Genomic DNA, 71,570 nt, shown 5'->3' on the forward strand with positions numbered 1-71,570 from the left:
AGCAGCATTCACTACGATGAATATAAATTATTTTTGCTCAGAAAAAGTTTGCACATACACAAACACACAGAAAGCTGTCCAGAAAGCTTCCTGGGCTGGCGGCCACTGGGTGGCACCAACCTGGCCTCCTCTACCCCCCACCCCACTCCCTGAGGTGTGCAGAAAGCAAGGATCCGCCAGGTCCCCATCAGAATCACGTTCAGGTTGGAGACCCTCATCATGCAGCAGCTCCCTGGCCTGAGCTGGAAAATTCGGGGGCATACTGACAGCCTCACCTCACTCCTCAACAAAGCCTTCAGTATCCAAAGCTGGGGGAGGGCTCCAAGCCCGAGGGCGGACAGTGGCGGCAGCACACGGGTCAGGGTGCTGGAGCGGCAGGGTAATTGACACTTCACTTGTCAAAAAATCCGGTGCTATTTTTAAAATCATTCCACTGCATAGTTTCACAAAGGATTCCAGGAGTCCTGCTCAGTCCACCCAGTGCTTTAGGAAGGCAAATGAACCGATTAATGATTTAGTAGTAATCACCCAGAACTTCAGAGGAGATGTATCACCCCAGCCCCACCGCAGGGATTCGTTTGCTACTCTTCCTTCTGGAGATGGAGGGGAGTTGAGCCAACCAGAACTTTCTCACCTGCACTGTGTTTGCTTTCACCCTGGAAGACACCTGGAGCCATTCATTTACTAGGGCCTGGCTTCGGTGAACAGTTCAGCATAGAGGCTTCAGAGCCAGTCGGCCGGCCCTGCCACTCACCAGCATGTTACCTTGAGCGGGCTACTTAACCTCTCTGTACCTCAGGTTCTTTGTTTATAAAAATGAGGATATGACAGAGCACCAAGCGTCCAGGGCTGTTGTCTTTAGTCTAAAGCCAGCAAACTATGGCCCCCAGACTAAATACAGCCCACCTCCTGCTTCTTTAAATAAAGTTTTATTGGAACACAGCCAGGCACATTCATTCACAGAATGCCTATGGGTGTTGTCGAACTAGGATGGCAGAGGTGAGTGGCTATGACAGACGATAAGGCCCACAGAGTCTGAAATATGTATTAAATATTTATTATCTGGTCCTTTTATTGCCGACTCCAGCTTAGGTTAGAGTCTCCCAGAAGTGGAACAAGGATTTGGGGGCAGTGATTTATCAAGGAAATGATGCCAGGAGGAACCAGTAAGGGGGTGAAGGGAGCAGGATGGGGAAAGGGAGGTGGCCAAGCCAGGGCATGACGTCAGGTAAAGCCTCAGCCTGGGGACTTCCCTGGTGGTCCAGCGGTAAAGAATCTGCCTTCCAATGCAGGGGATGAAGGTTCGATCCCTGGTCAGGGAACTAAGATCCCACATGCCTCGGGGCAAATAAGCCCACGTGCCACAACTACTGAACTTGCGCACCTCAAGGAGAAAGCCCGCATGCCACAAACTACAGAGCTCACGCGTTCTGGAGCCCATGCCACAACTAGAGAGAGAAAACCCACATGCCACAACCAGAGAGAAGCCCGCACACTGCAACGAAAGACCCCGCGTGCCGCAAAGAAGATCCCGCGTGCCGCAACGAAGACCTGAAGCAGCCAAAATAAATAAATAAATAAATAAATATTTTTAAATAAATAAATAAAATTATTAAAGCCTCAGCCTGACTTGACCCCACACGAGCAGTTCCCTTGCAGGTGAAGTGGTTCAGGCGGTCCCTGAGGAAGAGAACAGGTGTGAGCTACTAGAAGCAAAGCCCACAGAAGCTATCCCAGGCACAGGGCACAGTGTCAAGCACTTTGGGTACATTATAACGTTGACTCCTCGCCGCAGTGATAGGAGGTGGGAAGTACGTGATGCCCACATCACAGCTGAGAGTTACAGGAGGTAATCCATGTGGGATGCTCAGCCCATCACCCACCACAGAGGAAGAGGTACTACTGTATCCTGGGTCTGGTCTTGTGCTGAATTCTGGGGCCGCAGAGACAAATAAAACAAGTCTAGGATCCACGTGACTGGTCATGGGGCATCTAGCACGTAACTTGCACCAGCGCCCTACTTAGTGCTCCTATCAGGGAGGTCGGAGGAGGTGATGCTGGGAAGGAGTCTCGAAGGAGACACAGCAGTTGCCAGGTGGGGGAATGAGCTTTCCAACACAGAATACAACAGATGCAAGGGCTTGGCCCCAGGGAACAACACACACTCTGGCAACTGCAAGGAGTTTGGTGGGGGTGGATGAAGGCCGCGTGGGGGGAGGTGGGAGATGAGACCGGGGGCATGGAGGCCACGCAGGAAGCAGATCTTGGATGATGGAGAGTCCATGCAGATTTCAAATGGGGAGTTCTGTGGTTCGGCTGGAGTGTTAGTTTTCTGGGGCTGCCATAACAAAACATCACAGACTGCATGGCTTACACAAGAGAAACTTATTTTCTCATAGTTCTGGAAGCCAGAAGTCCAAGATCCGGGTGTTGGCAGGGTTGGTTTCATTCTGACCTCTCTGTGGCTTGTAGGTGGCCGCCTTCTTGCTATGTCCGTGTGTGTGTGTGTGTGTGTGTGTGTGTGTGTGTGTGTCTCTTTCTGGTGTCTCTTCTTAGAAAGACACCAGTCAGATTGGATTAGAGCCCACCCTAAGGGCCTCATTTTAACTTAATTACCTCTTTAAAGGTCCTATCCCCAAATACAGTCACAGTCTGAGGTACTGAGGTTAGGACTTCAACATATGAATGGGGGACGGGGTGGGGATGGGGGAGACACAGTTCAGCCCATACCAGCAGGCATTTCAGAAAGCTCTCCCTGGTTCTGGTAGAGAGGGCAGCCTGGAGAAACCAGAGGCAGCAGGCTGGATGAAACCCATTGTAGCTCTCCAGCCACTTAGGGCCTGAAGTCAGGATGGCTGAGTCCGCAGTCTGGGGGATGGCTGAGCAGCGGTGGCCAAGCTGCACTCGTCCTGCCCTCCAGCTGCGACTGACCTTCAGTTCCAGGTAGCAGAGAGAAGAGGAGGACAAAGGTATGCTTCTGCATAAAGGCAAGCAGCTGGTACCCAGAGCACCAGAGCCCGCAGAGCAAGTGTCAAGGCCAACACAGGCACAAAGCCAGCTGTCACCTGTCCCCTGGCCACACCATGGGGGCTTGACCTCCTGGGCAGCACCTGGAGGGATGTGGTGCCCCCATTGTCCTGACTTGTTCACATACTCCATGTCCTCCCAGCACTATCTGGTCATCAAAGAAGCCTTGTACCATCCGGGTTGAGCGTTCACATCAGGAAGCATCACACGTTCTCTAACCCGCCCTCGGAAGTCCCGGGGGCCACTAAGGGGGACTCACACTGCTCATTCCCAGGTGAGTCCTTCCCAAGGGAGCTACTGATCTATTATATCCTTAGGGCCGGGGCTCTACAGCTTCCTTTGTGATTAAACATTTTTCTCTCTTTATGTCTCTCTCTCTCTCTCTCACTCTCTCTCTCTCTCTCTCACACACACACACACACACACACACACACACACACACATGATCCACAGTTCCTAAAATTCCACCACTCAAAGACTTATTCCTTCAGTTCAATCTCCTGGGAGAAGGAGGGCACAATACATTAAGTCACCAACACCTTAGGGTGAATTTATTAGTCAGATTCTTCCCTCTGCCTTAGTCAGGTGTTAAGAAAGTACCAAGCATTTGAAGGGGAGGGTTATTAAAAAGAGATGGAATTGTGGAGGAAAAGCAAATGTAAGCGGGGAGAAGCAACGTTCCTTCTACCCAGTCTTGGTCAGCCTGATGCTCTGGGTCAGAAGTCAGCCAACTTTTTCTGAAAAGGGTCAGACAGTAAACATTTTTGGCTTTTCTGGCTATAGAGTCTCTGTTGCAATCCCTGGACTCTGCCATCGTAGCATGAGGGCAGCCGTAGACACCAAGTAAATGAATAGGCGGGGCTGTGTCCCACTAAAACCTTACTTACGGACACTGAAATTTATCATTTTCATAAAATATTCTTCTTCTAATTTTTTCCCAACCACTTACAATGTAAAAACCATGCTTAGTTTGCAGGCTATGCAAACATAGGAGGTGGCTGGATTTTGCCTGAGAGCCGTTAGCTCGCAGCTCCCTGTCCTTCGTGAGACAGAATATGCACCTTTCCCATCTTGTCAAACCGTCCTCTCCTCAAGGACAAGCCCTTGGTCATTCTTTGCTGCTCGCCATCCTTACCTCCCCTCTCCAGCCGTCAAGAAAAAAAAGCGGCTCCTTGTTCTGTGTGCTCTGTCCATGATCCCTGGGGATCTGCTTTCAAATGTGGAGGAGAAGACAGGGTGACAAATGGGCTGGCATGCAGGCAAGCCACCAGCCGCAGGCTGCTGCAGAACAGTGGCTTCGGGTTCATGCCAGCTGACTGAGGGTGGGTTCCATCTGCCTACCCCTCCCCAGCCCACATGTGATGTATCAGGCCCCGAGGGTTCCATCTGTCACACTTCTGGGCCACTCTTTATAGGCACCTCTCCCAAATTACCAAAGGTATTTTTTATTATTATTATTATTATTATTATTATCATTATTATGACATCTGACTTTAGACGAACCATCCCCATTAATAAAACAACACTCACTTCGTACTGGGTACTCGGTCTGTGCAGGTGCCATATAAACCTTCTGTGGCTAATATTCCCTGAATGCACCAGGCTCTGTTGTAAGTGCTTTGCATGTACTTGGGGCTCTCAGGAACCCACGGCTTCAGTACCAGCGTTATTTTCATCTTATGGAGGAGAAAACTGAGCTGAGAGGGGTTAACAACACACCCAAGACACACAGCTGGTCGGATCTATCTGGCTCTAAAGCCAGGTTCTCTGTCACCGGCTCCCCCAGCCCTCTCTATCTCACAGCCACACTCCAATATGGTATCATGATCCCAATTCCTCAGATGTAGAAACAGAACCCCTGAGAAGTGAACGTCTTGGTCCAAGTTAACGTAGCTAATAACGTGCTAGAACCCTTTGTTAGAACCACTGACATGCTGGAAATATCCTGCCCTCTTGTGAAAACACAACATTTCTAGATAGTGTCAGAAACCAGAGTCCTAGACTGAGAGTGGGGCTTTCCAACAAGTGGTAAGAGAGGAACCTTAGCCTGAGAGCATGTCTTATGTCTGATCTAAAAGCAGAGCCCACGACAGGGATTCTGCGCAGGTGAGTTATTGAGGTGAGGGCACCCAGGAGGAACCCTGAGGAGCCAGGGGAGAAGGTACAGGTTCAGCTGAAGTCTGGCCTCAGCCTGATCTCTGGGGAGCTCTGGAGCATGAATGGGCCACAGAGCCCTCTCGCCCTGAGGCAAGGGGCCAGGCTGAGATATGCTGTATCCGTCAGTCATTGGCTATGGGTTGTCCCACGGTGGGGTAGGGGAGCATCTCTGGGCAAGGTGGCAATTCTCCAGAGAACGGTGCAGCTTTGAGCCCTAGCAGTCAACCCTCACAGCAGCCGGTGGGCACAGTACCATCGTTTGAAGGGTCCTCAGCAGGGCGCAATTGGCATCTACTATGGGCAAGTGATCCTGTAGGTGCAGACCTCACTATCTGTCTCTGTGACTCCTGGAAAACCACATTCCCTTCCCTCCCCTCCCCTTTCTCCCCCTGTTCCTCTCTTGCTTTTGGATCTCCTCCTTTGTCACCCTCCAGCACTGGCTGGGCTGGGCTTGGCCCGGGCTTCTGGCTCCTGTATCAGACCATCAGCAATCACAGCCAGAGCTGAAGGTTCCAGGAAGCGCCCCAGTGTGGCTCCTTCCGGCCTGGGCCTGCTCCTTGACCACCGCCCAGCCCCATCCTGTGTTCTGCCTGTGAGGGGATCCCCACTGACGTGATGGGGAAAGCAGGGCAGGGAAGCAGCTATGAGCCAAGCCTGGGAATTAATGAATGAGGGAAAGGACGAGAGCCAGACAGCTCCTCCTCGCCAGACGGTGCTTCAGCCGCCAGCAGGGCAAGCAGCTGCCCTCCTGCGGGGGACCCTCGGGGGCCCGTTGCCTGGCACTTGATTGCCAGGAGTTGAGCTGGCCAGGTCCATGCAAGGGCTCATTTCTAGAGCTTTCAGAGGGTCGTAATTCTCTAAGTAGAAATATCCTCTTCCTCTCTGCTGCCCTTCATTCATTCATTCATTCATTCACTTAGCAATTATTCATTGAGCACATATGGGCCACAAACTGTGCTGAGAGCCAGGAAAAAGTGATGAACAAAATAGACAAGGTCCCTACCTCCATTCTAGTGGGGGTGACAGAGAAGAACTGAGCATGGTGGGGTCACAAATCACTCAGATAGATGCACAAGGAAGATACAGTTTCTTGGTCCTGTCTTCCTCAAATGCCTCCACCCTGCCAGGCAGTAGGGGGGCCGGAATGGGGGAACACACTTTAAAATTGCCAATTTATGGGAATTCCCTGGCGGTCCAGTGGTTAGGACTTCGCTTTCCAATGCAGGGGGTGTGGGTTCGATACCTGCTCGGGGAGCTAAAATCCTACATGCTTCGCAGCCAAAAAACCAAAGCATAAAACAGAAGCAATATGGTACCAAATTCAATAAAGACTTAAAAAAAAAAAATTGCCTATTTATGGTACCACCATGCTGTTTTGCTCAGAAGGGCACTTTTGGAGAATCTGGTTTCCTTTGGAGAAATGTTCAGTCTTTTCCATCCTCTCCTCACCTCCTTCTCCAGGGTGGTGTCTGAGCGTGAGGGAGGGCAGTGATAACCGGATAACTAACGGTGGGGGGATGGAGGTCACTTGGAGGAACACTGGGTCCTCCCTGCTGGCCGCTGCTCCGGAGTGGCTGGCCTGGTCTCTCGCTGGCTGGACTGCTGCGATGCACCTGTCCTGTCTGGGGCATAGCAGCTGCTCCTGGGGTCCCACTCCATCCCCTTCCCTAACCAGGGCTCCCACATCACAGCTGCTGCAGGTGTTGGCTGCTACCTGTCACACCTGCACCCTTCTCCAGGGATTGCCCTTGACGGAAGGAAGGTGGCCACCTCCCCTGGAGACGGACCCTGGCCAACGCCTACCTCTCCGGGGTCACCATCCCACCACACACCCCACCCGCCCTATGCTCCAATCCCACTAGTCTTCTTACAGTTCCTCCACCACGGAGCATGGGGTTCAAATCCCAGGAATGCTCCCCTCCTCCCTTCTCCTGGTTAATTCCCTCTCAGAATGACCTCCCTTAAACACTAGATATTTACGGGACTCTTGTTAAAAACTGTTTTCCCTTCTATGTTCCATTATGTGGTTTGATCACTATCTGTCTCCCCCACTCGACTTTAAACTCCTGAAGGGAGGGACTATTTCTGTTTTTCTAACCAGTGACTCCCTAAGGCCTACTACAGTGCCTGGCACAAAGCCGATGGTTATTAAATATTTTTCTGAGGGCATGAATAATTCAGTTTTAAACAAGCTTATGAATGAATGGAATGCAACCCTGACCTCTGAGCACCTCACTCCAACATCCCTGCTACACCCTGGAAAATCCTGGAAGTGGGACACTGCTCCTCTAGGGACACTTTACCTATCCTTGGTGAAAGGATACAAATTCTCAGCCACCAGGAAGTCCCATTCTGGCAGGAAATGGAGCAGGTTTGTTTGCAAATCAAGCCCAGGGCTCCCGGCCAGGCCCCCACGCAGAGGCCAAGCCAGCCTCACACAGAGGCCCTGCAGGTTTGGATTCATTTGCAGTTATATTTCCCTCTGCCGGCCTTGCCTGAGCCTTATCTTACTCGATCTCCTTCACCCCGGTCCTTTAGTGATCCTCTCTAACCTTCTGGAGAGAGGAATTATCAGCTCCCAGCTCAGCTCAGAGAAGATGAAGAGACTCTTGTAGATTCATAAAGCAAATTGGTGGACATAGAATCCAGTTATTCTGAGATCCCACCCAGTGATAAAAAGAATAAAAGCAGCCAATATCTATCGACTCTGTGCCAGACACTATGCAGAGTCATTTACATGCATCATTTTACTGAATCATTACAGTTCTTCTGCGTAGGTTCCATTAGTAGTGTTCCTGTTTCATAGGAGAAGAAACTGAGGCTTTAAGAGGTTAGAGAGAGACTAAAATTCATTCTACTTGGCCAGGAATCAGCAAACTATGTCCCAGGCCAAATCTGGCCCAGTGCATGTTTTTGTAAATAAAGTTTTATTGAAACAGAGCCATGTTTGTTTACATATTGTCCTTGGCTGCTTTTGTGCTACAATGGCAGAGTTGAGTAGCTGAGACTGACACTCTGGCCTGAAAAGCTAAAAAAATTTACTATATGGTCCTTTACAAAAAAAAAGTTTGCCAACCCCTGTTCTAGATGACACCCCCTTCCCCAGCTCTTTTGCATTTGGACTCACTGGTCAGAGTGCTTTTTACCCAGGTTTACAGCAAACATGTCCCACTGCCTATTTGAGTTTTCCACGTTGAGCACCCAAGACTAAAGGTGTTCATTAATGCCACTGTGCCCACAACTCCCTCTAAGGGAAACAGCCACTTCTCTGCACTGCCCCCCGCTCCGCTCCCCTCACCCCCTTCTGACTGGATCCACAGCTGATGGGATCAAGGGGTGGGTGCCATCCACAGCTGGGTGGCAACTTATGATTTGAATGGCCTGACATAAAGAGATGAACTAGACCGATCAGATCCTTCTCTTGGGATTTGGGAAAGGGAAACAAACAGAGGGGAAACGGAAGCTGTGACTCTTGAGGACAAGTCAAGGCCAGGTGGCTATGATAGGCAAGGAAAGGCAAAGTCGTGAGGACAGGTGCTGTGGGAGAGAAGAAACTGGACAAACTGTGCAGATGGAGACAGAATCTGAGCAGGAGTGGCTTGCTGCCCTAAGAAAAAAGGAAAGAGAGGAGCCTTGGTCCCTGAAGGTTTCCCAAGTCCAGGTCTCATGAGAACAACTGTCCTCTTCTTGGATTATTAGTTAGGACTTTTTGGTTACAAATGAAAGAAAATCTAATATAAATGGGCTTAAACACCAATGGTTATATATCAACTCATATAACTGAAAAGTCCAAGGTACTTCAGGCTCAGCTTGATCCAGCAGCTCAAATGATGTTACATGTGACCCAATTTCTTGCAGTCTCTCTGTCTTGCCTTTTGTGATTGGACTGCATCCTCAGTCTCCACCCTGTGCCCTTCTCCATCTTGGGCCACTCTAGACTCTCACTCATGGTGTCAAGGTGGCTGCAGCAATTCCAGACCTCACAGCTGCATACCAGTCTGTTTGCCGTAGAGAGGGCATCCCTTCCAGCAGCTCCTTCCCACTCTGGGATGCGATCTCTTACTTCCTATCCTTGACTGCACTTTGGCCAGGGGGTGGGCTGCACTGACTCAATGAGACCCCTAGCATCTGCCTTCAGTTTCCTCACCTATAATAACAACATTTGAGTGCTTCATATGTTCCAGGCCCTACATCACTCTTTACATGCTTTCCAACTCTTAATGCTCATAAAGGTCATATGAGGAAGTTACTAGATCTTACCAACGAGGAAAGGAAAGCTCAGAGAGGTTGGAAGCTTTGCCAAGGGTCACACAGCCATCACATGGCAGGACTGCTGATTAGCAGCAAAACCAAGAGCTAAAAGGGGCCTGTGGGATCCTGAAGCCTGAGCTCTCAGCCTCTTCTGTGTCCCTACCCATTGGGGGAGGGTGTCACTCAACAGCCCCCAGTTACTGTCATTCCACCTCCTATTGCTATCCTGGTGACCCAAATCCTTTGCTCAGAGGGGAGTATTTTGTCCACAGATTCTCAGGCTTCAGACTGAGTTTATTCAGAAGTCCTGCTCCCACCTCTGGGTTCCTCTGGACTCTATTCTCCCTCCACCTGATTCGTTTCCATGGAAACTGCTGGGCTCCTGCATCCTTTTCATCCTTCTTTCTGGGAAGCAAGGCCAGCTCTCCGGCACCCCAGTAACCAGGCCTAACCATTTTAAAGACCAAAGAGGCAATATCTGGAAGAAATATTTCCAGGCAGAGGGAGGAACCAAGCAGGTTTTCTGATTTTTTCTTTGATGTTCTCCAAAATAACACCAGGTGCTCTGAGCAGCTCTGCCAATTACCTCAGCCCAGTGGATACCGGCTAGCAAGTTGTTTGTCATCTGTTCTCCTGCATCTCACCACCTCACAGTCAGCAGGCTTCCCTCCCTTCTTGGGGGAGCAAGTCTGGGGTCTGAGGCAAAGGGCAAGTCTTCTTGCCAATCCTTGGTACTGGATTGCAGCCCTCATGATGCAGCTGGTGGCGCGGGGGTGCAAAAGGAAGGATGGCACCCAGTCTGCCCCTTCTGGGGAAGGAGGAACCAGCCATCAGCTGAACTCCTAGGCATCTCAGAAACAGCAGACGTGGTGTCATCCCTTGCCACTAGGAGGCTCCCTGCAGTTCCAGTGGTCAGGACATGGGAAGAACTTTGTACATATTGTCCAGGGCCTTAGCACCTGGTCCACAAGGACTCCATAGACCAGAGGAGCCAAAATGATCCCTATCTCCCACCCCTGGTCTTGGGTGTTCATCTCTCTGAGCTTTGGTTTCCTTATCTTCAAAATAGGCCCAATTCTCGCACTGATAGGCTAGTTGTGAGGACCTAACCAAGCAAGACACAGTAAAAGCCCTCTTTTTAAAGTCAACTAAAGGTATCCTTGTGGTCGTCATCATTGTTGTCATCGTTATAAACATGTGGGGAGATCCTGGAGGAGTAGCAGAACCTCAGACATCCAAAAATAATTACAAAGGTCTCAATTCATTGACACATAAACATAAAAGAATTTTGTTTCTATAGTCACTGCTTTCAAATATGCTCACTGAAACTCTTTCCCATTCCTGAGCGATTTCTGGATCCATGTTTTTCTTCTCACATTCAGGTATTTAAACTTGGTCAGGTCCAGCTTAAAACTCCAGTTTTTTCTCCTATTCAAAGCTCTCCTCCTCCCCCCACTACAGACTAGTCTTGGCTTGGGGCTGAGCATGGAGAGGAGGGGTGGGCTGGCTCTGAGACATCTCCTCCCTCGGTGGGCAGGGGCCGGGGCAGGGAGGAGATCTTCTTACCTATCTGGTCACCTTGGGTTGTGGGAACTGCAGCTGGTCTCTGGGGAGTTCGAGGGCACCTTGCACGGTAGAATGAAGGCTTTCTTGGAGCCATTTTCAGGTCCACCCTGGCCTCCTTCAACACCAAGGATCAACCAGCAGTATCTAGCTTTTGCTCCTTCTTTCAACTCTGTGCACCTTCCCAGAAGCCACAGCAACCTCCAAGGAAGGGCTGCAGAGAACAGGAACGGGGTGCGATTGCCCCCACCTTCCTTCTAGGCCCAGGACAGGACAGCCTGGGCCTTCAGACAGCTCTAAGTCAGACACAAGGCCCAGTTCTGTCTTCACAAGGGGCCCAGACTCCAGAATTCTGCTCCGGGAGCAGGCGGGCCTGCCAGTGTCCCCTTACAGCAGGCACCCCCCATGACCTGGCGAGGTCTTCTGGAGTCTCCCCAGCAAAGTGTGGCTTCAGAGGGGCCACACACGCTGCACTCCCCAAAGACTAAGCTCCTCCCTCTCCCCCATGCAGCTTCTCCTTTCATAGCCCATGGCCTTGGTTGGAAGTAGAGGGCAGCCCAGCAGACAGGAGGTACCCGGCTCCTGGGGAGAAGTTTAACAAGTGGGATACTAAGCCCCTTTTGTGCTACTCTTTCAGAACAACAAGAAAATTCCTAACATTCTATATTAATAACAATATCCACCTTTTAACTAAACACTTACAGCTGCCAGGATTCTTGCTAACTAACTCGTTGACTACATTATTTTTGGTCCTTACACTGACTTTGTGCCACCAGTATTATTATTACCTGTATTTTTACTAAAGTTCAAAGAGGTTAAATAGCTTGGCCAAGGTCTCAAAGTAGGTTTTGTACCCGCATCTCTCCAACCGCAGAGCAATCCTAAACATGACTGCTAAATAATCCTAAACATGACTGCTTCTGCAGGACTCAGCTTGGGAACAAAGGGATCTGCTTGGGCTCTGCAGCCTTCCTTGGGCCTGTATCTGGGAGTCAGGGATGCGTCTCCCAGAAAGAGACTCCAAGCATGCATCTAAAATGAACGATGCAGGGCTATCCCGATGCAGGCTTTGGAGACCACTGTGGTCACCCTGCTGTCATACTCAGGACCTCTCCTAGTCAAGCCAACATCTTCCCCCATCTCAGCAGCTCGGGAAAGTAGGAAGCACGAGCTCCACTCTCTCTTCCTCACCAGGAAAACCAAAGCAGCAAGGGGGTTACTGGTTTGGGTCTTTAGAGAGCCAGAAATGAGATCCCTCACCCCAGATCTGGGCCAGGGGAGGGCGCAGGAAGTGAGCCAGAAGAGCCCAGATGACAGTGTCAGAGCTGGAAGGGGCTGAGCCTGACCCCCGAGGGGCTGGCAGCACACTGGTTAACAGCCTGTGTTTAGCCTTTCCCCTTGGCCTCACTCTGGGGTTAGCCCCTCTAGAAACTACTAGTTACCTCAGGGGAGGGATGCTGGCCAAGGAATTTCTTGCCACACCAACCACTGCTGCTCTTTCTCCACAAAGGGCAGCCGGAGCATGAGCTCATTTAATCCTCGGAACAATTCTAAGAGGCAAATACCCACATTCGCATTTTGTAGAAGAGAACAATTGAAGCACAGATAGGTTATGTAATTTGCCCAAGGTCACACAGCTTACTCTGGGATTCAAATCCAAGCAGCCTGATTCTAGAGTGCCTGCTCTTAACCACTGAACAATCCTGCCTCTCTAGACCCAGCGGTTTTGGTGAATTCCTCAGCCCTGGACCCTTCGCCAGCAGCATGGGGGAGGGGGATGCATACAGGCCTGGAAAGCTAGCTTCTTAATGACACCTCCTCTCTCCTAGTCTGTTCCTGCAAGGAACTCTAAACACTTTTGCTCTGGGCAGAAAAAAAACAAGTGGTTTTGGAACCTTCACTCTGTATTGCCTCTTTTGGCCTCACTATGGGCTCGTCCTTCCCCCTAAGGAACAACCTACCCCCTCTGTCTCCTCCTGGTTTTCCTCTCTCCCCTGGTGACCTCCTTTTCATTCTCACCTCCTTGCCTTTGCTCTCCTTTTGGAAGGCAGTTCAGCTAACATTCATTAGCACATGATAATGAGCATCAATTCATTTCTCAGTCACTCAGCAGGAGAGGGGAGAAAGTGGGGACAAAGCTGCCACTCTGGGGGTAACGGTCCACAAGGCCAGGACAGGCCCCCAGGCTCAGGCCCCCAGGGAGAATGGGGAGGGAGCCTAGCCCCCAGCTGGGGAGTCCTGTCTATATTCTCGGGCTGTACCCTCAGCAGCTGCTTCTGTCTTTTCTGAGACCAGCGCATAATATTCCTAGGTCAGCGTTGAGGGCTTCTCTGCCCACCAGCCTAAGCAAATTCCCACGACGTCCATGGGTGGGCGTGGCTAAGACCTGGTAGAGGAGGATATAGTTCTGCAGCTCTCCGAACGAGTGTCTCAAAGCCCCCAGAGCCTGACCAGGGTGCGGCAGGCACCAGAGGGTGGAGGGAGGTACCCAGACGAGGGCAATCAGTGGAAGCCCCTCCTCCACTCCCATCTGGATCCCTCCTGGGGGTCGCTGATTCCAGCCACCCCCAGTAAAGCCTAGAGAACCCTCGGCTTCTCCGCAAGTCTGGGCCCCATTAAGGAGCTATGAGAGCGAGGAAACAGAGCCGGGCTGGGCAAGTCATTTGGTCCTTTGAAGTCTCAAGTCCCCTCATCGGAAAAGTGGTCCCTGGTCTTCCTGCTGTGAAAGGGTCAGACGAGAGGAGGCATGAGAAAGTCCTAGAGAACTCCGAAGTCCCGGTGCTAAAGACTTGTCAAACTTTTATTATTATTACTACTGGTGGTGTTGCTGTTACTACTGTTAGTATTATTGCCGCTGCCAGTGATGATACGTGGTGGCTGCACTCCAGATGATCAGAGAGAGGGAGAAGGAAGGCAAGGGCAGCCACTCTCCCCTTTGCACCCGAAAGCCTCTGTTTCCCTGGCCAGGCGAGGAGTGGTCTCAGCACAGACGGGCGCCCCCACCCCGCGAACCCCTGCGGAGACCCGGGTCGGCCGCCGCCCCGCTGAGACCCAAGCCGATTCTCTGAGCGCGCGCGCCCCCTGCTGCCGGCGGGGCGCGGGCGCAGCCTCCGGATTGTATATAAAGGCAGCGTGGCGCGCGAGACCTGGCCGAGTGCGGGAGAGGAGCCGGCGCGCAGCGAGAGCGCAGTGCTGCCTGAGGTCTCCGAGCGGCTCGCCATGGCTGGGCCGCAGCAGCAGCAGCCCCCTTACCTGCACCTGGCCGAGCTTACGGCGTCCCAGTTCCTGGAGATCTGGAAGCACTTTGACGCAGACGGTCAGTAAAGCTCCCAACTTGTGTGCCCGCTCGCCCCCAGGGGACCTGCGGTGGAGGAAAGAGGGCAAGGAAGTTGCGGGCAGGGGTAAGATTGCCCCAGGGGGTGTTTTGGGTGCAGAGCCTGCTGAGGTCGGGGTCTCGAGTTTGGGAGACACCTGGTTGCCCTGGTGACAACCGCCCGCAAGTTTTCTTCCCTGACAGAGACAACAGAGCCCACCGGCTTTTGCAGCCTCATTCTGGGCAAGTTTGGGCTTTCCCAGAGGGGAGGCCTGGGCTGGCAAGGCTCCCCATGACTCCCCCTGCCGTCTTATCTTCCCCGCCTTTCTCTTCAAGGTAACATCCTGCCTTCAGCTGCGGCAGCCACAGGTCTCAGACGCCCACTCATTTCTTCCCTCAAGTTCCCCTTTTGTTGAATACCAGGTTAGCCCCGTGGGGTCCTGGGGCTGGGGCAAGCTGGGGGGTCCTGAAGGGACACTCTTGGCCTCCCCAGCCTGTTTGGTGGGAGCAGGAGTGGAGAGGGCATCCAGCAGTGAGCATCCCCTAGGCTTCTTCTGCCCACGTTCCATCCCTCACGGGCATTCAGGTCCCACTCACAGGGTGTGGTGGGAGGCAAGCTTGGGGTGCCAGCCTGACATGTTCCCTCATGGTGATAATCCTGGGTGCTTTGGGTGACTCCTTCCTTCTCTGGATCGGGGGAGGCACAATCTTAAATGCCTCAGTGACCCACCCTCTGCTCTGTGTGGTCTTGACATTTACTCACCCAAAAATCGAGGGCTGGACTGAACGACATTTGGAAGTTGGCTCTAAGGACTGGGATTCCAAGGGTCTATGATGGCCTGACTCAGGCATAAAGGGAGCCCCCCCCCCTTTTAGAGGCTTCTGATATCACTAGAGACTTTTTCTCCACCACTCCAAAAAATTAAGTGATCTGATTTCCTTCTCAGAGGTCCTGGCTGGGGTGGGCATCTGAAACATTCTGGCATCTCAGACCACTGGCAGGGTGGTGGCCCAGGGTGTATATCCTGGGATTGAGAGCGAGGGGCATGGGAACCAGAGGGAGGACCAGGTGGAGGCTCCCTCCATTCTTCTCCCTTCCCTTCCTCACCTCGGCAGGGCGGGCATAAAGGTGGCTAAACAGAGGCCCTCGGCCCAGAGTGCTGTGGAGAGGCAGGGGTTAATGGGTATGATAACCAATGAAGTTTTGTTCCCTTGGAGCAAACTGAGAATCTGGGGGTGCAGAGGACTGGCCATGTGACACCTGGATTAGGACGGTGATCTGCCTATGAATTACTAAAGGAGGTGGGTAGATTGTTAAATCTGTAAAATGGGGCTAAGGAGGGGCTGTATGTCCAATCCCTGGCTGGTACCATAAAACTCCCTTGGGGGAAAGGGCTATAAGAAGATTGCAGCCTCTCTGTATTCTAGGTGACACGCGCACTCCCTAAGGCTTCTCCTGCCAGTTTATCTGCACCAGAGACTTGCATGATTCAAGGAAAGTTACCAAGTGGCCAAGGTTATACCACAGGCCTCCTGCCAGATGAGTCAGCTATAAACAGAGGACTCCACAGTTCTATTCTCCCCCAGTTCTCACGGGGCCAACCAAGAGCGCTCTTGATAATCATGCAAATCCTCACATTTGTCTGAGACTTTGTACTTTTCAAAACACAATCGCACCTTGGGTCCTGCACAGTGAGGCTGTGGGCAGACCACGATTCTCCTTGTGCAGATGAGGGAACACACACAAAGTGTGACTTCTCTGAGGTCATGTAGCGAGGTGATGGCGGCACTGGTTCCTGGCCAGCGCTTAATTCCCCAACTCTGGTTTCTGGACACTTGCTTTCCCTCCTGATCCAGCCTCGGAGGTGATGGGCAGTCCCTTTAATACTAGAGAGGGGTCCTATGGCTGGAGCATAGCTAAGCTAGCATGAGGCCAAAGAGTCTTTAAAGACCCCCAAAACCATCGTACCTCTGGTTCAATGTGAAAGGGGAGCTAGATTGCTTCTTGGTTCCTTGTCCCCCTCGGCATCCCATTGCCCGCTCTGGTCACCACTTCAGGGAAGTCCCAAGGAGGGACCATGGACCTAACAGAGAAGGAAAGCAAAAAAGGATTAAAATACCAGAGATGGTGCAGAAGGCGATTTAGGAAAATGAGGCTATAGCCAAATTGAAATTCGACTAAAGGACCCAGAATTAAGCTGTGGGTCACCTTGCTCTGGACCTTCCCTACCTGTCCCCTCCTGAACTCCCATGGCTGCCAGGGAGCTTCTCCCTCACCCCTGAGGTCCTCCCTGCCCTGGCTGGGCCTCCTCTTGCTAACCCTGGCTTCTGTTTTTATCTTGGGGTTTTTTCCCGACTCTAAGAGTCCCCCTGCCGCTCACAGAGTTAAAGAGCTCCGGGAGGACTCTCCACAGCTCACCAGGTCCCTGGGGTGAGCCCTCTGGAGCCCAATTAGTCCCAGCCACCAAGGAGGGGGAGCACCGACCCACCCCACCCCTCCTGGACTCTAGTAAACAGAGACTAGGAGTCCGTAGAGAAGCTGGATTCCGAGGAGAGTGGAGATGAGGCAGGGAATCTGACCCTCCTAACTCAGCCCATTTCTAATGAGGAGGAAGAGCCGTCATCCTGGTGACTTTGCCCAAAGAATTAGATTATCTTCAAAATTATCATCAGCCTTGCAGTGGAGAAAGGAAGGAGCAGGTGTCTGAAGAGGGGGAAACTGGGACTCAAAGAGGCAACGTTCTTTTCACAAGATCACGCAGCAAAGTGAGAGGGTAGGGGGACCCAGGAATCCTCTCCTAGTCCCCCCCACTCCTCCTCAGTGGTCAGCCAAGGTAATGCACTTGGAAGGGTTCAGGTGTCATCTTTCAAAAGCAGAGGAAGGGAAGACGGCAGCCGAGTGCACCCTGTGAGCCAGGTTGGGGCTGGAGCTCTTCGACATAACATCCCCATGCTCTGAGTGACCCTTACATACCCTACATGACTGAGTCCACCATTCTGTTGTTTCCTGGTCACTTCTCGGTCAGAAACGTTCTCACTCTGCAAGATCCAGGCTTCAGAGGGATGCCCAGCTCAGAGCTCACACTGGCCTCTCTTTGTGGTTCTGACCACACGGCCACCAGCCTCCTATTCTGCTGACAATCAGTACAAGGTCCGTGAGGAGCCAAGTTTTGCCCTTGGCCTTTGCTACCCTTTGGAAGCAATTGCAAGTGTAGGGATATTTTCTCTCCCAGAGGCCAGCAGACATTCACAGGACAAGGACAACGCAGGCAATCCCACTCACTCCAAGAATCAACCTACGTGGATATGCTTGTACATATACATAAAGTTATATGAACAAGGGGGCCTAGTATCAAGTTCTTTGGGATACTGAAATTTTAAGACTGTGCTTCCCTAGGGAACAGAAAAATAAATCCTGCTCATCTCTACAGTGGAATATTATGCAACCAATGGGATTGAGATGGGGCTTTTGTACTGACATGGAAAAGTGTCCAAGATGTATTATGGAGATTTTTTTAAATTATGGCAGGACACTATTAATAGTATGAGCCCATTTTTACTATTAATGAAACAAGTATGCTGGAAAATATTTGAAAGACAATAATAATAGTGGTCCTCTCTACAGAGTAGATGATGTAAAATTAAAAGGTATTTTCTTTAACTTTACAAGTAAATTTCTGTAGTGTTTTACAAGAGCATGTGTTTCTTGTGTAATCAGCAAAACAATAAATATTCAGGAAGAAAATAATTTTATGGGCACACCCCCCCAAAAGAAATCCATATATATCTCCAGGTGTGGGAATCTGCCCAGAGTTTTCTAGGCCTTTGTCTGCCTCCAGATGGCCCTAGTGATGCAGGAGGTTCTCAAAGCCTTGCACAGGGACTGAGCCTTGTTCCATATGGGTGTGGCCCTGAGGACTTTGAAAATGAACGACAGGAAGGACCACCAAGAACTGAGGAAGGCCCTGTGCAGTCTCCCCTCCTCTCTCCTCCTACACCCAGTAGTAGTAACGGAAGCATCCTCCAAACCCATCCCCCATGGGGGACACTGGCCAGACAAGAGAGTGCTCAGGCAGGCTCTCAGTCACTGAGGAGCTTGTGTCCCTGGTAAGGGAAGCAGAAGAAAGCTGAACAACAGCGCCCCTCAGAGGTGGAGAGAGGCCCGGGCAGCTTGCACTGGAATTCTAAATGAAGAAGTCTTTTGGAATACTGAAAAGAAGACCTCTATGTATAAAATAGATAACTAATGAGAACCTACGGTAGAGCACAGGGAACTCTACGCAATGCTCTGTGGTGACCTAAATGGGAAGGAAATCTAAAAGAGAGGGGATATATGTATACATACAGCTGATTCACTTTGCTGCACAGCAGAAACTAACACAACAATAAAAATTAATAATAATAATAATAAAAGACCTGCCCCCAAAGGGTTACAGAATATCCAGTATATATTAAGCATTTACACAAATCCTACAGCTGTTACTATGCAATACAACTGTGCTGTTCATAAGATAATTACAGGATTTATAAAAATGATTGCTTCTTGGAGCATTAAAGGCAAAGGGGTCTGGTGCTGGGAGGGAGCCAAAGTTGTCTGAGGGCAGCTTTCTTTTAACCCTGTCGGCATTTCTCTGTGGGGTCCATGTGTCCTGTTTAGGCCTGATGTCAGGATTTGGGGTTCTTTGGGAGCAGCCTCCTGCCCCACCTGGGGTAAAGCCCTAGGAATAAGTCCCCCATCCCACCTCTGCTTTCACCCCCAAATTCCCCACTTGTTTTGCCAACAGTGCCCTTCGGTGTGGATGTCCGCGGCATGCCAGCCAGACGTCCTCTGTGAGGCCCTCATGCCCCATGGCCCAGCCAGCCGATGGGGGAGGCAGCTGTGTCTGAGAAGAGCTGGGGCTCCCCAGAGAGGCAGCTGCGGGGATGTTTTCACAAACAGGACACTTCAGCCTCGCCTCGCCTCGCATGGGCGGCCACCAGCAATCCCGCGTCCCTGCCCTACTCGCCTTGTTTATTCCCCTTTGACTTCAGTAGTTTCACTACCTGAGCCCCTGGGGGAGGTTTCCAGGGCTAAGGAGACCCCTCAGGGAAATCCCTCCCAATACCCAGGGAGCCAGAATTAATAGAGCAGGCGTGAGGCTCTTCAAGAACTGAGCCTCTCCAGCTCTGGACCTGGTGGCTGTCCTGGAGGATTGCATCAGATCCCGCCTTTGCCCCGCAGGTCCCAGCTGGGGCCTCTGGCTTTGGCCCTCTCCCCCTCCTCTCTGGCTCTCGGCTGCCTCCCCTCCTCTCTCGCCCAATCTGCCCCATCCTTCTGGCCTCCTCCACACAGGGAATTGGCCCAGCATTAGGCTGCCAGATGTCCACAGGTTCAGGGGACCCAGCCCAGTTCCAGAGCCTCTGTTCCAGAAGCAGCTCTGCCCAGAAACACAGATTTAAAGTCAAGCGTCTAAACATTCATCCAGTAGCTGTTTGCACTGGGTTTTTACCCCAAGGAGCCTCTGGGAGACATGTGTGTGTGGGGTGTGTGTGTGTGTGTGCGTGCGTGTGCGTGTGTGTGTGACTGACAAAGAGAGAAACCAAAACAAAATACAGATATGGACAGAGGTCGTCCCTGGGGTGAATAGAAGGAAAACAGGATGTTAGCTGTGGTTCAATTTCTTTCCTCTCAAACTCCTCTCTAACACGGGGTCGATAACACCCGTCTGCTTACCTGGCAGCGTCCTGAAGACCAGATGGGGCAGGGAGGGGAGAGCTCTTTGTAAATGGTGAGCACCACGCAAAGTAATATTTATATTGGAGCAGAGCCTGAGGAAGTCAATTTCTTGCCGCAAAGGGTGGCGTTTGTCCCAGAGGAACTCAGGCTGGAGGGTAGAGGGCTATTTGCCCTTCCATAAATTTGAACTCCGGACAGCCAGGAGGCCTGGCTTCATGAACGCTTTCTTGTGCAGGTAATGAGGAGTCTAAAACTGCATAACTCCCCTCCTTGATTTCCTTAAACTCCGCAACACAGAATAATACAGATTTGTGAGCACCACGCCCTAGGCCCGTGCTTCTCGAACTTAAGCGCACAGGAGACTGGTTCAAGCGCAGATTTCTCGGCCTCACTCCTAACAATTCTGATTCAGTTGGTCTGGGGTTGGTCTGAGAATTTGCATTTATAACAAGCTCCCAGGTGATACTGACACTGTCAGGCCGCAACCACTCTTTGAATAGTGCTGGTCTAGGCCCCTCTTGTCAAAAGAGGTGCCATCACTTGTCAGAATGAGACCCCAGTCTACCATCTCGGGCTTCACACCAGCCCCCCACCTCAACCTTGAATGTGAAGCCAAAGGCGCTGTCTCTCTAGGGAGAAGATGCTCACGTTCAAAAGCAGTGGTTCTGCTTTGAAATGTTCATGCTCCTATGTTGTTAAAATCCAGATTCTGGTCAGCAGGTCTGGGGTGGGGCCTGGGATTCTGCATTTCTAACAAGCTCCCAGGTAATTCCAATGTTCCCGTTCCACAGACCACACTTTGAATGACAAGCCCTCATACTTCAGACCCACCAAATTAAAATCTCCATTTTAATACGCTCCCCAGGTAATTCTTGCATACCTTAAAATTTGAGACAGGTCGCACTAAAGCAGTCCTTAATCCTGACTGCACATCAGAATCATCTGGCGAGCTTTGAAAATATGCCCAGGAGGCACCCTCACCCCATCAATTAAATCAGGAGCTCTGTGGGTAAGGCCCAGGCAGTGGTGCACTTTGAAAAGCTTCCCAGGTGATTCTAATACATAGCCTGGGCTGAGAATCAGGACTCTGAGGCTGCAGTCATGCTGGAACTCTTTGGGCTGAAGGGTTTACAGCCATGGATTGGTTCAGAAGACCTTAACAGCAGAGTATAAAAATGATGCTTTCCATTTATGTGAGATTTTACATTTTCCAGAATGCTTTCACAGCCTTATCTTGTATGGCTGTCACAATGGTTCTATAAAGTAAAAAAAAGCATAAATAGTTTTGAGCATAAATAGTTATACCCATTTTAGAGATCAAGAAACTGAGGTTCAGAGAGATTGACTTGCTCGACATCGCATGGACAGTCAGAGCTGGTGGTAGACTTACGACCCTTAATCGGGTTCCTCTTACCTGTTCAACTCTCAGAAAATCTGTACGCACAAATCTCAGTGAGAAACAAGCCCCTCTCCACTGTGAGGCAGGGCATTCTTTGGTCAAGGTTTTCCAAGTGTCTGTGGTCAGATTAATTGTAAAGAAGTGTTGTCTCACTTCAAAATTTGGGGAAACTGAGGCACCATGGTGGTGAAGAATGGTAGCAAGCCCAGAATAAGGAAGGATGCAGGGTCCCCGGCTCCTCCCATCCCCCTCCCTAATATTCACAGGTTGCGGTTTGATATGGGGAAGTTAGGAGTGATGGTTGCTATGGTAACCACATCCTTATCAATGCCCATCCACATGAGATTTGCACGGTGGCCAGTCACCCCACCCCCCTATAAGACGGTCATAGAAAAAGCAAACCACTTGCCCAGTGCTGAAGTCCTCCCTGGAAGGAGGTAGGCCAACCTGTCCTCTACTCCCACCTCGTATAATAGGTGCCTCCCGCGTGATGGTTAGGGAGTTGCTCTGAGGGAAGCCAAAGTAGCGAAGGCCTTTTCCCCCAGTGCTGGAGGATGCCCCGTCTGGGCCCTGCAGCCCCTGCCTGCCTATCTAATCTCTGCTCCTCACCCTCTCCCTTCAACTGGTAGATTCCTGCTATTCTTGTCTGGCTGCCTCACCCCCGTAGACCATTAAATGCTCTTGGGGAACAGGCCCATATCTAAACTTGGCTATAGTTCCCACAACGTTGAACTGTTGTCCAGTTCCAAAAAATAAAGGCTTGTGGAATTGAACAACATTTCTGTCCCTCTGCACAGAGCAAGATGGTACTGTAATTCTCAGCGTGGCAAGAGGGGTTTCTTTCCACAGGGGCACTGGCCCCCACTCCCTGCCTTTGCTAGTAGCTGGGGCTTCTCAGCGAGGCCTTCCCTGCCGACCGTGTGCAAGTAGCCCTCATAGATACTTCAGCCGCCTCCTAATACGCTCACAAAACAGACTCGTACTCACTGACTCAGGTGTCCACCCAGCCCTGGCCCGGGCCCAGCTCTGAGGCCTCTGGTACTTGGAACCCCAGCGCATGCTCACAATGTGAGCTCCACCCCTGCCCCCCGCCCCCGGCCCCTCAAACCCCAGCCCCTGCTCCTGGACCCAGGGCTGAGCTCAGCTTCCTGCCTGAGAAATGGAAGAATAGCCAGATCACGGCAGGGAGCGACCAGCGAGAGAAAGAGTACTCGTTCCTCCAACTCAGTGGCATTGTCAACTGGACCACTGCCCTTTTGTCTAGAAAGCCCTTCCTCCCTCCCTCCCTCCCTCCCTCCCCTCCTCAGTCCCCTGCTGCAGCTGTCCAGCTCTCCCAGGAAGCTTTCAGAACATCCTAGAAGAAAGATGACCACTCTAGCCTAGGGGAAAAAAGGGAACTCAAGTCTCATCTCTCCCCACCATGCCCCCCCGCCCTGCAATTACAATCATATCTTTTCCCTGCAGATAAAAATACTTAATTTATCTCACATGATTCCTCCATACACTATGTATTGTGGCATCTTCCCCACTAGAGAGCGCCACTAGGATTATTCATTCCAAATTTAAATCCTCAGGGGACACTAGTGGGGTAGGCTAGGAAGAACACACACCCCGACTCCCACATCGCCCTCCAGCCTCCCAAAGCCCCCACCAAGGCCAGGCTAAATACTTCTTTTTGATTCTCTTTGTTTAGTTTGTAACGCCATTTGCCCTGAAGCAAGCTACCATCTCCCTTTCCTGTGCAAGTTGAATATTCTCTATGGGAACCTTGCTCAACTGCTTTAGATCAGATTTGGAACTTGACTTGGTCACTGGTTTCCAAACCTTGCTATATATATGGAAATTACCTGGGAGCTTTTTTTAAAAATCACGATGCTTAGTTCATACCCCAAACCAATTACATCAGAATGTCTGGGGATGGGAGCCAGACGTCCATATTTTTTTTTAAGATTCTAGGAGATTCCCATTCACAGCAGTCTGGGGAGCACTGCCTTAGACCTGTCTGATTTCCCACCCACAAATGATTCCTCCCCATCACAGACAGACCAGGGAGCTTGGCCATGGACTCAGCTCGCCCTGGTCCCTGGTCTCTAGGTCTTTGGGGTTCAGTGGTGAAGAACCTAAAGGACTTCTTACTACGTACGTGATCTTGCAAGTCAGGCCTTGACCTTGGGACCCGGTCCTGATAACGGCACTTTTCACCCAAATTCATTCCCATTTTTTATACAAGTTCTGGTAATTGCACTCAAACAATAGTAACATTTACACTGCACCCATAACGGACTGAGTGACAGGCTTTACATACAAAAATCCCATTTAATTACCCATTTTACAGATGACATGGGTTAAATAACTTTCCCAAAGCCATACAGCTCGTAAGTACAGCAGAACCAGGATTTGAATCTACCTCCACAGACCTCAGAGCCCCCTCTCTTCATTACTGTGGAGTGGGTTGCCTCCCATATGCTTGATCCCTGTGACCACCTCTCAGGTGCCCCCATCCCTGCTTTTCTCTTGCCACTCTTCCCTTCTGCATTAGCTTCCTGGAGCTGCCGTGACAAAGTATGACAAACTGGGTGGCTTAAAACAACAGCAATCGATTCTCTCACAGTTCTGGAGGCTAGAGTCCAAAATCAAGGTGTTGGCAGGGCTGGTTCCAGGTTCTGAGGGGTAATGTGTTCCATGTCCCTCTCCTGGCCTCTGGTAGTTGCTAGCAATTCACAGTGCTCCTTAGCTTGGAGATGCATCACTCCAATCTCTGCCTCTGTCTTCATGTGCCCTTCTTCCCTGTGTATCTTTGTGTCTTCACTTGGCCTTCTTCTAAGGACACCAGTCATCGGATTTAGGGCCCACCCTAATCTAGTATGACCTCATCTTAACTAATTACATATGCAAAGACCCTATTTCCAAATAAGGTCACATCCTGAGTTCCAGGTGGACATGGATTCTGGGGGGACACTCTTTTTTTTTATTAGAAAGTCTACTTTATTATTATTATTTTTTTGGCTGCACCGAGCGGCTTGCGGAATCTTAGTTCCCCGACCAGGGATTGAACCCGTGCCCCCTGCAGTGGAAGTACGGAGTCTGAACCGCTGGACCACAAGGGAAGTCCCTGGGGGGACACTCTTCAACTCAGTACACACTCCTACCCCAAAGACCCAAGTTCTGCCTCTGACCTCATTCGCCCTAGTGACCAGGGCTTGCCACCTGCTGACAAATCTCGAGGCTGATGACCTGTTGTCCCCTGTCAGATCTCCAGCTCCTGCTGCTTGCCCAGCTGGCTATGGACAGACAGCTCCCAGGTCCTGCTCCCTCTGCCAGCATGGCCCACACGCTGGTCCCTCCCAGTCTCTGACTACTGAACGTATATCCCAAAGGCAACGCCGTTATTAATCTTGGGTCTCTATGGTTGCAAATGGCCAGAGGGCAGGACCCACATCCCTAACAGTCCAGGGCTGGCCCAGACACCTGCTTGACCAGTGAGGAGAACAAGTTCTCAGTGAAGCCCCCCACTTCCCCACCCCACCCATCCACCATAAGTTTTACTACTTAGCTCTGAGGTTCATTGCTTTTTTTCTTTGCTATCTTTGCAGGAAATGGGTATATTGAAGGTAAAGAGCTAGAAAACTTCTTCCAAGAACTGGAGAAGGCAAGAAAAGGCTCTGGCATGGTAAGCCCAGACCCCTCTCCCATTGTTTGGAATTTTCCGTCATCCTGACCATGGCTTTGAGGATTGTCTGTCCTAGGTCATACATTCCATCAGCAGCCTGACATCTCTGGTCTTGACCCTTAGAGTTTTTCTTTTATCTGGAAGGATTTTAAAAATTGAAATACTCCCTTAAAAGAGTACCTTACCTCACTATCTCTGGGTGTCTGGGATTGAGGGGTGTTCATGGGTACCGGGGCTTGATAAACTCCCCAAAACTGCAAAACTTTGTGTCTGCGTCTGTGTGTATAAAAAGTATTTTTTCCTAGGGAAGAGTCCATAGCCTACCTAATATGCTCAGAGGGGTCATGACTCAAGATTGGATGCCTAGAGGGTTTCAAGTGCCTTTATTCAAGACTGGAGTTTCTCAGCCTCGGCACTAATGACATTTGGGGTAGACAGCTCTTCGTCATGGGGGGCTGTCCATGGCACTGCAGGATGATTAGCAGCATCCCTGGCCTCTACCCATGAGATGCTAGTAGCACCCCTCCATGTTGTGACAATCAAAAATGTCTCTGGACATTACTAAATGTCCCCTGCAGGGGATGCAGAATCGTCCCCACTAGAGAACCACTGTTCTAGACCAACCAAGGTTGGAACCTCGGCAAGGACCTAGAGGAAAGTGGAGGATTGCTCCAAACCAGCATGTGAGCCAGATCGTACTGGCTCATGTGTGCAGGTGTCAGACTGCCCTTCATGGCCTGAAGTGACTGCAAATCATGTCCCAGGCCCTTAATGGCAGGCACATTGTTTCCCCACGTGCCAACCTGGCACGATTGACTTCACTAAAGCCTTTTGGGGGAACGTCTGAAATATTGAAGAGGTAAGGTGATTGGAGGTAGTCTGTTGTGATTCCCATGTCTGGTTCTCAAATATATGGAGTCAGACCAACTCCCTCCCCGCCAGCTCATGCGGGTCCTTTGGTCGCGGGGGTGGTCTCTCTACTCTCCCCTGCTGCGTGTCTGTTGGCCAATCCACTGCTTATTAGCGAGGCTTCATGGAGCGCTTTGGGAGATGAGTCACAAATCCACTGGTGAGCCCCCGGTTCAGAGCTCTCGTCAGCGCGCCCTGGTGAGGAAGATGTCCAAGCAACGGGCTTAAGTGATGGAGGTGATTCATGGGTTTGTTTATCAACAGTCCCCCGTCACCCCTCATTACTAGGATAATGAAGCCCGGATCACAGAAAACACAGGCTTCACAACTGGTTCTGGGATCGTGGGGTAGATGGAGGAATGTGTTTTTACAAAGTGCTTCAAATCTGAAATCCTTCTCTTAGTCATTCCCTTCCTCAGATGGCATCAGGGGTGATTTTCAAGTCTGTCAACAACATTCTCAACTAACATCACCCCGGACTGGATCTCAGAGCAGCTGTTCTGTGGTAGAAAAAATAGTGGCCTTGGAAACAAGAGTCATGAGTTCAAATTCTGGTGACCTCAGAAGTCACGTCATCTCAGCCGCCGTTTGTGTGTAAAATGGACAGGCTACTAACATCATGGGGACTGTTGTGGAAAGCAAATAGGATGGCCACATTTGTGATAAGGGCCTAGGCTCATTCCATGCACATTTGTAGATGTAACGCAATAAATATTGATAAACAAATACATATGGGCAAGTTGATACCAGTCCAAAAGGTAAAAAACAATAGAAGGGATTCAGAAAAGACTCTAAGAATTGGTAGAATTCTCCTTGGCCCAATCCTAGGAAACACACAACCCACCAGAAAGCCGTTAGATAAGCGAAGAGGCTTCAGATGCCAAGATGATTCATCACTGATTAGGGATAAGGAAGAGCTCACTAATGGAAATACTTAATAAGCAGCACCCCAAACGAAGAGAAGCTCTGAGAACTTCAAGAGAACCTTAGATTTAAGTTAGGCAATGAAGGCCCAATAGAACTTTTGAAGTTCTTTGCCTTTTTAGTAGTCACATTCATCTAGTGGACTATTTAAATGACCCCTCAACTATATAGACTTTCTCTTCACATTCTTCCTAGCCTAAAATCAGAGTGAAAAGCATTGCAGAATTTCCAGTTTGTCTTTAAAGAAGAAAATGAGCGATCGCCTTTGCTCTGGTGGAGTGTCTAGAACTTATTGGGGGCCCCTGCAATAGGTTGGGCTTATTAGAAGCTGCCTCAATGAAATGTTGGGGCCTGAGTTCTCACACCTGAGTGATGGAAATAAGTCCTCACCCTTCTGATAGACTTATGGTTTAATCCATCTCAAAGGCAGACGGGCATGTTTACCTATGTGGTACAGAGCACATCCATATGTTCTGTTTCCCTTTGAAAATTATGTGATTGAGCCTCAAAGAAGAGAACACTTAGGGCTTCCCTGGTGGCGCAGTGGTTAAGAGTCGCCTGCCAATGCAGGAGACACGGGTTTGAGCCCTGGTCCGGGAGGATCCCACGTGCTGTGGAGCAACTAAGCCCGTGCGCCACAGGTACTGAGCCTGCGCTCTAGAGCCCGCGAGCCATAACTACTGAGCCCACGTGCCACAACTACTGAAGCCCGTGCTCCTGGGGCCCGTGCTCCGCAGCAGGAGAGGCCACTGCAATGGGAGGCCCATGTACCGCGGCAAAGAGCGGCCCCCGCTCGCTGCAACTGGAGCGGGCTCGCGCGCAGCAACGAAGACCCAACGCAATCAAAAATAAATAAATTAATAAATAAATAATAAATTTTTAAAAAGAGAGCGAACACTTAGATTTGGAGGAACCCTAAAAAGGGAAAGGGTGCAGCCCTGATTACTCAGAGCATTGGTTCAACCTGGTGCCATGCCTGCATATTTGGGGTGCAGAATGATTCCCCACCGTCGCTGCACCGAGAGGGTGAGAGATCCACGGTTCGCAGGGGACCCAGCAGCAAAATCAGCGCCCTTTGTCTTTCTGCAGATGTCAAAGAGTGACAACTTTGGGGAGAAGATGAAGGAATTCATGCAGAAGTATGACAAGAACGCAGATGGGAAAATCGAGATGGCAGAGGTGAGTCCTAGTATCCTGCTAAGAGCTACACGGGAAGGGCCGTCGGTTGCCTGTGCCTCTCCCATGCACAAGAGTCATTCTAGGGATCCGAGTGAGGTGGTGGTCCTAAAGCCCCACCACCACCCCCAGCACTTAGGCTGATGAAAGAGAACAGATGGAGCTTTTCCTTTGACTCACAAGGAACGAGGAAGCAACAAACATTGGCCTAAGACAGGGATGAAGACTTTTAATGCTCTCAGGGTCCAACGGGTACTATAAACGTGTGATGAGCTCAGTTTAAGACAGAAGAGAGGGTGAAGTTTGCAGAACAGGAGAGTTCATGCCCCACCTAAAGGCATCCAAAGGTGTGTGTGTGTGTGTGTATATATATATATAATTTATATATGTAGCATGTATAATTTATATATATTAATATATACACACACATACATTCATATGTGTGTATTGATGTGCATAGATATATACATATTGTTAAAAGATAAACTGAGGCATATTAAAAATTTTAAGAGTTTATTGGAGCAAAAATCAATTCAAATGGGCCAGCACCGAACCTAAAATAGTTAGGAACACTCTACCAATGGGAGCTAAGGGAAAGACGTTTATATAGAAGAGACAGTTACAAAGCAAGGAAATTATTTGATTGGCTAGAGTGTGAGTGGCTGCATTAGTCAGGAAAGCCTAGTTGGCTGCTTTGGCTGTTTGTTTAGACTTTGGTTTGCTTATGTAGGCTACTAAGGCATTAAGGCTACCTCAGTCTAATGGCCTCCTTGTTTAACAATTTATATATACACACATACACTTATACAGACACATGTGCATGTGCACATACATGTGCATGTGTGTGCAGGCCTAACCAGACACCTCTGGAAATCAGTTTGCAACCCATGGTCAAGTGGTCCAGAATGATGACAGCGGCACACAAAGGAGGGCAGAACTCCTCCTGGGATGGACTGGTTGCCATGGTGCCTTAGGTCAGTGCCCTGGAAGGAGAGATCAGGACAGAGATTCGTGGGTAGGATTTCAAGAGAAGGCAGGAGAGAGCAACAGGAAAGGGCAGAGGAAGAAGCCAAGCAAGCGTGTGGTCTCAGCTGGAGCCTCTTCTTGGCCTGATCTCATGGGGGGCTCTGGAGTGTGGATTGCGCCACGGGGTTGGCCCCACCTTGAAGCAAGGGGTAGGATGGTCCTTTGTACCCCTATGTCAATCAGGCGTTGGATGCAAGCTGCCCCCTCCAGCATGGGGGTCAGAGGGAAGGATGGCTGGGGCAGTTTGGTGGAGGGCAGTTCTCCTGCAGGGGGCAGCTATGAGCCACTAGCGGTCATCCTTCACAGCAGCTGAGGGATGGGCTACCAGCCTAGTTAAAGGTGATCTGTGAAAAGCACCAAGACCATCCCCTATAGATGCCTAAACTGCAGGCCTCAGAACATCCTGACTCAAATGGGCTTAAACCAGGGGTTGGCAGGCTTTTTCTGTAAAGTTCCAGACTATGGTCAGTGTTTTAGGGTTTGCAAGCTGTAAACCCTGCCTTCTTCAACTCTGCCCTGTGGCACAGAACCACCACAAACAGTATGTAAATGAAAGGGCGCTGCCATGTTCCAATACAAGTTTATTTACAGAAACAGGTATTGAGCCAGATTTGGCTCATGGGCCATAATATATTGACTCTTAGCTTAAACTATGAGAGGCTCCTAATGAGAAAGGCCATGAGAAGGATTGGCTCCTGGTGAAGGAGACCAGGTCTCCAGCCCTGCTTCTCGGCAGTTCTCTTGGTTCTGTTCTCCATCCCAAAAACGGCTTCATCCTCAGGCTGGTAGCAAGCTGGCTAGAGCAGTTCCAGGCATCACATCCAGATGCAGAAGGAGCCCATCTCATTTGGTCCCTGATAAGAATAAGGAAACCTTTCCCAGGGGTACCCGCAGTAGAGCTCCCCTCACATTTCATTGGCCAGGAGTAGGTCACATGTCTAGCCATAAGCCAATCACTGGCAAGGGACATGGGATTATCACATCTAGCTGAGACTAACTAGGATTTGCCTGTGACTCAAGCATGCTGAGAGAAGAGGGGAAGGCCATTGCGGGGGGGGGGCAGCCAACAGTGTTTGCAGCACCTTAGAGTACTTGCAGTTTTTTAAAAATCGTATTTGTTGTGGTATAATGTACATATAATAAGCAGTATCGATTTGCAGTGTAAAATTCCATGAGTCTAGACAGTTGTATACAGCCATGTAATCACCACCACAATCAAAATACGGCATCTCCATCACCCCCAAAATGTTCCTCTGTCTGGTCAGGCCATCCTGCACTAGCAGCCACCAATCTCAGATTAATTTGCATTTTCTAGAATTATATGTATGGAATCAGCTATTAAGTATTCTTCTGAGTCTGGATACTTGCGTTTTAAAGTGGCACCACTTTCTGTCCCTCCAGCTGCTCATACCCAAAGGTTTGGGGGTGACCCAGAAGCGCTTCTCAGAACATCCTTCTTCCCCTTTGAAGGGCTGCCAGCCCCTGTTCTCAAGGAAGGAAGCAAAATGGAGCAAAATGTGACTCCCATGCTGCCTTGCCACTGGCTGTTTTCCATCCTTCCTGCAGGAAAGTCTGTTTGCTTCCTGGCAGGGCTCTCCGTAATGTTACTGTTGCTCTCTGATCCCCACAGCTGGCGCAGATCTTGCCGACCGAGGAGAACTTCCTTCTGTGCTTCAGGCAGCATGTGGGCTCCAGCACCGAGTTTATGGAGGTGAGACCAAGGCGCTGCCTTCTCTCTTGCACATCGGGGCCTGCCTTTCTCTCGTGTTCAGAGCCAGGCCCACCCAATGCCTGGGAATGGTCCCTGGAAGACACTAAACCCCTTTTGAGTAGCTCAGCTACTCAAAATGTGATCCATGGACCAGGAGCATCAATGTCACCACCACCTGGGTGCTTGTTAGAAATGCAGAGTCCCTGACCCACTGAATCAGAATCTACATTTTAGCAAGATCCCCAGGTGACGTGTGTGCACGTTAAAGTGTGGGGAATAAGGTGAGAGGTAAGCTTGCGTAAAGTACCTTTGGAAAATAATGTGTACACACCACTTCCCATTTGGGTATTTGCCATAGATATTTGCATATTACAAGCTCTGAGAAATCCTGCAGTAAAGAGACCTGTTTCACTTGGTTTCCCTCCAGAATCTTTCATATTTTCTTCTCACTCAATAGCATTAGTGTTCCTGGAATTCAGAGTTCCAAGGAGCATTCTTGAGAAGGAAGGATCTAGGTACCATTCTAAAACTGAAAAAGCCCAGTGAGAATTCCATTTTCCAGTATCTTTCAGGTTTGGTCTTTGACTGTGGTCCGGGCTTCACTGTCCATCTTTAAAATGGATGTTGCCATCTTTGCAGTAGCAATTCTTTGAGATCCTCATGGGAAATAGGACATCCAAACTCAAGTGTCTTTTGAGTAACATGCAATTGATAGATTGAACCATGTGAAATTGCTCATATTTAACCATTCTTTATTTACAAAAATTGGAAATTCCATATGGTTTAACCAAATATATTACTAATCCTGATGTCCAGCAAACTACCAGTTATTTTTTGCTATTTTTCTGGGGCTCTGCACCCTAGCCATTCAATGTATGTGTCCCTCAAGGTGAAATTCAACCCATACCACCCCCCCCCAACACACACACACACACTGCCTGCCGTGATAAATAATGACTAGCCTTCAACACAACTCCAGTCGCCATTTGTCATGTTAAGTCCATTTCTAGCCACCGGTAATCCCCTGTCCCTGATTCACTGCTTAAAAATGACTGGAGAGCTAGTCCAGAAACACACATGGCAGTGAGTTCCCCACACAGATAGAAAATCAGTTAGAAATAATGGATTCTTAGGGCAGAAGACTCATTTTTTTAAGTGGTAGCTTGCCTAAGCATCAGATATGGATTTAATTTTATTGTGCTTTAAAGGATTTTCTCCAGTTTTTTCACGATGGCAAAATTCCATAAGCTGGTCACTGACATGCTGGATTCTGTTCTTAGTCCCCCCTCTTGCCTGTCTAGGAGGAAAAGTCCGCATATACATACAACTTGTCAGGGTGCTGCTTTTGTGAGTGTCAGTTTTTCTGTCTGTAGAAAAGGGAGCGTTTATACTTGATTACTCCCTTCCTGATAGGGAGGCGCCAGAGATTGGCCTCCCTTCCACCTATGATCAGGAAAATGGGGATGACAGCTTGCAGGGGGCAAAGATGCTTAAAGAGGAGGGGAAGGAAACCCTCTCTCTCTAAATCATCAGTGGCTTCTCTCTGTGTAGTTGACATGGTTCCATATTTTACCTGCCTTTATCCTTTAAGCCCCAGAATAACTACTGAGCCTATACCACCCCCATCCCACAGGTTTCCTGGGACCCCATCATCCTACAGGACCATCCCCTCCTGGGGTTGTCCATTCGTTCCATCTTTATCAGCTGGAAACATGAAATGGCCCCTCTGTAGCCCTGAAAGGTTTGTGCTGTCAGATGCTTCCATCCCACTGCTCATCACAACATTTTAATTTCTAATGTTAGTGACACCTCAGGATTTCTTTGAGATTTCATAAAGCCCAGGTCTCTTGAACTCTTTTCCTTGAATGGGAAGAGAATAATGACCATACTTTGTGATGGCTGAGCACAAAGTATTGGATGGGAAGAGAAGTCCAGCGTGAGAGCGTGGAGCTGGGGGTGGATCCAGGTAGGGAGGGAGAGAGGGAGGGAGGGAGGTCAGACCTGCTAGGATGGTCTCACTCTGAAAGCAGCTGGCTGCTCTGCTTTCTGGGAGGACTGGGGTCCCTTCAGGTTATCCTCCCCTGAGGCAATTTAGGGGGTGTCTGCCTTTTTCTCCCAGTCAAGACTCAACCTAGATGAACTAAATTCCAATACACTAAAGGCATGCAGGTGGTTGGTGAAGTCATATTTGAAAATCTGCACATATTTCTTTGTGCTTACTCAAGGGCGGGCTTTCGGAGCATGGGAAGGAATAGTCTGATGGAGCTGGGCATTTTCTTTCCCCAAAGAAAGAACTCTCCCCTAATCAAAAATCATTTACCCAAGTTGTATGTGGAAAAAATCTACCTTTTTATTGGGACTTGCTCATGTCTCATAACTTTTTAAAAAATCAGGATCAAGTTTTTTGAGCCACTACTATACCATGAGAATTACACAGCCTAGTTTGCTGGTATGGAAGAAAGATCCTAAAATATCTATACATTCTCACACTCCTCGCAATAAAAGGGGGACATGCCATCAACAGACGAACGTGTGGTACATATATATAATGAAATATTACTCAGCCATAAAAGAGGAATGAAATAATGCCATTTGCAGCTACATGGATGGAGCTAATCATACTAAGAGAAGTAAGTCAGAAAGAGAAAGGCAAATACCATATGATATCACTGATATGTAGAATCTAAAATATGACACAAATGAACTTATCTATGAAACAGAAATGGATTCACAGACATAGAGAACAGACTTGTGGCTGCCAAGGGGGAGGGGGTTGGGGGAAGGATAGATTGGGAGTCTGGGACTAGCAGATGCAAACTATTATATATAGAATGGATAAACACCAAAGTCCTGCTGTATAGCACAGGGAACTATATTCAATAACCTGTGATAAACCATAACAGAAAAAAAATGTGTGTGTGTGTGTGTGTGTGTGTGTGTGTCTATATATATATATAATGTATATATCTGAATCGCTTTGCTGTACACCAGAAACTAACACAAACTTGTAAATCAACCACAATAAAATTTTTTTTTAAAGTGGGGGACATGATGTGGAGAAGTTGAGGAGACAGGAGATCAAATTTGGGAAAAGAATTAGTGCCTGCTGACTCTCAGAAAATCAAGCGTTGCTGGTGTCTCGCTGTGCTGTTTGGAGCTGAGGGAGAAGGGAATAAAAATCTAGGGAAGAAAACTTGGAAGAAAATCTAAGAACTGTGATCAGGCACCAAAATAGACCAAAGATTAGGAAACAGGGTTCTCTGGGCCTTTTGTCACAGATACACCCACTCCCACCCCCCACCATGGTATTCCCTCCTCCCCACAACATAGATTGGGTTAAACACTGGGGTTTCAGGACAGTTGCATTCAGGACCAGATTTTTGCAGGACCATTGTATTAGTTAACTATTGCTGTGTGTCAAATTACCCCCCAAAATTTACCAGCCTAAGGCAACATTTATTATCTCTCAGTTTCTGTGGTTGGAAATTTGGTAACAGCTCAGCCAAGTGGCTCTGGTTCAGAGTCAAGATGTCAGCTGGGCTGCAGTCATCTGAAGGCTTGACTGGAGCTGGAAGATGCACTTCCAAGATGGTGCTCTCACGTGGCTGTTGGCAAGGGGCCTCAGTTCCTCACTACATGAGCCTTTCTATAGGGCTGCTTGAGTGTCCTTACGACGTGGCATCTGGCTTCCTCCAGAGTGAGTGATCAAAGAGAGAGAACAAGAAGGAAGCCTCAATGTCTTTATGACCTAGGCTTGGAAGCCACACACTGCCATATCTGCCGTGTTCTATTCATTAGAAGTGAGTCACTAAGTTCAGTCCACATTCAAGGAGAGGGGAACTAGGGAGGTGAAGAATTGGTAGACATTTTAAAACCATTCCTACTGTTTTTCCTTGTTTCTCCTGTGTGATGTCTGCTCCTGCTCAGATGGCCAGAACAGAGAGGAAGGAGGTGGTCAGACCCATATCACCTGCTGAAGCTCTGCTTCTCTTTGATCCCCCAGATGCTGTGGTCAGCAGGCAGTTCTCTGGTCCCTCACAGGGACCCAATGCATGTACTGAATAACTGGGACTCAGATCAGAGCCCAGAACGAGTATGGAACAAGATCCAGTGATGGACTGATTGTCTAGGCCTAGATCACATGCCTACCTCTGGAGATGGGTCAGCCCCTCTTGAACCATGTGGACTGAGCATGAGAGAGGGGTGGTTTCCTAAAAAAAAAGGGGGTGATGCTTTTTATCAGAAAGATGGGGGAGTGGCCTTGGGACAGTCTAAACAAACTGATTACACTACCAATTCTGTTCCACCTTCAGACATGGCTGCCATATGCATCGTGGTGGAGGGGTAGAGGACACAGTACAATGAAGAGTAACCAAAGCCTGCTTCTGCCCCTTCCAGAGGGTTCTTACCCTTGCTCCCAACTCCCACGCAGAGAATGAGAAGCTTCCAGAACAGTAAAAGGACACCCAATATACCCACAGCAAAAATGGGATCCAACAGATCATAGTGCTAGTTCTGGTAAAAATCTGCCGGTTAACACCTTAGAAAACCATAACCCTGGTTACAAGATGATCCTGAAGCCAGTTATAGTAAGGAGACCTTGTCCCAGCAGGGTTTTTTTCTTCTCTATGTGACCTTGGCCAAGATACTTTCCCTTATTTCTTCATCTGCGACATGGAAGGGACCCGTCTAGACCATCTCCATGTCCCCATCTCACTGTAATATTCTTGAATATCAAGACCCAGCCTGGCCCATTAAAGGAAGATGGAGGGAAGCTTATAGGTGTGGATAAATCTTTGTGAATAGGTTGACATTCCCATTGCAGGCTTGGCGGAAGTATGACACAGACAGAAGCGGCTACATCGAAGCCAACGAGCTCAAGGTAAGATGAGCCTTGGAGAGGGCACGGAGGGTGCAGAGAATGGGCCTGAGACCAAAGTGGTGGTGGGTTTAAGGAACCTGGGGAGGGAGGAAAGGGTGGGTGAGGAATTTGGGTGTGGTCTGCTTAGGGATACTCAGGCCCGGCTCTGAATGGTTGGACATGTTCAGCCATGTGAAATCAGCAACACAGAGCTGTAGGAGTTCAACCAGTTCACATTCCTCTGCACGTCAGTGCCCAGGACAGGCATCCTCAAGGCATTCCAGCAGTTTGGCCTTCTGGCTTGCACGTCTACCCCTAAATTCCTCTGGACCCAAGGAGTCCCAGGCACTGCTTAGCATGTGTCCTGGGCTCTCTGAGGAGCCAGAGCCAGTTTCTACTGCCTGGACTATGGGGTGAGGTTGCATCCAGCCGCTCCCTCCCCCTTCAGGGTTACTCCACAAGCATTAAGGGGTGAGGGAATTGTGAGGGCTGCAAGCTATGCAAATGATGGGCCCCGGAAAACAGTGTTGAGTGACTGACTGTCTGAAGGAACAGGTAAGTGAGTCAGGGACAGACAGCCTGAACCGGGAGCTCTGAAGAGGACTTTGGTATTCCAGGGATTCCTGTCTGACCTGCTGAAGAAGGCGAACCGACCATATGATGAACCTAAGCTCCAAGAGTACACCCAAACCATAGTGAGTGGCTGAAAGTATCCCTCCTCCCCAGGGGTGCAGGACATGGGCCCCAAATCAGTGGGATTTGGGGTTTGTGGGGTCGTTAGTTGGCTGATTCTTCAGGCCCAGGAGAAGTCACTCCCAGTGGCAGCCAGCAAGAGGGATGCTAGTTCATGGGCCCTGCACCCTCTCTCTTGAGGTCCCCACTCAGCCAAATGCTCCTGGGCCAGTGTAAGACTGGAGCATCTGTTTCCATGACAGCCTCCACAGCTTCAGGAGAGGATAAACTTGGAGAGGGTGGGCCTTTGGTGCTGGTCTGCTGTCTTCTGCGGCCCTGTCCCTGAGAAAGGGGGAGGGGAGACATGAGCAAGTCCCTGCTGTCTCCCCAGTGACCGATTCAGCCCATGCTGGTCCCTGCCACCAGGTGACCTCAGAGGACGCATGAGCATACTCCCCCATCCTCCTTCCTCTCCAGTGCAGGGGATGGCAGGCCAAGGTCCCACATGAGAGAAGGTCAAAGCAAATAACCCAGGCACCACTTTCTGTCCCCAACAGCTACGGATGTTTGACTTGAACGGGGACGGCAAACTGGGCCTCTCGGAGATGTCCCGGTAAGTGCCTGCCCTCACTCACCCCAGCATCACTTTTCACAAGATCCCTGCAGATCATCCCTGTGCTACCGTCCCTATCACCAAGATCAATCAGTGGGGAAGGTGACAGGTCAGGTGTCCTGAAGCGCAAATCAAAGTCAGATCAAATCATGATCATCATCACCACAATGTTCCGTCTCCCTCTTTTTAGAACTTTCCACTGACACCTGATTATAAAGTGCTCAGAGATCGTTTCCCTAACTACAGATGCTCCTTCTGCATCCCCTCCCCCCAGGTCCGAGTTGTTCTTGCTTCTGCTCTGTCTCCTAATCGCTGCTCTAACATTCTCTTTCCAGACTCTTGCCTGTACAGGAAAACTTCCTGCTTAAATTTCAGGTAAAATAGCCTCTTTGCTTTTCTTCAGTTCCTCCCTTCCCCTCATCCCTCTGAGCTCACCCTTCCTCAACACACACACACACACACACACACACACACACACACACACACACACACACACACACACACACACACTCTGCAGGGCTTTGGCTTCTGTCTTTAATACCTTGGGCCTTCCAGGGCATGAAGCTGACCTCGGAGGAGTTCAACGCAATCTTCGCATTTTACGACAAGGTAAGACAGAGGACGGTGTGGATGGAAAAGCAGGAGGCCCATTCCAGCCCCCCACCTCCCCCCAACCCCGCCAGAATGGCTCGCCGTGGTCCTTAGGAGTAAACAAGCTGTCGGAGCAGCAATCTGAGCCAGGCAGTTTCTTCCTGTCCCTTTGGATTCCCTGCAGCATCTTCTGCTGTGTGAGAAGATAACTGTCCTTCACAGTGTGTGGCCTGTGGAGCCCAAGGTTTTGGTTCCTTAAAAGTACAGGAGAGAATAGCTCATGGAAGAGGGTTATGCCTGGAACTAGGGTGTGATTACGTTGTTGGTACCCAGAGAGAGGAGGTGCTCAGTACTGCTCCCCTGGTGCCAGGTCATAATCTTGTTGTCTTCCTAGGAAGTGGGGAGTGAGAGGCCCTCCGTACCAATGTCGCCCCTCCCTTAGCTGCCCCTGTGTGGGTGACTCCAATGGTCTTCCTTAGAACTATAGGCTTGGGGGTAAACTTTAAATAGCCCCGTGTTCATCCTGACATCTTACTGTGGGATTCGACACCCAGGGAGTTAGCGAAATGCTTCTTGAACCTCACTTACAATTTCAATGCAAATGAAAAACACCAGAAGGGAAGGTTACCAACAGTTGGCCCTGGACCCTCCCGTTCCTGCAGTGACTAGTAAAGTCAGAAGTGACACGTTATTTGGGCACCTCTTTTGCTCAGAGTAGAGACCATTAGCAAAGCTAGACTCTGGTCGGAGGTCGTGGGGCCTGAGTTCTGAGGCTCTGTGCTGACCCTCTGCTCCCCGCCAGGACGGAAGTGGCTACATTGATGAGAATGAGCTGGACGCCCTCCTGAAGGATTTGTATGAGAAAAACAAGAAGGTGAGTGGCTGAGCCCAGAGGTGGGGTGCTGTCCTGGAGGTGGGATGGGGGTGGGAAGGAAGGCCGAGGGGTGCATTTTGCTCCTCTCTGATCACCCCCTAACAAGGCAATGGCAGTTTTTTGGTTTGACTTTTTTCTGGTTGAATTGATTGATGTTTTGGGTTTTTTTTTAATACACATAAAGAAGTTTGCCATCTTCACCACTTTTAAGTACAGTTCAGTGGCATTAAGTACATTCACACTGTTGTGCAACCGTCACCACCATCCAGCACTCTTTTTCATCTTCCCAGAATGAAACTCCGTAGCCATTAAACAATAACTCCCCCTTGCTGCCTGCCCCCGGCCACTGGCACTCATCATTCTACTTTCTCTGTGAATCTCACTGCTCTAGATACTTCGTACAAGTGGGATCATACAGTATTTGTCTTTCTGTGTCTGGCTTATTTCACTCAGCGTAACGTCTTCAAGGTTCATCCGTGGTGTAGCACATGTCAGAAATTCCTTCCTTTTTAAGGGTCAGTAACATTCCATGGTGTGTCTATCCCACACTTTATCTGTCCATTCACAGGCAGACACTTGGGTTTCTTCTACCTGCTGCCTGATGTAAATAATGCAGCTGTAAGGCCACGGCAGTTTTGATGTGGCCCAGTTCTTGGAAGTGTCCGCTACATGGCCAACAAAAAAGACTTTTTTACAGGAACCGGGAGATGAGTCTTGGCAGCGTTTTCCTCTACCTCCTGCAAAATGTCTTTCTCTGAGAAAATGGTTTTGCTGCTTTCTTTAATTAGATGAGGAATGCTCTATAATTCCTTGTGTTGTCTAACTGCCTGGGCGGTCAGGCTAGAGCTAAATATAATGCTCAATTTCAGGGCAAAAAATTCATCACAGCCTCTGAGTCTATCTGTCTCCCTTTCCAACTGCCTTCCGACTTCTTTATCCTGAATATCATCCTTCATTTCTTTCACCCTAAATTTATTTTTTTTCTTTACACTACCTACAATTGCTTTTTGAAAGAGGCAGAAAACAAATTATAAGCAAGTACTTCCTAGGAAGACAGGAAGTACTCACCAAGTGTTTCAACTCGGCAAACTTTTTCCTGGCACCAAACTCTAGGAGAAAATTATTTGTGCATCCTTATGTGTCCAAGGAATGTTGCGCACCGTAATGGAAAATATCTTTAACTGTAATTGTATTAATGAGGCATGATTATTCTCCATATGACCCTGCTTTATGCCTGAGGCTGATGGGCCTTGAAGGCAGGCATTAAATCTTGGGAGAGACCCGAATCTCCTGGTCATCATCTAACTAGGCTCTTTCTTGATTACCACAAAAGACAACTCATATGGCTACAGAGATTGACTCGAGATGTGAAAACAAAAAAGAGTCAGGTGTTGGAGCTAGGAAACAACTCTGAAGGTTAGAGAACAAGGATATTAATAAAATTGTTTACCCAGGAGCCTTCCACCTGTACTAAGCTCCAGATTTAGCACATGGGGATTGAGTGAATGTATCAGTAGAGAGAGCTGCATGCTTGTAAATAACAGCCCCTGAGTTGGGAGGGGAATGGCCATTTTTAGGTGAGCCCACATGGCAGATGCATATGCTTTTTTTTTAATAAATTTATTATTTATTTATTTTTGGCTGTGTTGGGTCTTCGTTGCTGCGTGCAGGCTTCCTCTAGTTGCGGCGAGTTGGGGCTACTCTTCATTGCCGTGTGCAGGCTTCTCATTGCGATGGCTTCTCTTGTTGCAGAGCACAGGATCTAGGCGCACGGGCTTCAGCAGTTGTGGCACACGGGCTCAGTAGTTGTGGGTCGCAGGCTCTAGAACACAGGCTCCGTAGTTGTGGTGCACGGGCTTCGTTGCTCCGCAGCATGTGGGATCTTCTCGGACCAGGGCTCGAACCCGTGTCCCCTACCTTGGCAGGCAGATTCTTTACCACTGCGCCACCAGGGAAGTCCGCATATGCCATTTTGATGGTGCCTGCACGGACAGTGATTCGGTTTCTGAGCAGATTAATGTTTGAGGCTCCTGAAGGACAGGCTGATGGGCTCAAACTTCGACACTTCCTAGCACTCCTAAGACAGTTGCAACTTGCTAAAGCCATCCTCAGCTTCAAGCAATACTTCTAGACACAGAAAGTAAGCAGCCCCCTCTGTCCATTCTGCCAAAACTCTTGATGCCACACTGAACTGGAGGGTTTTGTCAAGCTCAGGCTTGATATATGGGGTCACTTCCTTAGCTCCTAATTGAGTGGTAGGTCGCTCAGGCACACCCCGGTGTTATGGACTAGGTGACGTTTTTTCCAGGAACTTCACAACTTTAGTGAAGATGCCCCTCAAAAAGCTAGAGATGCTTGCAAAGTGCCTTGGGGCTGGGTGGTGGCACAAACCCAGGAATCAGTAACGTGAGGGGATGTCACCAAAGGATGCAATAAAAGACTGACCTTGGAGCACTGAGGACACGTGAGCCAAGTAAAGAATTACTCAGGGGACTAAGACTCTATATGGCTGTAGAGTTGGTCCCATCCTTTAGCCAATACCTTAGTCTTTACACCTCAATTTTCTCATTAGCTGAATGGAGATAACGACCCATCAGCCTGGAAGGGGAACTATTTAAAAAAAAAAAAAAATCTGCCGATATGCTCAATACAAAAGGAGGAGGAGGAGGAAGAGGAAGGAGGGAGGGAAAGAAAAAGACAGTTGTTTAGTGATTTTCCAATGTTGATGATGACTTTGCTCTATTTCAGAACTTTTGGCTATTTCCACCCAAAGCAACACAAGGCATGTGGGTGTTGGTTTTCTGTAAATGTTGGCCTACATTTTATATGAGACTATGGGCATATGTTTGTGGGTCACCTGTCTTAGTGCCCCTCAAGGCCACAGGGAGCCAGTGAACAAGCAGTAGGCTGGTAGGCTTGCTGCTGGAGGAGAAAGGAGTTAGAATCCCTTGTTTCGCTGGGTGAGGCTTTTAGGGAAGCATGATCCAAGGGGCCTGAAGACAAGACCAGGGAGTTCCCCTGGCATTCTCCTCCTCACCTGCAGGGACCCAGCAGATTGAGTAAACGGAGGCTCACTGAGGGAGAGGAATTTAGAGAAGCTATGCATAGATAATGACTGTCATCAATAGCTACTGTTTGGAGTGATGCTGTGTGTCAGGTACTGTGCTAAGTATTGTTTACATTCATTTCCTCATCTAATCATCATAACACCTCAATGAGGCAGGCTCATTACTGTACCCATTTTACAGATGAGGCAGCTGAGACTCAGAAAAGGTTGAATACTTTCCCCAAAGCAATGCAGCCAGTAAGTGAAAGGAAGAGCGTTTTTCATCCAGGGCTTTCTGACTCCAAGGCCCATGCTTTGTGTGCCTCTAAGCTACTTGCGCTGAGATGGGATAAGGGAAAGGTTCTGGCTGAATGAACAGCTGGGCCGTGTAGGTGGGGCATCCTCTGAGCCTCTTACCCTCTCCCTCTCTGTCTCCTAGGAAATGAACATCCAACAGCTCACCAGCTACAGAAAGAGCGTCATGTCCTTGGCCGAGGCAGGGAAGCTCTACCGCAAGGACCTGGAGATTGTCCTCTGCAGTGAGCCCCCCATGTAAAAGGGGGGATGGGGGCTGCTTCTCCACTTCCCCCCAAACCTGCCCCTGCTGCCCTGCCACTTCCACCCAGACCCGGAGATCCTGAGCATCCCTCCCGCTGCCCCTGCCATCTGCACACACACCAGCCTGCAGAGCAGGAAAGAAGAGATGGAGAAGGGGCTGCTGACGGGCTCCCTGGAGCCCCCTCCAACCCAACCCTGGCTGACCAGTCACAGCGCTCTGCATGCAGAGGGGCACCAACCGCATAGAAGGTGGGCGGGGGCACAGGTGGGGAGTCCCTCGTTCTCTTCGCTGTGATGCATGAGCTCATTCGCTGTATGATTTAGGCTTCTATGTCCAACAGAGTGGACCCTCCCCTCTGCCTCTCCCCCATGCCACCAGCCATCCCGAACCCCCAGGTTCCATGCCCCGCCTCGCTAGTGGTGTAGCTGTCTTCTCAGAGCTCCTTGTTCGTGGCGGACACCGGCCCTGTCCTTCACTCAGTGTGCTCCCTTTCCCTTTGGGTTTCTTGTTTACCAAAGAAGAGTTTACAGACAATAAAAAGGAAATGTTCTCCTGTGGAAGCTCTCCCAGTTTTGGCTGAGTGGTCAACTTTCTCTCTGCTGCTAGTCCCTGACAAAGAGAGAGCCTGTTCTAGACTGAGTGGGGAGAGTGGGGGGACCACCCAACTGGGGCATAACCACTAGAAGCAAGGGTGTGGGACCCCAGGACGCTGTACTTTCCCTTGCCACTCAATGCCTTCTCTCCATCAGCCTGTCACTTCTCTACTCCACGTTTGTTTCCACATTTCTGAAATCATAACAGCAGTTATCAGTTCATTGAAAGTTTACTAAATGTCAGGTATTATGCAAAACAGTTTGCCTGCGGTATCTCTCTTAGTCCCTTGAGAGGGGTGCTGTGATTGTCTCCAGCGTACAGATGAGGAAACTCAAGATTAAAGAGGTCAAGTAACGAGCCCCATGTCTTAGGGCCAGTTGGTGGCGTAAAGCCAGGGTATGAATCCCGAGGATTGGATCCACATTTTTTTTTTTTAATTGGCCACACCGCACAGTTTGCAGGACCTTAGTTCCTTGACTGGGGATTGAACCCGAGCCCCCTGCAGTGGAAGCGCGGAGTTCTAACCACTGGACCGCCAGGGAATTCCCTGGATCCACATTCTTTACAGTAGGGCTACCAACGGCCTGTGGCAACAGTGGGACTAGGTGATCTCCACCCAGCAGGGGGAACCTCCACCCAGGAGTTCCAGGCACCACGAACTTAACTTCTCCCCCTCGAAATGCAATTTGCCCCACAGCAACATATCAGATGCCCCTTGGTATAGGGCCAGCATGGCCTTTGGATGCACAGAACTCTTTGGGATCCTAGAACAGAGAGATACCTGATTTTTTTTAATGCTATCAGATACTGACATTACCTCATTTAACGTCCCAACAATTAATGTTTTGACATTACCTCATTTAACGTCCCAACAATCCTTGCGATGGATACGATTTTCAGATGAAGAAACTAAAGCTCAAAGACGTTAAGTCACTTTGGAAGTGTCCATTCGATAACCAGGAACTCACCTGGAGCAATAGAGCCCCCTGGGTCGAATATACGCCTCCTTTCTTTCCCAGCCACGCCCCTTTCTGAGAGAACCTGTCCTGTTCACCCCCTGGATGATGCAGCCAGCGAGCCACCTGACCTCTGTCTGCCTGCCCACAGCTGACGGGGCCGAGAGTGGACATCTGGTCCAGGCGGGGCCCCTAAGAGTCTCCTGGAATCTGAGGTTGAGAGCCAGGGCTGCCAGGCAGAATGTGTGGCATTGAAGCTGGGTGGTGATACAGCTTTGGGGGCAAGAGGTGGCACGACGGCGATCCAAAACCAAGCCCGAAGTGATGCTGAGAAGAGTAGGAACCAAGAGCCTGGGAGAGTCAGAGAGTAGTGGAGAGAAGATGCAGAGAAAAACAGGGAGGAAGGACAGAGATTGAGAGAGAGAGAAAGAGACAGAAACAGTGAGGGGAAGGGGAACCATCCAACAGCTCCCATGAGGCCCTGTTGCACAGCCTAATACCGATTTCCCTGCCACCCCTATGTATCCTACCAGGGGATCTCCTGTCCACTAAGCGCAGCCCCCCACCCTATCATCCCTAGTTGTCCTCGGCCAGCATCCCCCAGGATGAGGCACTGTAGCCCAGTCTACAGCTTCACACCTGTCCTCCCGACACACACTGCTCTGCCTGGGCTTCCCCACAAAGCCCCCGAGACAAGATGGGGTGGAGCGGTTGCCACAGCCTGGGATCCATGCAGGGGCAGAGCTGGGTCCTTTCCTACCTGGTTGCAACTCCGGGACCCAGATTTGCTGGAAAGGGAAAGGGCCTAGGAGCCCTTTCTCCCAGGCACAATCTCTATTCAGCAGAAGGGGAAACTCATGCCGTCAGGGACACTTGGTCTTTCATAAGCCCGTTTAGTTCACTGTGAATGCAGGTATCTGTCTATTGAGACAAAGGGAGAGGGGAGAGTGATGCCAAGGCCATCACAGTGCTGTGCCGTCCTCAGGGCTGTGCTGACTCTCTCCTGGCGTGTTAGGAGCCCACGCCAGGGGAACAGGGGCGTGGGGTGGCATCTGGGATTCATTTCACCCTCTTCTTTCTCTCTTGGGGACACTAGACTTTGTTGCTGCCTGACTCACAGGTGCGTTAGGAGCTGCTGAGATCTAAACACAGCCCGTCAGCGGAAGATCCTAGCCCAGCTCCATGCCCTTGAGTGGAATTTCCCATTCCACATAGAGCCTTGGGACCTGAGACCGAAGTCGAGAATAGAGCAGTCCCATGCAGACACAGAGATTTCAACCTTAAAGGCAACTGTCTCCCGGGTACATTCTCCATTCACAAAATTCCCTTTGGAAAGATTACCGAAAGTCAGGCACAAACCCATCTAACTCTGTATTTTGGAGGGGGACACCTGCCTTCTACCCTAGCCTCCCAGGACCACCCCAGGAATGGCCCCACCCCTGTGAGGTCCAGCACCTTTCTCTTGTCTTGAGTTTCTCCAGGCAACTCTATCAACAGCCCCGCCTTCTAACACAAAGGTCAGCAGAAACAGGCTATGAAGAAAAAGGAAAATGCCCAGGAACACCAAGTCCAGTTAGTAAGTCCCGAGAAAGAGGGCTACTTACTAGCCACTTCCTGTGAGGAAGTGTCACACAGCTAACTCGATTAGCTGGAATTAGTTGCATCTCAAGGCCGAGAGAACAGGCTGGTCAAATCCACAAGGTGCCAGGTCACTGGGAAGAACCCGAAATGGTTTGGACCACTGCAGTTCTTTCCCCAAGCAAAGTGTCAATAATATAATTTTCCTGACAACTACTTTCTACCACGGGTTGCGTGGGGAGACGGCAGGAAGACAAAAGACACAGGGGATAGGCTCGGTGGCACTGAGAGGGCATGGCCCTGACCCTCGGGGAACACGTGATCCCACGAGGAGCCTCCCTTTGGTGTACTTGGTGCACCCTTGAACGTGTGGCCCACACGCCCCCTTTGGCAGCAGCAACAAAGGGACTGCCCCTTCCTCTGGGAATCCCTCCCTGGCTTCCCAATGTTTAGCTTGGGTGCCACTCCCATGGGCACCTTCGTTCAATAATAAGTATTTGTTGAGTACCTTCATGGAGCTTATACTCTAAGGTGAAAAAGACAATACATAGATTAAAATGTTCATAAAGTTGTGATACATGCTGTAAAGTTCAACAAGGGAAAGAGATAGGAAGAGGGGAGGGAGGCATTATTTTAGGTTCTCTGAACAGGTGAAATTCAAGAAGAGATGTGAATGAGGTGAGGAGGTGGACCTTGCTGCCATCTTGGGGAAGGGAGTCCAGATGGAGGAAACAGCCAGTGCAAAGGCCCTGAGGTGGGAGAGTTCCTGGCATGCTCAGAAATGTGGTCACTGGGGCCAGGCAGAATGAGGGAAGGGGGTGAACAGTTGATGGGGCTGGGGAAACAGGTGAGGCCAGGTGGAGGCCACAACAAAAAGGACTTCGGATCTTACGGTGTCAAAGGAAGCCACTGAGAGGGGAGAGCATCAGAGAAGTGACATGATTTATTTTCAAGGTCACTCTGGCTCCTGTGTCAACACTAAACTATAGGAGGCAAGGGAGAAAGCAGAGGCGCCAGTTAGAAGGCTGACGCACCAGGGCCACTGAGAAACGCTGATGACTTGGACCAAGGAAGTGGTGGGAGGTGACAGCAAATAGCAGATTCTGGACCTGTTTCTAAGATTGAATCAAAAGGGCTTGCTAAGGACTGGATACGTGACATGAGAGAAAAACAAGAGTCCAGAAATGACTCCGAGGCTGCTAGCTGGAGCAACTGGGTGCGTGGTGGGTGCCAGTAACCGAGACGGGAGAGGAGCAGATTTGGGGATGGGTGGTGGGGGGGTAACTGGGATTTGGGACATGCTGCCTGGCATTTGGTGTCTGTCAGGACACCAACGGAAAACAGACTGCACATTCACATTGTGGACCTTCAACAAACATCCATGAGACAGACAAATGCTAGGTGCTGGGGACACAGCAGTGAATAGGATATTCCCTGGTTGCCGAGAGCTTAAAGGCTCCTGGGCCTGAGAGATGAGGAAACTAGCAACTCCGCATGGTAAGTGGTAGGTCAGAAAAAAGCACAGGAAGAGGTCCCTAGATTGGGGGTGGGGGTGAATTCCTTGGTGAGAATGCCTGGCAGTTAAAACATTAGCGTCCACAGTGGCACCAGAGCCAGAGGAAGCCAGGCTCAACTGGGGGAACTGCAAGTCCCTTGAGAGCTGAAGCTCAGAGGGGAGAAGCTCAGAAGGTAAAGCTCAAGGACCAGACAGGACCAGCTTGTGCAGGGCTGGACACCACTCTCTTTTCCCAGGCTGCTTTGCAACTCCTTTCTTCTCCTTCTGGTCCTGGCTCAACCGTCACCTCCTCAGTGAGGCCCACCCTGATTAAACTGCAACCCACTCACCCCCACCCCATGCCCCATAACCCCTCCCCACCAGGAATATCTTTCCCCATAGCACATGACCACGTGCCCTGATGTGTGTTCAGGTGCTCCCCCAGCTAGAAGGTAAGTCCTCCAGGGCGGTGCTCACACTCTACTGTCCTGCCCACACCTGCTCAACCCACACACCTGGCGGCACCGTTCCTTCCAGCCTCCTCCTCACCTGGCACCCCTCAGCTCCCCAGAATAGTGGCCCCAAAGATGTCTGAGCCCTAAATCCTCGGATGTAGCGAATACGTTATTTTACGTGGCAAAGGGGAATTGGGACTGTAGAAGGAATTAAGGTTGCTAATCAGCTGACTTTAAGATTATCTCGGATTATCCAGGTGGGCCCAAAGTAATCACAAAGGTCCTTGGATGTGAAAGAGGCAGGCAGAACCCAGAGTCAGAATGATGCAGTAAGCGGGAAGCATTTAGAAACTAGGAAAGGCGGGAAAACATTCTCCCTTAGAGCCTGCAGAAGCCCCGCAGGCCTGCCGACACCTCAGTTTTAACCCATTTTGGACTTCTGACCTCCAGAACTGTAAGGTAATAAATTTGTATTGTTCTAAGCCACCAAGTTTGTGGTAAGTGGCTACAGCAGCCAACAGGAAGTGAATACAAAACATAAAACATAGGTCCACCTACTCGATATTTGTGTTCCTGTCACATGATGAAATATGGGTAAGAATGTATCTTCCTGCGAGTGTTTCTGTGAGGATCCAGAGGATGCCAGTCGCACACACGCTTCGCATGGTGCCTGGCACAGAGTCTCACTAACTGGCAGCCGTGGGATGATGTTTGCTGTGGCCGTAGCACAGGAGGCTTCCTCTGCTTTCTGCTCTGTGTTCTGTGGCTGCCCCAGGACTCACGGGGACCCAGCTGGTTCCAAATTTGGGAAGTCTCACCTTTTAGAGAAGGCGCCCACCTGGTGTACCGCATCCTCCTTCGGGGATGGGAGTCCTCCAAACCTGGCGGACACCCCAAGGGACAGTTCTGTCTGCCATGGCCCAGGAGCTGACCTCACACACCAGGCCCATGAGGGGGGTCCTGGAAACCACCCAGATGCCTGGCTCAGGGTGCTCGGTCCTCCTTACGCCTGTCATTTGTTTCCACTCAGGGATCATAGTCAACCGGGAGAACTTGGCCAGACCGCCCCTTTGTTGGTCTCAAGTTCCCCATCTGTAGAATGGGAAGCTTGGAGTGAACGGTGTGCAAGCCTCCTTCAAAATCTTACCCCCTGACAGCTCACTGAAGAGCGTTTATAAATGACAAACAAACACATCGAAGATGACTGACATCATCAGCCATTAGGGAAATGCCACTGTGAGATCCCACTGCACACCAGTGTAAACTGAGTATCATTTTTAAATGTCTTATCCCCGCTTACAAAAGCAGAATCTACTAAATTGTTGTGGATGACAGGGAGCTGAAGAAGAAAAAAGGCTTCCTCATAGAGCCAGTAAGTTGAGTGTTAAAACAACATTACCAACAGTTTAAAAAAATAACCATAATGAAATTCCCACATCCCTCCATGCAGTGCTCTGTAATTCATTCTTGTTCCACTGGATCTTGGATTAGCAGTCTGCTTTCATGAAGCCATCTGCTTCTGGACCAAAAAGAGTCCTGGAAATCCTGACTCGACCCACATTTATAGTCTGAGAGCTGCTTAACTGACATCAGCTCAGAAGCCTGCACCCAAGAGTCTATTCTTTATATAAAGTATGAACGGTTTGAAGCACCTGGTACAGTCTTTTATCACAAGGTTCTAAGACTGTCCTTTTTAATTGACGACACATGCTGCACCCTGCAGCTTAGAGCAGAGCCTTCAGGCAAACACCAGACGAAACGAAAACATCTCTAAGATGACACAGACTTCATGGCTGCGGTTAACTGATTACTCTAACCAATAAGATCAAAATGGAGGAGAGTAAACTTCTCTCTCAGGCTATAGTACAGAATGATTTCATGAGACTTTAGATGAGCCTTTGCCCTGAGGGTAAAAATATATGGGCAGTGAGGCACTGACAGATCACGAGGAGCTTCCATAAACCACACGATTTCTAAAATACTTACATTAACATTTCATCTATATAAGCATAACCTCAGGAAGGCCAAAAACGTTCTCTGATCTGACAAGTCTTCTTGTGCAAATCTTAGAAGAGTAACACATCAAACAAACCTAACTCTTTCTGGCACTCTCTTTTGATAAGATGCAAAAACAAATCTTTGTGATTTTCCAGGGCTCCTCTGAGAAATCTCAAAGAACATAGTAGGTGTAAAAGATATCTTGAAAATTTTCTCTTTTTTTCTATATTTATTAAATTATTTGAAAAGGGAGAATCTAAAGAGTTACCAGAAGGGATATAGACACTTGATTAATATATGATCATGGGTGCCTGAGGAACAATCCTTGGTTACCCACTTAATTAACAACATTTAAAAGTAAACAGGGCTTCCCTGGTGGCGCAGTGGTTGAGAATCTGCCTGCCAATGCAGGGGACACGGGTTCGAGCCCTGGTCTGGGAAGATCCCACATGCCGCGGAGCAACTAGGCCCGTGAGCCACAACTACTGAGCCTGCGCGTCTGGAGCTTGTGCTCCGCAACAAGAGAGGCCGCGACAGTGAGAGGCCTGCGCACCGCGATGAAGAGTGGCCCCCGCTTGCCGCAACTAGAGAAAGCCCTTGCACAGAAAGAAGACCCAACACAGCCATAAATAAATAAATAAATAAATAAATAAATATTAAAAAAAAAAAAAGTAAACAGACCCAAGAGTATTGAAGGCATATGTCCACATAAAAATTTGCACACAAATGTTCACAGCAGCATTATTCATAATAGCCAAGAAGTGGAAACAAACCAAATGCCCATCAACTGATGAATGGATAAATAAAATGTGGTGTATCCATACACTGGAATATTAATCACACATAAAACGGAATGAAGTACTGATACATGCTACAACATGGATGAACCTCAAAAACATTATACTAAGAAGTTTCACAAAAAAGGCCCCATATTGTATAATTCTATTCATATGCAATGTCCAGAACAGACAAATCCATTGAGACCAAGATCGCACATGCCTCGCGGCCAAAAAACCAAAACATAAAACAGGAGCAATATTGTAACAAATTCTATAAAGACTTTTTAAGAAATGGTCCACATCAAAAAAAATCTTTAAAAAAAAAAAAAAGAAAATGTTCTGGAATTAGGCAGAATTAGATAGTGGTGATAGTGGTGACGGTCACACAACCTAATAATATACTAAAAACCACCGACCTATACTCTCTACAAAGGTGAATAATATCTTAATTTTCTTTTAAAATGCCTATGCAGGCATTGATTGTGAAAAAATTAAGTAAAATAAACAGAATTATACACATAGCTTGTTCATAAGTGAGGAGTTTCTATTTTTTGTGTTGTAAAATGGTCTATTCAAGGACACAACAAATTCAACGTAAAGCACCAAAAAGTTTTCTGGTGGCATACAGAATCTCTGCTATCGAGAATAACCTTCTGTATTGTAGGCAATGGTATTAATCAGTAAAACCAAGGAGGCAAGCCCACCCAACCTGAGCAAACTTTGCTAAAATAAAATATATTTCACCGTTTCTTTTCAGACAAAGGTATTATAAAGTAATACAAATAAAATTCACTTTCACTTTCCAAACCTTGTCCTTCACGGCGCCCTTTCACTTTCTGGAACAGACTGATGCTTTACTGTAGGACAGAGAGTCTGCAGGGTCAAAACTATTTTCATAATAATGATAAAATGTTATTTATGTTAACATACAATGTGTTCATCATTGCTACTTTCAAATGACTCAATAAATAAGTAATTTTTTTAATGTCTCCATTTTGATTTCAAATGCGGTAAGTATCGATAGTTTTAACCCACATAAACAAAAGCTCTTTGGGTAATCTCAAATGAGTTTTAAGAATGTAGAGGAGAGGACTTCTCTGGTGGCACAGTGGTTAGGAGTCCGCCTGCCAGTGCAGGGGACACGGGTTCGGGCCCTGGTCCGGGGGGATCCCACATGTCGCGGAGTAGCTGGGCCCGTGCGCCACAACTACTAAGCCTGCACTCTAGAGCTCGCGAGCCACAACTACTGAAGCCCACGTGCTACAACTACTGAAGCCCACTAGCCTAGAGCCCGTGCTCTGCAACGGGAGAGGCCACCACAGTGAGAGGCCCGCACACCGTGGCGAGGAGCAGCCCCCGCTCACCGCAGCTAGAGAGGGCCTGCACGCAGCAACGAAGACCCAACTCAGCCAAAAATAAATAAATAAATAAACAAATAAATTTTTAAAAAAAAGAATGTAGAGGGGAAAACCACATCTTAAAACAGTGTTGAGTGCGAAAGGAAACAGATTAAGAAATGGCGTAACAATACCACCTATGTGAATTAAAAGTACTTACAAGACAGCAACGATGCTTTGTTAGAGCATTAAGACAACCAAAAGACATCCATCGAGTGTTCCAGAATGGTGGCCTACAGTGGGAGAGGGAGGCATGGGAGTGGGAAAGCTCATTCAGAGGGCCTGAAACAAGGCAGGGACCTTGCATAGACCATTGATAATAAACTGCCACAAACGGAGAAGGGTGCTGAAATTCACCCTAGGCTCCGGAGGTTCCCATGTCCCCTCCCACAGGAAGCTGCAGCTGCCCAGAACAGAGCTGACGCCACACAGAGACCCTGTCCTGGCTCCTAGCTTCATCATCTTCCCGGAGATGCCTCATCCTGGAGGATTTTCTCCAGCACATCCACACATGGTGAGGAGCAAGGGAGAGTTGGCCTTGGAGGGAGCAGCCCCGAGGAGAGGGAAGGCAGGTAGGCCTGGGTAGATACCAGAGAGGCAATGCAAGCATATTTATCATGTACAGACCACCTACATGGACCAAAGGGGTTGTTCAGTTGCAGGGATAAGGGTGGGAGTGCTGGCCGGGTGGGAAGCCTGTACCTAACATGGAAATAGGCAGAAAGTGACAAAAGTGGCTGGAGGGACCGACCACGCTGTCTGTCATCCTGTTAAGTGGACTGAAGTTTTTAAAAGGTGCATGAGTTAGAGCGCCACAGTGCCTGTGGTGAGGGGTGGCGGAGGAAAAAGGAACCCAGGAGAGACACACAGAATCCAGACTGGAGGGCCAGAAGCTGAGAGAAGAAAGTTCTTCAAAAGGTGCAGAACGGGGCTTCCCTGGTGGCGCAGTGGTTGAGAATCTGCCTGCCAATGCAGGGGACACGGGTTCGAGCCCTGGTCTGGGAAGATCCCACATGCCACGGAGCAACTGGGCCCGTGAGCCACAATTACTGAGCCTGCGCGTCTGGAGCCTGTGCTCCGCAACAAGAGAGGCCGCGATGGTGAGAGGCCCGCGCACCGCGATGAAGAGTGGTCCCCACTTGCCGCAACTAGAGAAAGCCCTCGCACAGAAACGAAGACTCAACACAGTCATAAATAAATAAATAAATAAATAAAAGAACGTGAATTTCTAAAAAAAAAAAAAAAAAGGTGCAGAGCGATCCCCGGGGTTAGCGCCACCAGCTCAAATCCCACGGATGTGTCCCAAAGGGCACATGCTCCATCACATCAAACCAACCATGGAAATATCAGTGATCAACGCCGAATGACCTGCTGGTTTCCGCTTAACCAGTGCCCTGACCGACGACGGGGACCTGGCTGCTTGTCAAAGAAATAGATTTCACTGTCATTCAGCTTGGTTATGAAGTTTGTCATTGTTAGACGACTATCATTTGGAGCATTAACCACAGGCTATGAGCTACACTCACACCGGGGTTTATATAATGAAGAACCACAACAGACCTGCCGGGATAAGGCTCCCAGTCGAGGAGACGGCAAATACTTCCAGCAGGCAAATAATCACAGGGGTGTTCTTGCCTTTTTGAGTCCCATACAAAATGCCTAATCTCTCATCCTATTCATCCCGTTGATTTTAAGGCGGCCCCTCTCCCTGTCCCTCTGTGCCCACCCTCCACTCTCTCTCCGCAACCCCAGGCCCTCTGCACAACTCTTTCTCCAGTGACCTGTCCCCTCTTCTTCCCTCACTGCCCTCAGTAATATTCCAGGGACACACTGCGGTCTGTAACTGCCCCTCTTCAGGACCAACCAGGTAAATGATCTGTAGGGCTCAGTGCTAAAAAGAAAATGCGGGGCCTCCTTCTTCAAAAAAGTATGAAGAATTTCAAGGCAAGGACAGCAGAGCATTACACCAAGCGTGGGGCCCTGTGTGGCCGCTCAGGTTGCACACTCCAAAAGCCAGCCCCGTGCCCCCAGGACGCGGAGACATAAACGAGCTCATCGACCACCAGCCTGGGGCAGAACAGGACAGATGCCCACCTGCGCAGCCCAGTCTGTGACCCATCAGCTTGCCATGAGCAGGGGATGGGCTCTCATCACTAACTGCCCCCAACAGGACCCAGAATCTCACCAACTCCCCGTAAAAGGGATCGCTAACACTTGTTAGAGCAGAAATTGCAAATGGAACTCAACGGTTAAAGAAAAGCAAGGATCCTGAATAGTAATTTAAAAAACCAAAGTGAAGCTGTGAAGAGTCCTCTGTGAGCACAAAACTATGCTCTGAATCACAAAAGCCTGCATAGCTGGCCCCGGCTTTGGGGCAGGTATGGACAGGGCAGCACATCCCCCAGGGACATGTCAGCAAACAGAGAGATGACACTGAAGGGGCTCCGGCTGTCCCCAGAGCCGCAGCCTAGAGGAGGATGCCTCATCTCACCCCAAAGGTGGCCTTTCTAAGTCCTGAAGGAAGAAGGCTGCTGCTCAGGACTCCCCTTTCTTGGCCTCCGGTTTCATGAAAGTCACTGAAGTCAGGAGGCACTCCTCTGAAGTAGGTTATTGCATCAAAGACTAAGCAGCTGAAACCACAGCCGGGTTAACTGGCAAGGAGCTGAAGAGCCCCAGGCAAAAGTATAAAGGGGAAAAGAAATGGACCCAAAAAGGCAGGGAGGCCACAAGATTCGGAGACTTACCACCTGCAGAGCATCCCTCAACTGAGAGACTGCAGTCGGTGGGTAAAAACCCCAACTTCCTGGTGCCATTTCCCGTGGCTCACACCCCACCCCCTGCCCTGTGCCCCCATCCCAGCATCCAATGCACCCCAAGTCAGAAAGTAGTTGAATCCCAGGATGAGAAAATCAGAAGTCTGGTGAGTCCCATCATGACAATACGATCCCAGGACAAAATACTGCCCACAATGGTTCGAAAGAGGCAGCCTCCTTCCCATCCAAATGGAGAGAGGAGGCATCACCATGCCACAGCAGAGAGACAAGGAAGGTGTGCAGCCCATGCTCTACCGAAAAAGCAAGAGGAGAGTCACATGGGTCTTCAGAAGGCCATCAGCAGCAAGTCATGGCTCTACAACACAAACAAATCGGGAAGAAAGGGAATGGTTTGAAAAAGATGCAGCCTTCCAATCCCAGATGAGATATGTGTCCAGCAGGCAAGTGTTGGAAGAGTAAGGGGAGCAGCGAAGGGGGCAAGTGTTCCCTGCATCTGGCCAATGCTCCCCTGGAAAATGAAGGCAAAACCACGCAGGCCTTAATGAAGGCCATCGGCCACGAGCCTGTGCTGGTGCACAGACAGCCGATCAGGAAGGAGAAAGAGCAGAAGCTGCTTGAGGAAGTGAAAATGAATAAGCAGAAAATCCAAGACCTGGAGAAAAAAAGTAGAAAAACAAGAAAGGTCCTCTAAAATGTACATTTGCATTCTTAAACAGGAAAGCCACAGACTCGTGTTCTGGGTACAGGATGTTAAAAGAGCTCTTGCCACAGAGAAGGTGGGAGTTGCCAACTTGAGACATGTTTTAGGACAAACACTCCAAGAAAGAGAGAGACTCTTCAACAAGCCCTGTCTCTCTGAACAGCTCCAAGAAGTAAGCAGTCCACCAGAAACTTCCTGGAAGATGCCCTCAATGACCAGAGAGTTCCTCTGGCCCAGCCACCAAAACAGGTGAAGTCTTGCTCCCAGGATCAATAATAGGCCAACCTGTGGGGCCTTCCTCTTCCTGTTGAAGGAGCCTGGCCTGGACTGGAAGCCCTGACGACCATTCCCAGGGGTCACCTGAGCCCTCCAGTGTGGTGCCTGCCTCCTGGCTGGTTCACCGGGGCCCCACCAACAGATGCAAGAAACCCCTCTCTTCTAGAGAGATGGATGTCACAGGCCACATGTCATTTCCACAATCTCCATGATCACACTGAGACAAAGATGCCCGCCCCACCGGGAAGACCTCCTGTGCCCCCTGCATCCTTCCACCTATGGTTCGCCTTAGACCTACTGAGAAAATACAAACTGTGCTCCCCTCCCCCGCCTGCCCAGTAAGAACTTCCTTTTGCCCAAGAGGGTATACGCAGACAACAATCTGAGGTCTGGGTTTTAAACAACCGTCTGACCACTGTAAAGGCCACTGGCTAAGCTGTCTCTTCCCACCACCAACAAGAAGTCAGCCTACAAGCCCCTCCTCGTCCCTCACTGGAGGAGCTCAGCCTGGACTTGGGTCCGGGCCTGCGGAGGAAGCCCCTACACCTTGTCCTGGGCTCCTCTGAGGTCTCTCCTGATCACATATCTGTGCTTTGCTGAAACCCTTCACTTCTGCAAATACGTGGAGAAGAGCCACTGTGTCACAGCATCAAAGGACAACCAACTTGATTCCCACAAACACAGCCAAGCCAGGGCCAACTCAATCATCATCTCCCTCAGCAATCCTCCCTGGCTCTTCCCAGTGAGAATTCGAAGACTGTGGCCCCACCTGTGGAGACTGGACATACTCCAGCATCGGCTCTGCTGTCTACATAGCAAACGAGAGGCTTCCACACTCTTATGACAATTCATACCACAATCCTTGGTGCAGTGTGACCAGCTTGAAGAGGTGCTATTTGCAATTAACTGCAAGCCTGAGAGCCCCAGCTCCATGGCTACCACACTTACATGGAAAACCAGAATCTCTGAACCCACACATCGACGATGACCTGCAACATCGACTTGGTCTATATCATGCAGCCCTCAACATCCTAGCGGCATCATTTAGAGACTCCCATGATAACGGCCACATTCGCTCTGCAGAGAACCACCACCATGCTTTAAAGCAGCCAGCAACGTTGCCAGGGTGCACACACCTTACCCAACTCCAGATGCCTCTGAGTACATTACATGTATCGTGGCACAGCCGTGGTGTCACAAGGCACTAGATGGAATCTTCATCACGGAGCTCACAGGGCCAGCTGGGCAGATGACTGTCCAGGTCCACAAAATGGGAAGGGGGACTCAAATGGCCACACTCAACACTACGGACACGCACCTCCCACAGCCCAACTTCACGCTGATGCTGATGCCTGGGGTCTTTGCCAAGATCCCCAAATCCCACAGAGCGCAGGGGCGACTCAAGGCAAAAACCAGCACTCGGTTCCCTCACCCAGAGGTGCTCCTTGTTGCACCCACAGCATTTCCAAAGCTTGCTTCCGCTGCCTGGTACCAGGTGTCACAGTCCCAACAACGAGGGAATCTCAGGCTGGTAGACCCACAACTGAAGGACTGCCCGAAGCAGGCCACGTGAGCATTCAGACAAAAAGCTTCCAAAGTCTGGAGGAACATTCCTCACTCCTGAGCAGCAACACATCCTGGAGTCGTCTGGAATTCCTGGGGAGCTGTCAGAGTAGGTATACCAGGAACTAAGCAAGAAAAGGAGAGGCGAGCCTGATTCGGCTATGGAGGATGAGTCATCATTAAAAAAAAAAAAAAAGACCCAAAACCCTCATTGCATCCAGGATGCCCTGGTCTGAGGGCACAGCAAGTGCAGTGCTTTTACACCACCTCCTAAATAGTGGGGACCTCAAATGCTTCCAATTCTTCTGCCACATCCGTTCGCTGCTGGGCCTTCTCCTTAAAACCCTTCTCTGGTCTCTCCCCTGAATGAGCAACTACCACTGCTGAAGTTTGTGATTTAAAAAAACAAAAATGTATTCACCACACAAGAAGACTACCTCAAGACCTTGTTTGCCACAGAATTGTTTAATTTTAATAGCAGCTCAGGTGTCAATTAACAGTAAAGGGCTGAGTGACTTAGAGCACTGCGTGTAATGCTCTAAAAATCTTTGGGTTTGAGTGAAAAGAAACATAATAAAAACCGAGTTCCAGCTGATCCAGCTGCCCAACCAGCTTTAGGAACCAGTAATTCATATCTGAAAGGGCTGGGGTTTGAAAAGTCTGTGTCCATCAACTTTGAAAAAACGTTTGCCATGGCTTCATGGGACCCTCCAGACGGTGCACAGAAGTAGGCAGAGACCACCGAGGTTCAGAAAAGTAATCTTGCTAAAATCAACACAGCATCTAAAAGCCTCTTTCTGAGGGCTCACCCCACAGGGACCGCCACAAAGCAGTAGTTCTCAACAAGAGACGGTTTTGTCCCCAACTTTCCTCCCCGAGGACATCTGGCAATGTCTGGAGACGTTTTTGATTGTCACAAATCGGAGGGGATGCTCCTGGCATCTCATGGGGAGGGCTGGGGACGCTGCTAATCATCCTCCGATGCACAGGACAGCACACACCCACCCCAACCATGACAAAGAACGATCCAGCCCCAGGTGTCAGTACTGCTGAGGCTGAGAAGCGCCCGTCCTAAAGTCACGCGAACCCCCCTAGGCATCCACTCTCTTGAGTCCCTCTGAGCATCTCAGTCAGTAGGCCCTGTCCCTGGGGGGGGTGGGGGGGGTGGTTTATACACAGACACAAAGCTTCGCAGCTTTGAAGGGGTGGTGGAGGGGCGCCAGCAATGCCTGATGCCCACTCATGAACACTCCCCCACACCCCGCCCCGCAATGCCAGGCACCCAGGGATGCTGACTTCAAGTACTCTTTTTAGAGAGTCTTCCAAATTTTTAAAAATCTTTCTAAGTAAAAGAAACCCTGCTCAAAAGAACCTTCAGCACTTATTACCTCATTTAAACTTCACAGCCATCCAGTCGGGTCGGGACTCAGGATCACCATGCGACAGAGGAGGAGACTGGGGTACACAACGAGGTTTAGGTAACTTTTCCAAGGTGACACAGCCCTTGAGTGGCAGAGCCGCAGGCCCGAGCCCTCCGGGTTCCGAGGCCACCGTGGAACTGCGCGGTGGGGTCCCAGCCGACGCGGGAGGGGGGCTTTCCTATCCCAGTCAGGCTCCCATCAGGCTCGCACCTCCCCCACAGCCGCCACCCTTCCACGGCGCCAGGCCGGCCCTCTAGCACCGCCCTCACGAGGGAGGGCGGCTCGGGGCCAGAGGCGGGGCTTGGGACGTGAGCGGACACGCTGCGTGGAGCAGAGGCAGCTCCTCCCACGGGCCGCTGCGGCTGCGCAGAGAGGACCCTGCCCCGCCTCTCCCGCGGCGCGGGTTCCCGTAGGTGCCGGTCTGGCGGGCCGCTCCTATTCCTCCGCAACCACGCTCACCTGCGAACATGGCCAGCGGCACCTGTAGGAGCTACTGGTTCATGGAGCAAGTCAGCTCCAAGGCCCATCACCTGGGCATTTAGGGTCCCCCAAACTTGCCCGTTCACAGCATCCGCCAGGAGCCTCTCTGTGGCCCTCGGAGGGCAGCAGCCAGCCAATACCTAGAAATCAATGAGTAATGGCGAGTCCCTGAGGTTTCCTTATTTTTTCCTCCATTAAGCTGCTCCTCGGTTCCCTCAGTCTGTCTCTGCTTTTGTTTCACAGCAAGAAGCTGCTTGTGGACGAGGCTGGCTAGCGGTCCTGCAGGGACCAACCTCACTCTCCTCCTCTGGCTGGGACTGATGCCGGACTTGGACATTCATGACCCAGGGCTCGTCCCGTGTCTTCATTTCCTGGTGGTCACACTTTAGTCTGATCCACAGGTTCCTGTTGAAAACCACCCAGCAGAGCACCTTTGCATCCAGAGACCTGTGACAATCAAGAGACAGCATTCAGGCAAACTATATTCCGAGGCACATTTTTTTCTTCTACTTTGCAAATACACATATTCAAATCTAAAATTTTTGTTTCAGAAAACAACAGCCAACCAGATTCAACAGATGTTACCCCTTTGCCGTATGAGCGCCAGACCAGTTTTTTAAATGAGTAAACATTACTCTAAAGCTAAGCTCCCCCACCGACCACTACCCTGCTGTTCCTTTCAGTCACCCACTCCCTCTCTGGGACAAGCACTATATAACCAGAGCATCCCTTCTCTGGATATTTCTTACTGGTATGGGACACTAGTGTAGCCAGAAATCAACATGTCATACCTGCCCGGGGGGTTCTGACAACTTACAGAAAAGGCAGCATACTGCCCATGTCTGGACCCTATTTAGGCTCATTCTAAAACAGTCCCAGCACCTTTTCTTGACTGGATGTCAGATCCCTGTAGCTGGGCAAGGGTGGCTTTTTCCATCCTAGGCTGGAAGGGATGAACCCCGCCATCTGATGGAGGAGAAACAGGCCCAGAGAGGGGAAGTGAATGTGTCAAGATCACAAAGTCAGTGGTGAGGTAGGGACTAGACCTGCGCTCTTGGCCTGGGCCAGGGTGCATTCATGAGCTGGTGACATCATCAGAACCTTCTTCCTCCTCATCCCACATAGAGCAGGCTGTGTGGATGGGGATCCTCCTTCCCCGCTGCACTCGGTCTGGAGGGGAGCCAGCCAGCTGCAGACAGCCATGCCGGGAGGCTCTGAGCTGCTGCAATTCCGCTTGTGGGCATCCTGCCACTGGGGTCAGCAATTCTGGTCAAGAGGAAGAGGCCTAGGGCACCAGAGCTAGGAATCTAGGTGAAGCCACAGCGCCCCCTGCGGCTAACTGCTAAGTAACCCAAACCTTAGGTCTACCTGTCAGATTTCTTGTGGTGCCCACCCAGGAAAGCTGAGGGCTGAGTTCAGAGCAAACACCTCCTGGGGAGATTTTCCTTTTGCTCTGCATCACCCCTGGGGGAACCCTCAGGATCCCAGTTGATAAGAAAATCATGTCCACCGTGTACAAGACCCTTTCTCTCTCTGACTGCTTCCCTGAATGTGTCCACCCAGCATCATCTATTGATGGCTTTATGCGGGCCAGCCACTGGGTCCAGTACTTTGGGGATGGAAATGACATGACACTGTTCCACCCACCATGGAATTTCTTGAGTGAGGCAGACAACCAAGGAAACATAGTGAGACAAAGATTTGATGGAGTGCAGTGGGCTGGGGGAGTAGAAAGGAGGATAAAGTACCATGGAAATGGATCGGAGGGGCTCTAATGGCAGACAAGGTGTTTGAGCTGAGCTTTGAGGCAACACAGGAAGACAGATATGGAGAGAGGGGAAGGCATTTGTGGGGGATGGAACATACACAGCCAATACCCCTCCTCACTTGTCCCTTGTCCCAGCTGCTTCCTCTTCCTCCCGCCCCTCCTAATTCACCATGGGTCACAGTGGCTGTCCAGCTAGAGAAGCCACCCGCCTCTCCTGGCTGCAGCTCCCCTCTCTGACAAGGTCCGTGTCTGATCCGATTCCTGTGACTCTCCCAGCCCTCACACCTTGACCCTGCCAAGGAGCACTTGGTTTCCTGAAACCTGCCCAAGCCTGTCCACAATCTGGACACTTGAGAATTCAATACGTGGGAAATACTTCTTATGCAGGGGATTCAGCAAAGTCGAAACCATCCTTTGTCTCTAAGAAAGAGAATACATCCCAGGAAAGGAGAAAAGGGGCAAAGGTGTCATGCCGAGAGAAGTCTCTCTGCACATTCTCTGCAGGCCATTATGGCTGTTATACACCCTCGCTCATGGCAGAGTGGGTCCTGAAGGTGCAGGGAAACCCATTCACCCTGGACAGCAGCATTATCCTGATATTCCTATCTCTTTTGGAAGAAATCATCTTGAGCTAGAAATCTGTGCTGCCACCAGGGGGCAGCAGAAGGCCAAAGCTTTACCTGAAAACAGCTAATTTGTTCAATTCTCTGCCCAGGAGGTAGAGCAGCCGTTCCTAACCTTGGCTGCAAATCAGATTCACCTGGGGAGATTTAAACAACACTGACGCCAGGTTCCCACCCCCAGAAATTCTGATTTAACTGGCCCAGGGTGCAAGCCAGCATCACACTTTTTGGTCTCCCCACAAGAACTTTAATTTTTTTTTTTAACAGGGAAAGAATAGACGAGGAGAAGCAGCAACCTCTCAGACCATTCTACATTTCAGCCAGGGTTGAGAACCACTGGGCTAGATAGACCATTGTAACTCAAAGCATGGTTCACAGACCACCAGCATCAACATCACCTGGGAGCTTGTTAGAAATGCAAACTCTCAGGACCCACCCGAAACCTATTGAATCAGAATCTGCATTTCAACCAGATCTCCAGGGGATTTGTTTGCATACTAAAATTTGAGGAATGCTGGTCTTAGTAACCAGAAGGGCCCTTGGGGAGATCCTAGTCCTACACCAAATCTGGTTTACAGACGTAGAGGTTGAAGCCAGACGGAAGAGCCCATCTGCTCAAAGTCACTGGCGATGCGTTGGGTGGGACGGCACAGACCTCAGAACCCTGACTCCCAGTCCAGTACTCTTTCTCCCACAGCACCCAGAGCTGGGCCTGGGCACCAAATGGCCACAAACAGTGGCGCGAGTTTGGTGGGGTTTTGGAACTTCCCCGTAGCTCTCAGCACGTGGACTGTGGGCATCCCAGAGATGGCTAAGTTACCATCTCGGCTCGAGGCGCTTCCATCCTCATATGTAACTCAAAACACACACACGATATCAGCCAAGCATAACCTCTCACCTTGAGTCACGCTGTGGGACCATCTCTAAATCTAGGAAGAAAGAGAAGGGAAAAAGATCAGTGTGGATGGATGTGTAGCCAGGGAAGGTTTCCTGCAGGCTGGGCTTGTGAGAGGGGGTGGGTGAGATTTCAGTGGCTGGTGGAGGGAGGGGCAGCCTTTCAGGCCAAAAGACCAAGATGAATGAAGGGTATTAATAAGGCAGGAAGGGGATCAGTGTGACCAGGGTCACCAGGTAAGGATTGGGCAGCAGTGAGAGATAAAGCTGGGTTGGGGGAGTGGCTCAGAACACAGACAAGGCCCTGAAAGCAGACAGAGGACTGCTGGGTAGAGCTGATTCAGTTCCTGGGCTGGAGGCCACAGTGAGCCATAGAAGGTACTGGAGCCAGGGTGGAGTCTGGTCCTTGGACAGGCCTTCTGGGGTGTACCGGACATGGTACAATGGAGGAAGGGGCTACAGGAACCCTCACCCTGGGAGCTCATTGAGGGTACGGCTAGAGGCTCGTTCATCTCAAGGTCACCAGCATTTGGTAGAGCCTTGGCCTTGGAAGGTCTCCTCCAGCTGACCATATTCATGGGAGGCCAGCCTTCAACCCAAGGGCCGTTTAAGACTCAAGGTCCAAATCAGAACAGGAAATTTAAGTCATGCTCTTGTGACCTTGGACTTGTTCCACCATAGAGTAAGGATGATAACAGAAACTCCCTCATAAGGTTAGTAAGAATTATCTGTGATAAGACACATGCCATACCTGGCGTCTACCTGGTGCTCCATATCCGATAACTCCCTTCTACTTCTTAACCCCTGCTCTTCCCAGGGCCTCAGAAAGTTAGCACCACCTTGGTATCCCTTTGAGTTGCTCCTTCAATCTCTTCTCCTTCCCTAATTAACGGTAGCATCTGTTGAGTACTGTACCCATATAAAAGCACAAGCCCATTACATCCTACAATAATGCTTTGAGATCGGTTCTATTCATTCCCTGATTTAAAGATGAGAAAACTCAAGGATAGAGTTTTACATGCACACGACAAGGGTTTGAATTGGGTTACCATATCAAGCACCCCTCTCCTAACCACGCTTTCATATGGCCTCCAAGTGAGATGGCCCAGGACTCTCCATGGCTCCTCCATGACCCTCAAGCTACACATTCTCCCTCCATAATTCCTCCTCTGACAGTTATAGGGACCAATTTCAACTTTTTGTTTTTGGCCTTGGTCTTCTCCTTTGATCAACAGACCCACATTTCCAAAGGCCAGTGGGATACAGATCCACATGGATGTCTGTCTTCCTCTGAAACCTAACCAACCCCAAGTTCCCAGACCCTCCCTCTAGCCTGAGCCTGGGTAGCTCACGCCTTGTACACCTCCTAAGTTCATTCTATCCAGAAGGGTGGCCATGCTGGTCTCCATCCCCAGTGTGGGGTCCTGGGGAGCAGGAATCTGTCCTCAGGTGCCTCTCACAGAGCCAAGCACAATCAATACAGGACTTACCTATCCCTCCAACCAGCGTCCCCTCCCAGCTCTCCTATTTCGGCTCACAGCACTGTATCCTTCATCTGGTCCTTTAAGATCTGAAACTTGCCCCTGGACCATCCCTCTCCAGCAGCCTCCTCATTCCCCCAGCGGTCCTCTCTGCTCAGAACCGCCTCCCAACTGCCTCTTAGGTTGTTCCCTTCCCCCACTTTCCAACAGACCAACTGCTCCCCGCCCTCCTGCAAGCTCAGGTCAAATCCAAGCCCCCTTGAGTCTTAACCACACCCTGGCCCCTATTAGAGTTAGTTCCCAGTGTGTATCTTAACGCAATGAACCATAAACTCCTTGGGGGCAGGAGCTGTGTCTTTTTATTTTTTGTCCCCATGACAACATTCATAAAAATTAGCACACAAAACCACTAATAAACATATTTTGAGTAAAAGAATTTGGGGATTTAGTTAAAGCAGAAAGTGTCTGATTCAGAGGGAGCATTTTTTTTTTTTTAATTAACAGCATGGAAGTTATATGTATTCCCAACACAGAAACTTATAAAACTGCCCACTCCCACAGCCCAGATCACTCTGCCCCTTGCCATGCACACCTGCCCTATTTTTATTGATTCATTCGTTTATTGTTTTCACCCACTGATGTGTGTTGACTATTCATTCAAATACTTCTTGAGCTAATGAATGAAGATGTTAATGGTCACCTGATCCGGGAGAATTTACACTTGAATACTGGAAATACCTAAGAAGTTTGTGAAAAGTACAATCCTCAAGACCATTTCTAAAATTTACTGAATCAGAATCTCTGAAGGAAAGCCTGAGGGCTTCCACTTTTATTTATTTGTTTTTAACTTTTAACTTTTCCTTTTAAAGTAATTTTCAGAATTATAAAACAGTTTGAAAATAACAAAGTTCCCATATACCCTTTACCCAGCTTCCCCAAACAGTAACACTTAGGTAACTGTCATGCAATGATCAAAACCAAGAAATTGGGCTTTCCTGGCGGTGCAGTGGTTAAGAACCCGCCTGCCAATGCAGGGGATATGTGTTCGATCCCTGGCCCAGGAAGATCCCACATGCCGCGGAGCAACTAAGCCCGTGAGCCACAACTACTGAACCTGCGTGCCACAACTACCGAAGCCCATGCGCCTAGAGCCCGTGCTCGGCAACACGAGAAGCCACCGCAATGAGAAGCCCACTTGCCGCAACTAGAGAAAGCCCGCGCACAGCAACAAAGACCCAAAGCAGCCAAAAATAAATAAATAAATACATTTAAAAAAAATAAAAACAGGAACGCTTTTTTCTTTCCACTAGTACTTCCATGGTTTCATTTTTTTACATTTAAATTCATGATCCATTTGAGTTTATTCTTCTATATGGTGTGAGCTGTGAATTCATTTTTATCTTTTTTGAAATGACTACTCAGTTGTCCCAGCACCATTTATTTAAAAGTCTATCATTGCCTCTGAGATTGGAGATCCCATCTTTGTCATATACTAAATTTCCATTTGTACTTAGGTCTATTTCTGCATGTTCTGTTCTATTCCATTGGTCTGTCTATTCATGTGCCAAGGCCACTCTGTCCGAATTACAGGTGCTTTTACAGTTTGTTTTAATGTCTGGTAGCTACCTACCACCTCCACCCTCTGCCATGCTCTTTTGTTTCAATGTTTCCCTGGATATTCTAGCAGGTTTATTTTCCATATGAACTTTAATATCAACAAACTGTGCCCCCCAAAACAGCTCCAAGAAGTAAGCAGTCCACCAGAAACTTCCTGGAAGACACTCTCAACTACCAGAGTTCCTCTGGCCCAGCCACCAAAAACAGGTGAAATCTTGCTCCCAGTATCAATAGTAAGCCAACCTGTGCGGCCTTAAGACTCTTCCTTTTCTGGGAGCCCGGCCCGGACTGGAAGCCCTGACGACCATTCCCAGGGGTCACCTGAGCCCTCCAGTGCGGTGCCTGCCTCCTGGCTGGTTCACCGGGGCCCCACCAACAGATGCAAGAAACCCCTCTCTTCTAGAGAGCTCGATGTCACAGGTCACCTGTCATTTCCATGATTTCCATGATCACACGGAGACGAAGATGCCCGCCCCACCGGGAAGACCCCTGTCTTATCTAGGAGGACCTTCTGCGCCACCCTTCCACCTATGGTTCCACTTAGACCTACTTAGAGAAAATACAATCTGTGCTCCCCCCAAGTACGAACTTCCTTTTGCCCAAGGAGGTATATGCAGACAATAATCTGAGGCTTGGAGTTTAAAAAAACTGTTTGACCATTATAATGACCACTGCCTAAACTGTTTCCACCTATAGAATCACCTACAGAATCACCTTCTTAGTTTAACTCCTACCACCTCTATAAGTATGAATGACTTAGAAATTTAATTTCTAAGTGTGATAAACTTCACACTATAAATAAATCCTTTTCTATGGATGATTAGCAAGAGTCTTTCAGTTATTCCAATGTGCAGCCAGGTTTGGGAACCGGGGGAATACAATAGAAAGGACTGGGATCTGGCAGCCCCAGGGGTGCTTCTACTCCCTAACGGGGTCCTTGCGAACAGCTGAACCCGCCACACCAGGCAGTGAATAGGGAAGGCTCAGCAAGACCGGGGGAGTCCTCCAGCTCAGAATGGTCAAACCATCAGTGATGAGTAACTGTCACCACAGCTGCCTTCCCAAGCTAGGTGTATTCTGCAAACTCTAGAATTATATCTCCCTTCAATCTTCCAGCAGCCCAGTGAGGTAAATTCAGGTATGATCACCATTTTATGGGAACAGAGAGGCTAAGACAACCAATCATGGCAGACCTGCGGTGAACAGAGGCATCTCACTCAGCGGCCATGCACATTTATTTCCAAGACCTTGGATTCTAAGGACATTATGAGAGGTAGAAAGCGCAGCACGAAGTCCCACTCTCTACGCTGCATGGCCATAGCCCAAGGTGAAGTTACGTGATGCTGGATCCTAGAATGGGCGGGAAGGGATTGACCCTGTCGTTCCATAAAGGAGAAACAAACCCAGAAAAGGAAGAGACTTTCTCAAGATCACACAGCCAGTCAGTGTCAAAGCTGAGAAGAGAGTCCAGGTCCGCTAAGCAGGAGTCTTTGCACCCACCTGCAAGGCATTCGGGAGTTTAGAGGCAAGGCAAGGCTGCCCCCTGGAGGAAAGACTGGAAAACTGCAGGCGTCCCTGTCCTGAGACCCTGGGCAGCTTCACTCTGCATGATGGATTTCCTGACCCTGTACCTCCCTGAGGGTTTCTCCTTCTTTACTAGTGCCCCTCTGCAGAACCCCCCAGGACTCTGTTGATGAAGTCATATCAGGGGCCTAGCATACACAAAGCAGTTTTTCCTCTCACTGCATCCTTGAAATCACTGGCTCAAGAAACACCTAGATAGAGATGGCTCTTCATGTATGAGGCACTGGGATGGGTGCGTGGGGACAGAATCTGAGAAGATGACCCTGCCTATCCCCACGGAGGTTATGATGTGTTGGGTGTCTCAGACACAATCTGTGGTGAGCAGAGAGCTGGAATGGGACGGGGAGGCAGGGGAGGACCAAACGCCAACTAAAGAATGGAGGGAGGGACTCATGGGCATCACATCTGAGTTAAGTGTGAAGAGGAAAGGATTTCAGTAATGAAGATGATGGTACAAAATTCCCGGGGAAAGAGGGAAAACAGGGCCAAGGCCTCCCCTCACATTCCCTGGTGCCTGCCCTTCCCCTCAGCTCCTCACTGCCCAGCCACCAATGTCCGACTCCTTACAAAGCCCCCTCCCCTGCTGCACCTGCCTCTTCCACAGGTCCTCCCCCACCTGGCCTTGATCACATCTCCTGCAGTCACTCAACCCCAACCCTGAACCCTCAGATCTTCCAGTCCTTTGTAGGCCTGTCTACAGAGAAATCTCTATGGTAATCAATCAATAAGCTAAAACTAGTTCTTGTGTACCTGCTGCAGAGGATCCAAAAAATTCCAAACCAACCTTTGCCCCAAAGAAAAAGAAATCATCTCATGGGAAGAGTAGAGGTGCAAGGAAGTGATGGAGAGGGAAACAGTCTCTGCTAGTTCTGGGCAGCTGTGCAAGAGAAGCCCAGGCCGGAGGGACTTTGGGGGTGACTGACATCGGATTAGGAGGCGTGGGTAGGTGGCAGGAAGGCAGGAGCAGAGGCTGGGAGGCAGGAAGGCTCTGGGTGGGTCTGCAGGTCAGCGCATGGCCTGACTCATCCAGCTGAGAGGCTAAGGGGTATAGCCTTATCGGCCGAATATTTCCCCAAAGGCAGTGAGGAGCCACCCAAGACTGGGTGCAGGGACACCTTGAAAAGTGTGTTTAGAGAGATTCCTGGAACAAACCGTGTCCTTTGCTCTGCAGCTTCCCAAGGTGGGGGGGGGGGTGGTAGGAGGGAGCTCTGGCTACACAGCTCTCACAGCCCCTGAGAACCTGTCGCTCTGGGGGAGCTGCCTGTCCTCCAGCCAGTTTCTTCCTCCAGTTCTCAGGGCACAATTTGTACCACCCCAGGATGACCAGGACGGGAAGCCACAAGGTCAAGGCTGCGTAGTGGCTGAGAGAGAAGAGATGCCAAGCCCTGACTCCATGCGGTGCTCTTTGCTCACTGCACAAGCCCCCTCCAGCACTGAGTCTAAGCAGGAGGTGTCAGCAGAGAGTGGCTTGGGGGTGGGGTCCAGAACCTCCCCGAGCATGCTTCTGAAAATGGTGTTTCCAGGGGTGGCTCAGATCCTGTCTGTGGGTCACAGAGCGCCCAGTCAAGGGAGGAGATAGAACTGACATATAGGGAACAATTGACCACAGGATGCAATACTATCACTAAGTGTCCTAGGAAATCAGAGCAGGAAGGGGGAATCAGTGTGAACAGCTGTCCAAGAGATGACCTGAAACCTGTGTCCAACTGAGCACCAAACCCCTGAAAGGGGCAAGTGGGGGAAAGGGGCTAGACCCACCAGATATGAAAATACATTGTTTCTCGGGTGAAAACAAGAATTCCACAAGAATTCAAGAAAAAGAATAAGCTGCCCAGTCCAAGGTAGTAATCCTACCCCATAATAATCGCTGGACACATGGGAGGGGGTACTGATTCGTTTGTAGTCATCCCTTCCGGGCATCAGCAACAGAAATTCCCTTGAAGAAGTAAGGAAGGAATGCTTTCTTAGAGATGGCTATATGTTCTGCTCATCTGTCCATTCATCCATTCATCCATCCACCCTGCATTCTTATGACAAGATTTAAAACCTTGCTCTGAGGGAATGCTGCTACTCTTCTGCCCTTCAAAATGCGATGCCCTATATGTAATAAGGAAACAAACAGAACCACAAGGTTTAATAAACGACTAAGATGGCAAGTCCAAGGCAACCATAGTTTCTCCCTCCGTTTTCCAACTGAATGCACATCCAAGAGTCTTCTGGAATCTTCTCTCCCTTCTCCTACCTCACCTCTACCCCCAATCCCGGACCAGGGCCTGAAGAGTTCACGCCCCAAACTGCTCTGAGCCCCTCTCTCCTCTCTCCTCCTCCTCCTCCTGTCCCCGCCTGTCCGCGCCCCAGGGCCTTTCCCACCCTTCAGGGGCACCCTCGATGCCCACCTGCAGCCGGTGTCGCCCCCTCCAGCCTTCGTCCACCCGCCGTTTGTCAGCAATACGAGCCTGAGCTCACGCACCGCGCGCTCAAGCGACAGTGGCCGTCTGGGCGGACGCCCTCGGCTCGGACAGCCGCTCGCACCGCCTCCTCCGTGCGCTTCGCGTCCCCGCCGCCCTCCTCGCGCCAGAGGCAGGCGCGTGCCTTCCGGGTTCCCTCGGCGCCTGCGCCCCCGCCTGGCCCTAGCGTGTTCTGCCCCGCCTCCTCCTGTTCACCCAGCCGAACCCCACCGGCCGCGCCCCTTCCCAACCCCGTCCCCCGGCGCGAGCTGCTGCACGAGCCCACGTCCTCCCCGGGACCCGCTGCGCTCCCGGCAGGCGCGGGCCACCCTCCCACCGCAAGACGGCGCCTCTCGCCGAAGAGCGATCCTCCTTCCCCACGTGTCCGGGGACCTGCCGGATCTCTACCGGGAGACACTGACACTTGGGAGGCGGCTTGGCCAGAGGAAGGGGCTGCAGGCACTTTCCCTTTATTGATAAGGAAGACTTTCTCTATATTTGCCTTCTTGGTGCAGTGGGCAGCGCGTCAGTCTCATAATCTGAAGGTCTTGAGTTCCAGCTTCAGAGAACTCATGGCGTTTTGCTACCATTCACAGAAAGTAATCTGCATTCTGGGATGGTGTTTACAGAGGCCCCGCGGGGCCCAGCAGGTAAAGGGAATTCCACGTGCTGCCAGAGGACATAAGTAAATGCTTAGGTCCACACAGAGCCCATTCAACCGCAAGCCACTGCCACGAGGGACGATCATTGTCCCCTCTACCATAATAATAAGATAAAAACCCGTAAATGTGAAAACGTGCAGCGTCGGCGCTACTGCGAGGAAATGGACACTGCTCTGCTGAGTGGTTCAATTCCTCTCGCAACATCCGTGAAAAATCTCGGTCTCCGAGATCACTTCCGATCTCCTTTTTCCCCAACTTCCTCTACTCGAAGCAAGGCCGTGTCTCCGCGTTCTTTTTCGGCTGTCTCCGGAGACTGTATTCTCGCTCCAGTCCAGACCCAGCTTTCAAGACCGGCCGTCCGTGCCGGTCCCCTACGTGGCCCCGGAAAGCAAAGTGGGGCGACATTAATGAGCCGGGAATGGCCAAGCTCTAACTATAGCTTTAGCTGAATCCTTCAGTTTTTGATTATTCAGTTTACAATAGCTTCCAGTTACTTTGTGATTTAGCCTCTACTAATTATTTAGAAATATATTTCTTAATTTCCAAAATAGGGAAATTTCTAGTTTTCTTTTTATTATTTATTTCTATCTTAATTGCATTATGGTTGTAGAATATATTCTATAAGAATTAAATACTCTGAAATTTATGGCTCAGTATTTGGTCAGGTTTTGTGTTTCTTTGTTATTATTATTACATAATTTTATTTATACTAGATTAATATCAAATTAAACAATATACTATTAATAATGAGTTAATAATAAAAGTATGTCAATTATAAATATAAATAATAAAATTTATTAAACTTATATTATTATATATTATTATATTCTATTATTCCAGTATTTTTCCTCTATTAGTTTGGAAGCTGTACCCTTGTTTCATATTCTTTTAGTAATTAATCTTGAAATTACAACACTACTCCTTGATTTATCAAGACTACTATTAATTTGGAGTTTTACCTTCTTTCCAGAAAAAAAAAATTTACAGTCCTTTTACTTTATCTTTTCCAATTATTACCCTCCCAACTTACATTTGTTTTCAATTCTCTTGGGTATATATCTAGGAATCGAATTGCTGGGTCATATGGTAACTCTATGTTTAGCACTTTGAAAAGCTACTAAACTGTTTTTCAAAGTGGCTGCGATGTGTTTTACAATCCCACCAGCAAGGTATGGGGGTTCCAATTTCTCAATATCCTCACCAACACTTATTATTGTCTGTCCTTTTTATTCTAGCCATCCTAGCACATGTGAAGTGACATCTCACTGAGGGTTTGGTTTGCATTTCCCTCATGATGTTGAACATCCTTTCCTGTGCTTATTGCCATTTGTATACCTTCTTTATAGAAATGTCTATTCAAATCCTCTGCCCTTTTAAAAATTGATTTACTTGTCTTTTATTGTTGAGTTGTAAGACTTCTTTACATCTTTTGGATATAAATCCCTTACCAGAAATATTTTTGCAAATGTTTTCTACTATTCTGTGGGCTGTCTTTTCACTTTGTTGATGGTTTCTTTCGAAGCACTCATTTTTGACAAACCTTATTTTTGAAGAAATAAACATTGCAGATAGAGTTGAAGCTCCCTTTTTATCCTTTTATGATCCAATTTCTCTACCTCTGTCTCCATAGTTTACCGCCATTCTGAATTTGATCTTTATAATTCCCTACATTTAAAAAAAAAGTGTGTAAAATACACATAACATAAAATTTATCATCTTAACCATTTTAAAGTATACAGGTCAGTGACATTAAGCACATCCACACTGTTGTGCAACCATCACCACCATCCATCTACAGAACTTTGTTCATCTTGCAAAACCAAAACTCTGTACCCATTAAACAATAATCTTCCATTTCCCCCTCCCCTCAGCTCCTTGTAACCACCATTCTACTGCCTGTCTCTGTGTATGACCTCTCTTAAGTACCTCATATGAGTGGAACCATACAGTATTGTCCTTTTGTGTCTGAC

At 49.5% G+C, this 71,570-nt stretch overlaps 1 protein-coding gene across 1 annotated transcript; it reads left to right on the forward strand.

The window, feature by feature from the left end:
• The first annotated feature begins 14,217 nt into the window (after positions 1-14,217).
• On the forward strand, positions 14,218-42,444 carry CALB2 (calbindin 2). The gene is made up of 11 exons (XM_068528307.1): positions 14,218-14,314; positions 25,020-25,096; positions 28,019-28,108; positions 30,762-30,842; positions 35,668-35,724; positions 36,321-36,398; positions 36,933-36,988; positions 37,324-37,363; positions 37,544-37,597; positions 38,382-38,453; positions 41,939-42,444. The coding sequence occupies exons 1-11, from the start codon at positions 14,218-14,220 to the stop codon at positions 42,053-42,055; spliced, it is 819 nt and encodes a 272-aa protein (XP_068384408.1). The 3' UTR covers positions 42,056-42,444.
• The last annotated feature ends 29,126 nt before the right edge of the window (positions 42,445-71,570 follow it).

This window comes from Eschrichtius robustus, chromosome 19 (genome assembly GCF_028021215.1).
Source record: "Eschrichtius robustus isolate mEscRob2 chromosome 19, mEscRob2.pri, whole genome shotgun sequence".
NCBI classification, from domain to species: Eukaryota; Metazoa; Chordata; class Mammalia; order Artiodactyla; family Eschrichtiidae; genus Eschrichtius; species Eschrichtius robustus.

Bases quoted from the DNA above. Each gene is read 5' to 3' on its own strand.
- CALB2 (XM_068528307.1), top strand. From the start codon at position 14,218: ATGGCTGGGCCGCAGCAGCAGCAGCCCCCTTACCTGCACCTGGCCGAG. The intron at 30,843-35,667 runs GTGAGACCAAGG...TTCCCATTGCAG, and splicing joins CCAGCACCGAGTTTATGGAG to GCTTGGCGGAAGTATGACAC. The intron at 38,454-41,938 runs GTGAGTGGCTGA...TCTGTCTCCTAG, and splicing joins TGTATGAGAAAAACAAGAAG to GAAATGAACATCCAACAGCT.